The 72089-nt window shown below is 36.4% G+C and overlaps 2 protein-coding genes and 1 non-coding gene across 3 annotated transcripts; 1 reads left to right on the forward strand and 2 right to left on the reverse strand.

Moving 5' to 3' along the window:
- Window positions 1-5586: 5586 nt before the first annotated feature.
- LOC127082413 (uncharacterized) lies at window positions 5587-6363 on the reverse strand. The gene has a single exon (XM_051022651.1). The coding sequence runs from the start codon at window positions 6361-6363 to the stop codon at window positions 5587-5589; it is 777 nt and encodes a 258-aa protein (XP_050878608.1).
- Window positions 6364-30078: 23715 nt separating this feature from the next.
- LOC127087049 (protein MAIN-LIKE 2-like) lies at window positions 30079-31254 on the forward strand. Its single transcript, XM_051027894.1, has 2 exons — window positions 30079-30260; window positions 30362-31254. The coding sequence occupies exons 1-2, from the start codon at window positions 30201-30203 to the stop codon at window positions 31073-31075; spliced, it is 774 nt and encodes a 257-aa protein (XP_050883851.1). The 5' UTR covers window positions 30079-30200; the 3' UTR covers window positions 31076-31254.
- A 5656-nt stretch (window positions 31255-36910) lies between these two features.
- Window positions 36911-37017, reverse strand: LOC127090191 (small nucleolar RNA R71). Its single transcript, XR_007791719.1, has one exon. It is a non-coding gene; the product is annotated as a small nucleolar RNA R71 (small nucleolar RNA).
- Window positions 37018-72089: the final 35072 nt, after the last annotated feature.

The following is a 72089-nucleotide window of genomic DNA, read 5'->3' on the forward strand; positions in this document are numbered from 1 at the left end:
TGAGGGCCCAGGAACATCACCATCAACTGCAGGAGATTGCCTGAGATAGTCAGACAAATCAGCGTAGTCTTGTGTATGCATCGAAGGGGTACCGCCATAGCTGAGTTCATGACCCATGCCAGAGTAGTTGGGTTGTGTTTGAGTTGTTGGAGGGTGACCGGGACGATTGAAGGGAGACATTGGTGTGAATGATGCATCGAGGAAAAGTTGAAATGATTGTTGTGGTGTTTGGTAGATATATGGTTGTTGAAGGTTTTGGTTTTGAGATGTTTGAGCTTCTTGGCTATGGTAGGAGGAGGGACGATTGGTGTTAAATGATCGTTGTGTGTTTTGGCTAAGGCGGTTATGGTATGGTGATGTGTTGGGTGCATAGCGATATTGGGTCTCTTAAGATGATCTAGTTGTTGGTGGTGGTACGAGATATGCTCTTGGTGTTGTGGATGGATGTATGACATGTTAGGGTTGCATGTTTGTGTATTTTTGGAACGAAAAGTTTGACAGATAGGGGGTTGTGAGTAGCCGGTCTGGCAATGTTGTTGGGGGTTAGATGTTGAGCCTTCTGGTGTGTAAGTTGCCTGGCGTGGGTTGTATAGGTACATATCCTTGGCGATGAACTCAAATCCAACCGATATGTACCAAGCCATATAATTACGACTTGGTTTTTCTTCAGTTGGCATCACATCGTCAGTTAAGACATGGTCATGGCGGTGCTTCCATTTGCGACACTCAGATCTAGCGAAGCTTTGCCATGGGTTAAAGTTGCATTGGTCGTTAAATTTGCGTAGATGCCATTCTCCTAGGTTTGCTGGGGGATCTGGGATGTGTTGAAGCATACCGAACTGCAATTTAACACGATCACTATTGTGCATCTCCACAGTGGTGAATCTTATGATCGGTGTGCATGCAGTCCAAACGATTGCGTCTTGTTCGTTGATTTCATGGTCATGATCCAAATTTAGGTATGGACGCCAAATGAACTGAAATGTGAACATATGTTAGATTATAAATTTGGTAGAAGAAATTAACAAATTATTACGAAATAATTAGGTTAATGGCCATACATCTGTCGGTCGAAGGTGATCCAAGAGATTGCGATACTAGGTAATGCAGTGTCTAGGACATCTGTTATAACTCAAACCACGTGCCGACCATCTGCACCATAAAGGTAAAAATATTATCTAGAGATAATAATCGGTAAAGTAAGTAAATATAGTCCATTTTAAGAACTTACTTTTGTGCATACGGGAATGTGAAAGGGTTGTTGTTGACGGGCGCTAGGGACGGTAGTCTGGACCAACCCCATGCTTGGAGCAAAGCAACACATCTAGAAAAGGTAGATGTGTCTTTGTGTGAATTTTTACACAAAGAGCTATAAAGATAAGGCAGACAAGCGGATCCCCAACTGTAACTTCCTATTCTATCTACATGTCTTAGTAAAGGTAAATACATAACATGCATACTAGAACCACTACCTTCGAGAAATAAAAATGAGCCAATTAAAAGCATAATGTAACACCTAGTTTTTATTATTCGAGCCTTTTCGGTGGAATTCTCATATAACTCTAAGCTGTTATAATATACCTTAAGGCATGAAAGGAGTATACCTTGACCTCTCGAGTTATCATCTAACAAATCAGCATCCAAGAGGTCCATGCAAATCGAATTCTCATAGTTGATTTTACCATTTACCGCCTTACCTTCGATAGACAGTCCCAATAGCATGTAGACGTCTTCTAACATCATGGTACATTCACCAGTTGGAAACCAGAATGTGTGTGTCGTGGGACGCCATCTTTCACATAACGCAAGAATGAATTTATTTTCCATCGACCAAGACATTATTTTGCTTATATGTCCAAAGCCGGTGAGTTCGACATACGGTTGAATCATCGAGTCCATGTGTACATATTCGTGGACCCGAGTTCGAAACCTTGAAAATCCTATAAAAGAAACAACAAAATACGTTACTTTATAAAAGATAAACAACAAATTAAGTATAATTATTAAAACGTATTCTAGACAAATAACAGAAGAATTAAACGCTTACATAAGTTGCTATGTTTGCAACTGTGCCTCTGTGCGATTCACCCATTATGAGGAGAGACATCTTATCGGAGTAAATGTTGAAAAAATGTTTGTTGCAGATGAAAGAGGTTGTTGCAAATGAAAGAGTTGATGTTGTTGAGGAAGAAGTGAGTGTTGATGTGGAAAAAATGTGAGAGTTTCTTGGCTATTTATAAGGTGTGACATGCAAAAGTATGGATGCATGGAAAATGGTGATTGCATCTGCAAGCCAAATGGTTTGGCGCCCATGTGCAATTGTCACATTCTAGCGCCAATCAAAGTGGCGCCTCCCCTAGGATCATACGTGCTACATCTTTACCTAGCCTGGCGCATGCATGGCTCTTTATGCTTGGTTATGAGGTCTGCATGCAAGACATGGTGGCGCCAATTGGACTGGCGCCCATGTACAAGCATTACAAGCTAGCACCAATTGGACTAACGCTAGGGCTTGCATGATTGACACATGGCTTCCCTCTGGCTTGCATGTTTGACACATCACTTCTGTCTTGCTTGCATGTTTGACACATCACTTATGACTTGCTTGCATGTTTGACACATCACTTCCGTCTTGCTTACATGTTCGACACATCACTTCTGACTTGCTTACATGTTTGACACATCACGTCCGTCTAGCTTTGCATGTTTGACATATCACTTACCTATTTAAGTGTCTTACTATCTACATCCAACAATCAACACAAATTCATCTGCACCAAAACATTAATTTCCGTCTACACAAGAAATATTACAATGTCATATTCACCAAAATATACTATCAATGTTCACTGCAATGGTGAGACATATGAGTCTGAGTTATACGAGTTTTGTTTTCGAAACACCGATACTATCTGACTTACGATCAAGAGAAATTCAAATTTCTTGCATTTGAAAACACGAATTGAATCCTGCATAGGATCTGGTTTTGTGTCAAAGATCACGTATCAAAATCCAATTTTTTTTAGAACAGTCAATGCAAATTTTTCCCACTAAAGGTACGAGATGATGAAGATGTTGAATATATGTTTGTTAGTCACGAACATTCTGGTTGCAACTCTATTGAGTTGTATATTACTCTTCAACCAAGTATCCCATCTCAACAATCTCAAATAACTAATCAAGTTGAATCTGATGAATTTGATTCAGAAAACTCAGATGACACCGACCCAGAAGAAGAAGCAGAAGTCAATGTCATTGATGAAGAAGAAGAAGAGACCGAGACACAGGTCGATCATATGTTGAACAACAACATTGGAGATGATGATCAACCATCGCCATTACCTCAAAGTCATGTATACAATCCGCCTCAACATATGACAAACATGGATCTGCATGACGATGAAACATCCAACAGTGTTTTTTATAACCCATATCCACGATCAGAGGATGAGTTAAAAGTGGGAGACATGTTTCGCACTAAAGAAGAATGTGTGCAAGCTATCAAAAAATTTCACATGAATAGCTCTGTTGATTTCATTGTGAAACGCACTGATTCGAGAAGGTATGTCATCGAATGTTGTAACATCCTTTGTAAGTTTTGATGGGCTGCATCTCACAAAAAGAGAAGCGACTCTTGGGAGATAGCTTCTATAGACCCACCTCACAGTTGCATTGCAACTAACGTTGAACAAGATCACCGTAAATTAAGCGTTGCATTGATATGTCAAAACATTTTTCCGCTTGTTAACAAAGACCCATCAGTGAAAGTGAGTATAATAATATCTCATATCGTTACAAGATATAATTATACTCCATCTTACAAGAAAGCGTGGATTGCAAGGACAAAGGCTGTTGAACAGGTATTCGGCAACTGGGAGGATTCATACAAAGAATTTCCACAGTTTTAAGGGCATTTGACGTAGGCTGTCGATGGGGCCACATGACAACAAACCTTGCGGAATGTATGAACGGCGTATTCAAAGGCATTGGAAATCTACTAATAACCGCTTTGGTCAGAACAACCTATTATAGTTTGGCTTCTACCTTCGCAACCAGAGGTGAAAGATGGAGTGCATTGTTAATGTCATGTCAAATATTCAGTGAATGTTGTATGAAAGTGATGAAAGAGGAAAGTATCAAAGCTAGCACACACGCGGTTACAATCTTTGACCGTCATAGGCAAAATTTCAGCGTACAGGAAACAATGGACCACAATGAGGGGAGGCCAAATTTATCCTATGCTGTCAAACTAAACAGAAGTTGGTGCGACTGTGGAAAGTTCCAGGCCTTTCGTATTCCTTTCTCCCATGTAATTGCGGCATGCACTCATACTCGCCAGGATGCTTACAACCATCTATCTGATGTTTACAAGGCCATTACCGTCATGAATGTGTATAACAAAAGCTTCTCAGTGCTACCAATGGAGGAATATTGGCCTCCATATGAAGGTGACATAGTTTGGCACAACAATAAGATGCGAAGAAAGAAAAAAGGACGGCCAAAAAACACGCGTATTAGAACAGAAATGGATACGACTGATAAAATGATAAGACTATGTAGTACTCCCTCCGGTCTCATATGTAAGCAAAAAAAAAAAATTTGGAGTCTCAAATATAAGCAAAAATTAATTACAATGGTTACAATTAAATATACCATTCCAATTTTACCCTCAAATTTAGTTTTTCAATATTCATGTTTATTCCTATAATAACTCCACTTTTTACACTTCCAAAAGAGCATTTATTCTGAAACGTTGCATTTGTTATCATTGGCTTTTGAAAAGTCATATCCTATTATAAATGGTGCAGTATCATCTTGTACAAAACTCCATGAGTCTTGTTCTTCCTTTTTTTTTATACTCTAAAAATGGCAAACCCACATCATTTAGCTAATGAGTTTCCATCTTTTGATTTAGGTATCGAAGACAATAAAGTTCCTGAAACAATTCAAACTCCAACAAATGAAAGTGCAGAAAATATCACTCCAAAGAATGAAAGTGAAAATGCTCTAACTCCAACAAATGAAAACACCATTGTTGAATACTTAGATATGGATGAGTTTGATCTGAACAAATTACCAGCATTGAACTTTGGTGTCAAGAAAGAAGAGGTTAAAGATATGATAAAAATTTACTTAGATTATTTAAACTAGGTGTGTTCTTATTTGGATTTTTATGATGTTTAATGTTTCTTTGTTGTTTCTATTGCACTGTTAAAGAATTGTACTGCTATGTTTCTTTATGATTGTGATGTTTAATGTTTATTTTTCTAATCATCTTCTATTGGTTTTTTGGAGTAATGTCATTGTCTATTTTATTTTTCATTTGTTAAAAAATTCTAACGTGCAGTACCAGTGCCATCAGTAAGGAACTAACATGCATTCTTCATGAAACTAACTAGTAAGTCTAATGTAAACTAACTAGCATTCTTCATATTTTCTTCTTATTGTAATGTACAGTACCAATAATATGAAATAGGTAGTACAACACATAAACTAATAAGTCTAATGTAACTAACTAGCATTCTTCATATTTCCTTCTCCATGTAAATTCCATGATCTAGAACCAACCTCCTGTAAGTTCGTACCTTAATTATCACTGTTTAAATATTGAAAAGTATTTTCAACTAACTCTCGGTCACATTTTAGTTGCGTAGGTAGTATGCCTCGATTAAGCAACACTTCTTTCTTCATATGGGGAATTCGGTAATTATTAGATCCTTTAATTTTCATGATTTCAATCATACAAGATTGAAGTGTGAGAAAAATTTTGTCAGATTGTTTGCTAGAAAAATTATCATATGAGTTTTGCACAACTTCAATGAGTTCATCAACTGATTTTGAAACTTCCTTTTGTTGTAATGATTGAATGGCATTGAAAAAACCCAGATCTAAAACATTTAAATCAGGAGAATTCGGTGGTTGACAAGATAAACGGATGTCAAATCCTCCTTCAGAAGCTGCTTTACGAAATTCTTCATCGTCAATAGAAACATGACACGGAGCATTATCTTGTTGTATATAAATTGTTTCCATTGCATGTTCTCTCGGCCATTTTTCTTTAATTGCAGGTAACACTTTATTGATTAGAAAATTTCGACTAACTTCTTTAGTGATAGAAGTAATCGGTTTAGTTTCAAGTGTACCCGAAGCTCTATTGATACTTGACCTTTTTGCTGCAACTTTTTGAACAAGAGGAAAGACGCCAATTTTTCCCGAAAATATCTCCTTATCACCGTCATCAAATCTAGGCCTAGCGACTGCTACTAAAAACATGACTTTTCCAATAAAATTTTTCTTTTTGCATGTGCGATATGGCTCATCCTCATTTTCAAGAAGGTAGTAGTTAGCTGATTTTTTGGTCATGTAGAACCATTTTTCATCTATGTGGACGATATTATGCATAGACTTAAACTCCGGATCATGAGGAAGACTAGTTTCTTCAAGCATGGACAAGCAAAATCTAAGACGATCTTTCATATTGCTATCTTTCATTTGTGGCTTTAGAGCATTTGAATGCCGACGCAAAGTCCCATCCTTTACAAACTTAAACAATGCTGTTTTGCTAATGCCCAAGGCAAATGCGAGGCTCTGAAGAGTGCTACGTTTAGCTAACGAAATATCCCGCACTTTTTCAATATCTACCGCAACTCTTTTCCGACCACAATTTTTTGTTCTTTTATGAGACGCATCACCTGTTTGAGATACTTGCTTCCAAATTCGATAAATAACATCGATGGATACCGAGTATTTGGATGCCAACCATATAACAGTTCCGGATTTTAGTTTTCCACCACAACTATTCTTTATCAATAATTGAGCAATTATTTTCCGTTGATCATTGTTTAAAAATGATCTTTTTTTCCTAAAAGTTTCAGGTTCATGTTGAACCATTGTGGACACTGCATGAAAAAATTGAAAATAATTAAGAAACAAGTATATGCTGTTACGCTGCTACTGTCTCATGTTTGTTACTACATGTTCTTATTGGCAAACAAAATATGGCTCTGTAATGAATAGAAGACAAATGATGACACTCCATTTATATTAATTTATGCATGTCTCATGTTTGTTGCTAATGCATGACTCATGCATGTTTTATATTTATAAACAAAATATGACAATGTAGTAATGAATAGAAAACAAAAAGTAATGATATGATATGAAAAAAAGATGACACAGTAATGATATGAACAAACAAAAATATAATGATATGATAAAAAATCTTACTAGCTGCAATACTTTCAGTTTCTCCATCACTTTCATATTGATTAAATTCAGTCTCCTCTCCATCTTCTTCATTTGGAATAAATTCACTCTCTGCAATTTTATAAAACAGTATTAAAAGTGAAAAAAATTAATTAAGTTGTTCAAAAATTATCTAACATAAAAGTATTAGAGCATATTACCTTCTTCCATGACATGAACTTCATTTGAATATAAAGCATCAACATCAATGTCCTCATTAATATTAAAAAAACCATGTTCAAAATCATTTTCACAATTGAACATATTAGCTTCTTCCATGTATTCTTCATTTGATGAACTACCATGTAGGTCCTTAAAAGACAAGTTAAAATTACTTGAAGAAGGATCATTTAGATTAATGGATGGTGCTATGTTGCATTCCATCATTTCATGATCAATATATGGAGTGTTTAGATCAATATTAAGAGGCATTTTTATGAGAACCAAAAGATAATGATACAGGAAATGTAAAATTTTGGCTATGAAAATGAGAACCAAAAGCTTTAGTATTTATAGAACTCACTATGAAAATGTTAAATTTCTACAGGGCGGGACCATGGAAATTTAGGCGGGTGGAGAATACAGTAAATGGACTAAGAAGTGTTGTTTTTAGGCGGGACAAATTTCTACAGGAAATTTTAGTAAGAGTAAGTGGAATATATAACCACTAAATGACTAACCATTAAATGGTATTAATAAAAATTGACTAACCATTAAATGGTTATAATAAAAATATTAATTTATTTCTAAATTAATAAATAAGGGTAAATATGGAAAAAAATGTATATTTTCCATTACTTAAATGAATATATAGCCACTTTCTTAAAGGGTGAGTTTTTTTTTTTGCTTACATATGAGACCGGAGGGAGTATATGTCGTCAACCAGGACATAATAAGAACAACTGTTTGAATCAAGGAGCAACATCTGCATCATAAGATAATATCTCCTTTTAATTTTTGTAACCTTGGATTTTTATATATCATTATCTTTTTGTTACAACAAGGTTCACAACAAACATCACTACAACATAAGCAAACTTAAAACATAACATTTCTAACTGATTACAACAATCAAACTTATGTCATCTCGTCCAAACATCATTTCCATAACATCCTTATCAGTTTTGACTCGCACCCAACAAAATATACTATCGAGTCTCTCAATACTTCTAATTTTTCCCCTTACGGTATTTTTCCCTCTTCAGTTGATCGAAACTATAAATGTTCCAGAAGCATCAACATCGGAGGTTTGTCTCTCGAATAAACCATTTTTCCATAGCGGCGACGAACACCTAACATGTTTGCAATATGATGAAATGAGATGTGGAAAAATGATTCACACAACACATCTATTTATAACACAAAAAATTGCACATTACACTGAGGCGTCAGACCAATTGGCGCATCCTCTACAAAATAAACATGGGCGCCAATTGGATTGACAACACCATGTGCTGTAGCCACTCCAATTGACGCCTCCTCTCTAAGTTTAAGAGCTGACGCCAATTGGTCTAGCGCCTCCTCTAAAAAATGGGATAGATTGAGATATTTTTTGAAATTAGGGTTATTTTGGATTTTTTTATTTAAAATTAGGGATATTTGAATAAAAATTTCTCACTTAGCGCGGAATAATTTTTTTTAATTCATTATTACGGCATTTTAAGTAATTAATTCGAATAAAAGACTTCTGAGAAGAGATTCTTCAAATTTCATTCAAATATTTTTACTGAAAATTTTAAGATTAAAATATAAATATATAATGAAAAGTAGATGTGAAATGAGAATTTCAAAAGTTTTATATCAAAATTAAAATTTCAAAAAGTTGAGGGAATAATCTTTAAAATATTGAAATTAAGAATCAGTCTATAATTTTAAAATATTTAAGGACTATTCTTGAAAACTTATAACTACTAATTTGAAAATTTTAACAAATATAGAGACTGCATTCTTCGATCATCTTTAATAGTGCAACACAACACATCTTAAAAAGTTTAAGTGAATTTCACTTTGCCGTATGTCTTTAAATATCCCATTATTTTTTTTTTCAATTGTACAATTCCTAGAAATTTATAATAGACCCCATAATTTAACCTGCATATAAATATTTTATTTATATTTAAATTTGATTTTAAATTCAAATATTACTTTAAGTTTTTTAATTAATTGCAAGAAATTTATTTAACAAAAATAATTTAAATAATTATAATAGTAAAATATAACTTTTTGGAGTTTGCCGATTCAAACCCATGAGTGATATGCCATCTATTTGATATTTTCCCTAAATCATTTAAAGTATGCCTAGAAGACAATGATGGAGGTTGATTATCTCTCATCTAAATTTCTACAAGTATCTCCTAATGACCTTGAAATGATCTTGACAAATAGTATTCCATTTATATGAAAATTTATTATCTGAATATCTTGTCCTTTCAACAGATCTTAGAAGTTTTCGGGTTAGTTGTTTGAACCAAACTTGTCAAATCTACTAGTCTTTTGATTATGTTATTTCATGTATCATTATAAGTTTACCATAATAACCATGACAAAACTTACATTTTCATGTAACTGAATAATTATTCTATTTCAAGTACAAACAACAAATGAAATCTAACATACTTGGATAATCACGTGTCTCCCCATTTATAATAACAATATCGATATTGTTAGACCTTCTCAAATATTCCGCTCTAAATATATTGATCATGAAACTTTATAAATCTCTCTAAACATTTAATTGCAATTTCTTTTTTCCAACTCGAACACATATGTAAATGAGATCTATATACCCATAAACGAATAGCAATAGTGTATTTTAGAAATCGTGAGAATTTATCTTATCACTTGTATCAACCCTCGTTTGCAAATTCTGGATTTTTTACCTAATTAACCCACATTTTCGAAGAAATTCCCAAAATAATCCACTTTTCAAAAAAATTCCCAATATGCCCCACTTTTAGAGGGAGGCGCCAATTGGATTGGCGCTCCCTCTTAAAAATTGCAAGGAGGCGCCAATTGAATTGGCTAGGGCACCTGCCCTAGCCAATCCAATTGGCGCCTATGTGTAATTTTTAAGAGGGGGCGCCAATCCAATTGGCGCCTCCCTTAAAAAAGCCTCAAATGAAAAAACTTCCAACATGAAAGTTGTAGATCTTTTCAAGACAATGAATTTGGATATAAATTTTGCAATATTTGGATTTTGTTTGAGAAAGTTATGGGCAGTTGAAGTTGGACTTCTGAGTTTTTCAACTGTTATCAGACCGATAATGTTTTTTATTATTGCATGTGTTTCTTTTAGGAATATGAATTATTGTCCAACATAACATTTAAACTAGACATCTTAAATTTTCCAATGCACTTGGTCCCACCTCAAAATAATTAAAAATGAGTGAGTTAGGTCCCTGCGAACTTGACCCAAAATTAGGGTTTCTGTCAAAATGACCTATAATGTTTTGAAATTAATGATGAGCTTCCAAGTTTCGAATGGATTTTTGATGAACATGAAAGTTGTTCATATGGCGACTGTTGTTAAAACTTGAATGGAGGCGCCAATTGGATTGGCTAGGGCAGGTGCCCTAGCCTAGGGTAGGTGCCCTAGCCAATCCAATTGGCGCCTATGTGTATGTTTTAAAAGGAGGCGCCAACTCAATTGCCGAGTCCCTCATAAAATGCCTTTTTTGTCTTATAAATAGATGCGTAGTGTGACCTATTGTTCCACAATTCATATAATCATTTGGCTATCATGTTTGGTGTTCGTCGCCGATACGGTAAGGTGATTTATGCGAGAGACAAACCTCAATTGCTGATGCTGTTTTGGAACATCACCACGTTAGATCAACTGAAGAGGGAGCTGGTTCGATGGTTAGACGGGAAAATACCAGAAGGGGAAAAAATCAGAAGTATTGAGAGACTTGACAGTATCTTTGGTTGGGTGCGAATGAAGACTGATAAGGATGCTAGGGAAATGATGTTCGGTCGAGACGATATTAATTTGATTGTTGTAATCAGTTAGAATTATTTATGTTTTCAGATGTTTTGTACTGATGTTGGTTATGAAACTCGTTGTAACAAGAACTTAATGATATATAATGATTGATTGTTACACAAATACAATGTTACAAAAAGCATAAGATCTAGATACAATGTTACAAATAGCTTAAGATATAGATATCATGTTACAATAAGCTTAAGATCTAGATGATGCTCCTTGATTGGGACAGTTGTTTTTGTTGTGTCCTGGTTGACGACAGATACTACATAATCTTATCACTTTATCTGTGGAATCCATCTTTGTTCTTATACGTGTGCTGTTTGGCCTTCCTTTCTTCTTTCTACGCATCTCTTCATTGTGCCAAACAATGTCTCCTTCATATGGAGGCCAGTAATCCTCCATTGGTAGTACTGAAAAGCTTTGACTATATACATTCATGATGGTGTTGGCCTTGTACACATCAGATAAATGGGTGTAAGCGTCTTGACGAGTATAAGCGCATGCTGCAATGACATGGGAGCAAGGTATGCGGAAGGCCTGAAATTTTCCACAATCGCACCAACTTCTGTGTAGTTTAACCGCGTAGGCTAAATTTGGTCTCCCCTCGCTGTTGCCCATTGTTTCCTGGACGCTGAAATTTTGTCTATGACGGTCAAACACTGTTACAGCGTGTGTCGTAGCTTTGATGCTCTCCTCTTTCATGACCTTCATGCAACATTCACTGAATACTTGTCCGGACATTAACACTGCACTCCATCTTTCACCTCTGCTTGCGAACATAGAAGCCAACCTATAATAGGTTGATCTTACCAAGGCGGTTATGGGCAGGTTTCGAATTCCTTTGAAAACCCCGTTCATGCATTCCACAATGTTTGTTGTCATGTGGCCCCATCGACAACCACCGTCAAATGCTCTTGTCCACTGCTCTACTGGGATGTTATTTATCCATCTCCCCGCGTCTTCATTAGACAGTCGAATCTCATCACGATAATATTGAAAAGACGGTTGAGTTAAAGCATACCCAACATTCACCACCTTCTTGCGAAGATTCTTATCTTTTATAGCACGCATGAAGTTTTATGCAATGTGTCTGATACAGTAGACATGTGTAGAAGGAGGATCATGCCATCCGTTGTCATGGTTGTTGTAGGCACTTTCGATGGCAGCATGTCTATCAGAAATCAGACATAGATTGGCTTGTGGAGCGACATGCGTTCTGAGATGTCGAAGAAAGAAACCCCATCCAACAGCCGTTTCACCTTCAACAAGAGCAAAGGCAATGGGAAATACATTGTTGTTACCGTCTTGTGCAACTGCCATGAGCAACGTACCCTTGTATTTTCCGTATAACCAAGTGCCATCAATTTGCAGGAGAGGTTTGCAGAAAGCGAAACCTTTGATGCACGGGTCAAATGCCCAAAAGAGACGGTGAAATATTCTATTACCTGTAGCACAGGTTGTAACACCCTTCTAAAATACCCCAATATTTAATTAAAACAACATATAAAACTCAGAGTAATTATGCAGTTAAGGGTGTCACACACAAACACTGTACACCATTCACCAATATAACGGTCATGCTCTTTATTGATTCAAAACATAAGCATTTGCATAAAACGCAGCGGATAGAAATCTCATCAATCATGTAAAACATTGCATGTAAAATGGTTCATAACCAACAATAAAACATTTAAAACAAGTTAAAACATCCCATCCCGATGTTACATCTATCAGAGCACGACCCACTAAGGAGACTACACTAGACTCCAAGCATTAGCTTCTACTCAACTCATTGCTCGTTACCTGAAAAATAGTTGTAAGGGTGAGTTCCTCAATCGATATAATAAGCATTATAAATTATCATGTCATGTTAAGTAAATAACACATTTCATCACCCAAATCAGATTACACATTCAGCAACGGCAACATCAACTCAATCATACTCATACTCAATGTCAACACAACCACACGTATAATATTGGAATACATCCATTCATATTATACGCCATACATACGTTATGCAATGAGACTCCACACATGCGGTACCGACTATTCTTGAACATATAGTTCAAGCTCACCGATCAATCCAGATACGGCTACTAAGCTCACTAGTCCCACTCATTTGAGACCTAGTGACTCACTCACTAATTCCTCACTATGGGAATTAGCTACAGCCCCAAAGGCTATGCTATGCACACTAATCACCTAGCATGCAAACATCAACAACAACTCCACAATGATTCACTCACTAATTCCTCACTATGGGAATTAGCTACAACCCCAAGGGCTATGCTATGCACGCTAATCATCTAGCAATGCAACATCAACGACAATCCACAATGGACATATGCTCACACTCTAAGCCATACAATAGTCCATTCACAAATACATGCATAATATATACATTCACAGCATTATGCATACCATCAGACATCATCAACACATGTATCAAAACATCATATCATGTCAAATAATTAATCACAGTATTAGCACACTCTACTAATACCCTTACTGCTCAAGACAACGGGAAATAATCCCTATTACATCGTACACCAATATAGGCAACCATCAATTTGGCACACAACATTTTAAATAACAATTTTTCCACTTTGCAACAGTGTTAACCGGTTAACGCCCTGGGTTAACCGGTTAACGCAGGCAGAACACGCTTCCTGGCAATTCACAACAGTGTTAACCGGTTAACGCCCTGGGTTAACCGGTTAACGCAAACAGAACATCAGATTCTCAGAAACACAACAGTGTTAACCGGTTAACACCCTGGGTTAACCGGTTAACGCAGACAAAACAGCAAATTTACACAATTCAAAACAGTGTTAACCGGTTAACACCCTGGGTTAACCGGTTAACGCAAGACAGAAAGCTGTTCCTGCGCTAACACAAGGCAGAATGCAGAATTTCCGCATTTTCCGCCGTTGGAGGACTTCCGGACCTCCGATTCCAATTCCGTGAAAAGCTATACGTTCGGGAAATCACTACCCATCCGATTACCGATTAAATTTCAGATTTAACACAACTTATTCATCACAATTTTCAGCATTCCTAATCCCAATTAGGGTCAATTCAACGGTTTATCACTACCCATTACATGCTAACCCATAATACCCATTAAACGACGATAAACCCCCCTTACCTGAGTTAATCCGGCAACTTTGAGCTTTCAAGCTTTTCCGTTCTCAAACCCTTGCTCTCTAGCTCTTCCTCTTGCTCTGCCTCTTTCAGCCGCTTCTCTGAGTTTCACGTGAAAACCTTTTCTTTTTCAAAATGAGACTTTTCTCTTATTTCCAACTTATATATTTTCCAATAATTATTATTATCCCAATAATAATAATAATTCAATAATTCCAAAATAATAATAATAATAATCCAATTATCTAATTAAATTAATAAATATATTATTAACTTAATTTAAATAATTACCATATTATTATCGGGGTGTTACAACTCTCCCCCACTAAAAGAGTTTTCGTCCTCGAAAACATACCTCAAGCGAACAACTCTGGGTAAGACTCCTTCATCTTACTCTCCAGTTCCCAAGTCACATTGCCACCTGCTGGTCCTCCCCAAGCTACCTTCACCAAGGCAATCTCTTTACCCCGCAACTGCTTCAACTCTCGATCCTCGATCCTCATAGGTGATGTTTCAACAGTCAGGTTATCTCTCACCTGTACATCATCTATTTGGACTACATGCGACGGATCATGAATGTACCTCCTCAGCTGAGACACATGAAAAACCTCATGCAAATTCGCAAGCGACGGCGGTAAAGCGATACGATAGGCTACCTCTCCTATCCTCTCCAAAATCTGATAAGGACCAATAAATCGAGGTGTCAACTTTTTCGACTTCAAAGCTCGCCCAACACCAGTTATCGGAGTAACACGAAGAAACACATGATCTCCCTCTTGAACTCAAGTGACTTCCTCCTCTTATCATGATAACCCTTCTGACGACTCTGAGCAATTCTCATCTTCTCCTGAATCATCTTAATCTTTTCCGTAGTTTGTTGAACAATCTCCGGTCCAACCACAACACTCTCACCGGACTCATACCAACATAAAGGTGTCCGACATCTCCTACCATACAAAGCTTCAAACGGTGCCATACCAATGCTCGAATGAAAACTATTGTTGTAGGTAAACTCAATCAAAGGTAAATAACAATCCCAAGCACCTCCCTTCTCCAGAACACAAGCCCTCAAAAGATCCTCCAGTGACTGAATCGTCCTCTCAGTCTGACCATCAGTCTGCGGATGATATGCAGAACTTAATCTCAGCTTAGTTCCCAAAGCCCTCTGCAAACCTTCCCAGAACTTCGATGTAAATCTAGGATCTCTGTCCGAAACAATACTAGACGGAATACCATGCAAACTTACAATCTTCTCAATATACAACTCGGCTAATCTCTCTAACGGATAATCCATTCTGATCGGAATGAAATGAGCCGACTTTGTCAATCTGTCAACAATCACCCAAATAGCTTCAAAATTCTTACTTGTCCTCGGTAAACCAGAAACAAAATCCATACTGATACTATCCCACTTCCACTCTGGAATAGCCAACGGTTGCATTAGCCCAGACGGCTTCTGATGCTCAATCTTTGACTTCTGACAAGTCAAACAGGAATAAACAAAACTCGCAATTTCTTTCTTCATTCCCGGCCACCAAAATAACTTTTTCAAATCATGATACATCTTCGTAGCTCCAGGATGAATACTCAGGCCACTACGATGTCCTTCTTCTAGAATACTCTTCTTAAGTTCGGTAACATCCGGAATACACACCCGATTACCAAATTTCAAAATGCCATTCTCATCAACTCTGAATTCACCACCTTGACCTTGATTCACTAGAGTCAACTTATCAACCAAAAGCACATCGGATTTCTGACCCTTTCTGATCTCATCCAGAATACCACTCGTTAACTTCAACATTCCCAATTTAACACTATTGTGAGTACTCTCACACACCAAACTCAAGTCTCTAAACTGCTCAATTAAATCCAATTCCTTAACCATTAACATAGACATATGCAATGATTTCCGACTCAATGCATCAGCCACTACGTTTGCTTTACCCGGATGGTAATTCAAACCAAAGTCATAATCCTTCAGAAATTCTAACCATCTCCTCTGTCTCATATTCAGCTCTTTCTGATCAAACAAATACTTTAAACTTTTATGGTCACTGAAAACCTCAAATCTTGACCCATACAAGTAATGCCTCCATAATTTCAGAACAAATACCACAGCTGCCAACTCTAAATCATGTGTCGGATAGTTCCTCTCATGAACCCTCAGTTGTCTCGAAGCATAAGCTATAACCTGCTTACTCTGCATCAACACACCACCCAAACCCAACAATGAAGCATCACAGTAAACCTCAAATGATTCCGACGAACTCGGTAATATCAGAATAGGAGCAGTAGTCAACCTTCTCTTTAACTCTTGGAAACCTTCTTCACATTTTGAGTCCCAAACAAATGCTTGCCCCTTTCTAGTCAACATCGTCAACGGTAACGCCAACTTAGAAAATCCCTCAATGAACTTCCTATAATAACCAGCCAAGCCAAGAAAACTTCAAATCTCAGCAACAGACTTCGGAGCTTCCCACTTAGACACCGCTTCTATCTTAGAAGGATCAACAACAACACCACCTCTTGAAATCACATGACCAAGAAAACTAACCTCTTCTAAACAAAATTCACACTTTGACAGTTTAGCAAATAACTTCTTTTCTCGTAGAACTTCTAAAACCACTCTCAAATGCTCAGCATGCTCTTCTTCAGATTTCGAATACACCAAAATGTCATCAATAAACACCACCACAAACTTGTCTAGGTACGGATGGAAAATCCTATTCATATACTCCATAAATACTCCAGGCGCATTAGTCACACCAAAAGGCATTACAGAATACTCATAATGTCCATACCTCGTTCTGAAAGCGGTCTTCTGAATATCCTCAGTTTTCACACGTATCTGATGATACCCAGATCTCAAATCTATCTTGCTGAACACACTCACACCAACCAACTGGTCCATCAGATCATCAATCCTCGGTAAAAGATACCGATTCTTGATCGTCACTTTGTTCAGTTGCCTGTAGTCCACACACAACCTCATAGTACCTTCTTTCTTCTTAACCAATAACACTGGTGCACCCCACGGTGACACACTCGGACGAATAAACTTCTTATCCAACAGATCTTCCAACTGACTCTTCAATTCAGTTAACTCAACAGCAGACATACGGTACGGAGCCATCGATATCGGTCTAGTACCAGGTACCAAATCAATCGAGAACTCAACTTCACGCTCTGGCGGCAATTCATTCACTTCTCCCGGAAACACATCAGGGAAATCACACACCACAGCCAGATCACAAATCACCAGTTTATCTTTAGCCTCCAAAGTCGCTAACAGCATAAACAACTCTGCCCCATTTGCTACTTCCTCATTCACCTGCCTCGCTGATAGAAACAAATCCTTTCCTTCCTCAACCTCAGGAAATATCACAGTCTTATCAAAACAGTTGATATAAACTCGGTTACACACCAACCAGTTCATACCCAGAATAACATCAATCTGCACTAACGGAAGACACACAAGGTCTATCCCAAAGTCTCTACCAATACCAAAAATACTCAAAGGACAACTCAAACAAACTGAAGTAGTAGTCACTGAACCCTTCGCAGGAGTATCAATCACCATACTACCCAACATCTCAGATATCTCTAACTTGAGTTTCACAGCACAATCCAAAGATATAAAGGAATGAGTAGCACCGGTGTCAATAATAGCTACAAGAGGAAAACCATTTATATAACACGTACCTCTGATCAAACGATCATCTGCAGAAGTCTCAGAACCCGATAAGGCAAAGACCTTGCCTCCTGACTGATTCTCCTTCTTCGGCTTAGGACACTGTGGACTGATATGACCCACCTCTCCACAGTTGAAACAAGTTACAGTCTTCAACCGGCACTCTGCAGCCAAATGACCACCTTTGCCACACTTGAAACACTTCATCTCAGCACTGGTACACTCATGGACACGATGTCCAGCCCGACCACATCTATAACACTTAGCAGGGGCACTAGAGTCTCCCCCACTAGGTCTCTTCATCCCACTCTGTCTCTGAAAACCTTTGCCAGCTGCATACGGTTTTCCACGATCATTCTGATTCTTGCCTTTTCTATCAACCCTTTGCTGATAGCTCTCTGCTCTGGCTTTGGAATCCTGTTCAAAAATCCTGCAACAATCAACCAAGTCAGAAAACACTCTGATCCGTTGGTATCCAATAGCCTGCTTGATCTCGGGACGTAACCCGTTCTCAAACTTCACACATTTCGAAAATTCTCCAGCAGCCTCATTATAGGGAGTGTAATATTTCGACAGCTCTGTGAACTTAGCAGCATACTCCGTAACAGACTTGTTACCCTGCTTCAACTCTAAGAACTCTATCTCTTTCTTTCCTCTGACATCTTCTGGAAAGTACTTCCTCAGGAATCTCTCTCTGAACACAGCCCAAGTGATTTCAGCATTCCCAGCAGTTTCCAACTCAGTGCGGGTAGCAACCCACCAATCATCAGCTTCTTCTGACAGCATATGCGTACCGAACCTGACCTTCTGGTTATCGGAACACTCAGTCACTCGGAAGATTCTCTCGATCTCCTTCAACCACTTCTGAGCGCCATCTGGATCGTATGCTCCTTTGAACATTGGAGGATTGTTCTTCTGGAACTCACTCAGTTGACGAGCAGCTCCCATTCCCACCACATTCGGATTCCCTCCAAGTACTCCAGCTAGCATACCCAGAGCCTCAGCAATCGCAGCATCGTCTCTACCTCTTCCAGCCATCTCTATTCTGAAAACCCAACGAGCTAAACAATAAGTACTGATAGGGTTACACAACACCTATCCCGTACAGGGGAAACAGAATAATTACGACTCGACTCGACCGACTATGCTCTGATACCACTAATGTAACACCCTTCTAAAATACCCCAATATTTAATTAAAACAACATATAAAACTCAGAGTAATTATGCAGTTAAGGGTGTCACACACAAACACTGTACACCATTCACCAATATAACGGTCATGCTCTTTATTGATTCAAAACATAAGCATTTGCATAAAACGCAGCGGATAGAAATCTCATCAATCATGTAAAACATTGCATGTAAAATGGTTCATAACCAACAATAAAACATTTAAAACAAGTTAAAACATCCCATCCCGATGTTACATCTATCAGAGCACGACCCACTAAGGAGACTACACTAGACTCCAAGCATTAGCTTCTACTCAACTCATTGCTCGTTACCTGAAAAATAGTTGTAAGGGTGAGTTCCTCAATCGATATAATAAGCATTATAAATTATCATGTCATGTTAAGTAAATAACACATTTCATCACCCAAATCAGATTACACATTCAGCAACGGCAACATCAACTCAATCATACTCATACTCAATGTCAACACAACCACACGTATAATATTGGAATACATCCATTCATATTATACGCCATACATACGTTATGCAATGAGACTCCACACATGCGGTACCGACTATTCTTGAACATATAGTTCAAGCTCACCGATCAATCCAGATACGGCTACTAAGCTCACTAGTCCCACTCATTTGAGACCTAGTGACTCACTCACTAATTACTCACTATGGGAATTAGCTACAGCCCCAAAGGCTATGCTATGCACACTAATCACCTAGCATGCAAACATCAACAACAACTCCACAATGATTCACTCACTAATTCCTCACTATGGGAATTAGCTACAACCCCAAGGGCTATGCTATGCACGCTAATCATCTAGCAATGCAACATCAACGACAATCCACAATGGACATATGCTCACACTCTAAGCCATACAATAGTCCATTCACAAATACATGCATAATATATACATTCACAGCATTATGCATACCATCAGACATCATCAACACATGTATCAAAACATCATATCATGTCAAATAATTAATCACAGTATTAGCACACTCTACTAATACCCTTACTGCTCAAGACAACGGGAAATAATCCATATTACATCGTACACCAATATAGGCAACCATCAATTTGGCACACAACATTTTAAATAACAATTTTTCCACTTTGCAACAGTGTTAACCGGTTAACGCCCTGGGTTAACCGGTTAACGCAGGCAGAACACGCTTCCTGGCAATTCACAACAGTGTTAACCGGTTAACGCCCTGGGTTAACCGGTTAACGCAAACAGAACAGCAGATTCTCAGAAACACAACAGTGTTAACCGGTTAACACCCTGGGTTAACCGGTTAACGCAGACAAAACAGCAAATTTACACAATTCAAAACAGTGTTAACCGGTTAACACCCTGGGTTAACCGGTTAACGCAAGACAGAAAGCTGTTCCTGCGCTAACACAAGGCAGAATGCAGAATTTCCGCATTTTCCGCCGTTGGAGGACTTCCGGACCTCCGATTCCAATTCCGTGAAAAGCTATACGTTCGGGAAATCACTACCCATCCGATTACCGATTAAATTTCAGATTTAACACAACTTATTCATCACAATTTTCAGCATTCCTAATCCCAATTAGGGTCAATTCAACGGTTTATCACTACCCATTACATGCTAACCCATAATACCCATTAAACGACGATAAACCCCCTTACCTGAGTTAATCCGGCAACTTTGAGCTTTCAAGCTTTTCCGTTCTCCAACCCTTGCTCTCTAGCTCTTCCTCTTGCTCTGCCTCTTTCAACCGCTTCTCTGAGTTTCACGTGAAAACTTTTCTTTTCAAAATGAGACTTTTCTCTTATTTCCAACTTATATATTTTCCAATATTATTATTATCCCAATAATAATAATAATTCAATAATTCCAAAATAATAATAATAATAATCCAATTATCTAATTAAATTAATAAATATATTATTAACTTAATTTAAATAATTACCATATTATTATCGGGGTGTTACAACTCTCCCCCACTAAAAGAGTTTTCGTCCTCGAAAACATACCTCAAGCGAACAACTCTGGGTAAGACTCCTTCATCTTACTCTCCAGTTCCCAAGTCACATTGCCACCTGCTGGTCCTCCCCAAGCTACCTTCACCAAGGCAATCTCTTTACCCCGCAACTGCTTCAACTCTCGATCCTCGATCCTCATAGGTGATGTTTCAACAGTCAGGTTATCTCTCACCTGTACATCATCTATTTGGACTACATGCGACGGATCATGAATGTACCTCCTCAGCTGAGACACATGAAAAACCTCATGCAAATTCGCAAGCGACGGCGGTAAAGCGATACGATAGGCTACCTCTCCTATCCTCTCCAAAATCTGATAAGGACCAATAAATCGAGGTGTCAACTTTTTCGACTTCAAAGCTCGCCCAACACCAGTTATCGGAGTAACACGAAGAAACACATGATCTCCCTCTTGAACTCAAGTGACTTCCTCCTCTTATCATGATAACCCTTCTGACGACTCTGAGCAATTCTCATCTTCTCCTGAATCATCTTAATCTTTTCCGTAGTTTGTTGAACAATCTCCGGTCCAACCACAACACTCTCACCGGACTCATACCAACATAAAGGTGTCCGACATCTCCTACCATACAAAGCTTCAAACGGTGCCATACCAATGCTCGAATGAAAACTATTGTTGTAGGTAAACTCAATCAAAGGTAAATAACAATCCCAAGCACCTCCCTTCTCCAGAACACAAGCCCTCAAAAGATCCTCCAGTGACTGAATCGTCCTCTCAGTCTGACCATCAGTCTGCGGATGATATGCAGAACTTAATCTCAGCTTAGTTCCCAAAGCCCTCTGCAAACCTTCCCAGAACTTCGATGTAAATCTAGGATCTCTGTCCGAAACAATACTAGACGGAATACCATGCAAACTTACAATCTTCTCAATATACAACTCGGCTAATCTCTCTAACGGATAATCCATTCTGATCGGAATGAAATGAGCCGACTTTGTCAATCTGTCAACAATCACCCAAATAGCTTCAAAATTCTTACTTGTCCTCGGTAAACCAGAAACAAAATCCATACTGATACTATCCCACTTCCACTCTGGAATAGCCAACGGTTGCATTAGCCCAGACGGCTTCTGATGCTCAATCTTTGACTTCTGACAAGTCAAACAGGAATAAACAAAACTCGCAATTTCTTTCTTCATTCCCGGCCACCAAAATAACTTTTTCAAATCATGATACATCTTCGTAGCTCCAGGATGAATACTCAGGCCACTACGATGTCCTTCTTCTAGAATACTCTTCTTAAGTTCGGTAACATCCGGAATACACACCCGATTACCAAATTTCAAAATGCCATTCTCATCAACTCTGAATTCACCACCTTGACCTTGATTCACTAGAGTCAACTTATCAACCAAAAGCACATCGGATTTCTGACCCTTCTGATCTCATCCAGAATACCACTCGTTAACTTCAACATTCCCAATTTAACACTATTGTGAGTACTCTCACACACCAAACTCAAGTCTCTAAACTGCTCAATTAAATCCAATTCCTTAACCATTAACATAGACATATGCAATGATTTCCGACTCAATGCATCAGCCACTACGTTTGCTTTACCCGGATGGTAATTCAAACCAAAGTCATAATCCTTCAGAAATTCTAACCATCTCCTCTGTCTCATATTCAGCTCTTTCTGATCAAACAAATACTTTAAACTTTTATGGTCACTGAAAACCTCAAATCTTGACCCATACAAGTAATGCCTCCATAATTTCAGAACAAATACCACAGCTGCCAACTCTAAATCATGTGTCGGATAGTTCCTCTCATGAACCCTCAGTTGTCTCGAAGCATAAGCTATAACCTGCTTACTCTGCATCAACACACCACCCAAACCCAACAATGAAGCATCACAGTAAACCTCAAATGATTCCGACGAACTCGGTAATATCAGAATAGGAGCAGTAGTCAACCTTCTCTTTAACTCTTGGAAACCTTCTTCACATTTTGAGTCCCAAACAAATGCTTGCCCCTTTCTAGTCAACATCGTCAACGGTAACGCCAACTTAGAAAATCCCTCAATGAACTTCCTATAATAACCAGCCAAGCCAAGAAAACTTCAAATCTCAGCAACAGACTTCGGAGCTTCCCACTTAGACACCGCTTCTATCTTAGAAGGATCAACAACAACACCACCTCTTGAAATCACATGACCAAGAAAACTAACCTCTTCTAAACAAAATTCACACTTTGACAGTTTAGCAAATAACTTCTTTTCTCGTAGAACTTCTAAAACCACTCTCAAATGCTCAGCATGCTCTTCTTCAGATTTCGAATACACCAAAATGTCATCAATAAACACCACCACAAACTTGTCTAGGTACGGATGGAAAATCCTATTCATATACTCCATAAATACTCCAGGCGCATTAGTCACACCAAAAGGCATTACAGAATACTCATAATGTCCATACCTCGTTCTGAAAGCGGTCTTCTGAATATCCTCAGTTTTCACACGTATCTGATGATACCCAGATCTCAAATCTATCTTGCTGAACACACTCGCACCAACCAACTGGTCCATCAGATCATCAATCCTCGGTAAAGGATACCGATTCTTGATCGTCACTTTGTTCAGTTGCCTGTAGTCCACACACAACCTCATAATACCTTCTTTCTTCTTAACCAATAACACTGGTGCACCCCACGGTGACACACTCGGACGAATAAACTTCTTATCCAACAGATCTTCCAACTGACTCTTCAATTCAGTTAACTCAACAGCAGACATACGGTACGGAGCCATCGATATCGGTCTAGTACCAGGTACCAAATCAATCGAGAACTCAACTTCACGCTCTGGCGGCAATTCATTCACTTCTCCCGGAAACACATCAGGGAAATCACACACCACAGCCAGATCACAAATCACCAGTTTATCTTTAGCCTCCAAAGTCGCTAACAGCATAAACAACTCTGCCCCATTTGCTACTTCCTCATTCACCTGCCTCGCTGATAGAAACAAATCCTTTCCTTCCTCAACCTCAGGAAATATCACAGTCTTATCAAAACAGTTGATATAAACTCGGTTACACACCAACCAGTTCATACCCAGAATAACATCAATCTGCACTAACGGAAGACACACAAGGTCTATCCCAAAGTCTCTACCAATACCAAAAATACTCAAAGGACAACTCAAACAAACTGAAGTAGTAGTCACTGAACCCTTCGCAGGAGTATCAATCACCATACTACCCAACATCTCAGATATCTCTAACTTGAGTTTCACAGCACAATCCAAAGATATAAAGGAATGAGTAGCACCGGTGTCAATAATAGCTACAAGAGGAAAACCATTTATATAACACGTACCTCTGATCAAACGATCATCTGCAGAAGTCTCAGAACCCGATAAGGCAAAGACCTTGCCTCCTGACTGATTCTCCTTCTTCGGCTTAGGACACTGTGGACTGATATGACCCACCTCTCCACAGTTGAAACAAGTTACAGTCTTCAACCGGCACTCTGCAGCCAAATGACCACCTTTGCCACACTTGAAACACTTCATCTCAGCACTGGTACACTCATGGACACGATGTCCAGCCCGACCACATCTATAACACTTAGCAGGGGCACTAGAGTCTCCCCCACTAGGTCTCTTCATCCCACTCTGTCTCTGAAAACCTTTGCCAGCTGCATACGGTTTTCCACGATCATTCTGATTCTTGCCTTTTCTATCAACCCTTTGCTGATAGCTCTCTGCTCTGGCTTTGGAATCCTGTTCAAAAATCCTGCAACAATCAACCAAGTCAGAAAACACTCTGATCCGTTGGTATCCAATAGCCTGCTTGATCTCGGGACGTAACCCGTTCTCAAACTTCACACATTTCGAAAATTCTCCAGCAGCCTCATTATAGGGAGTGTAATATTTCGACAGCTCTGTGAACTTAGCAGCATACTCCGTAACAGACTTGTTACCCTGCTTCAACTCTAAGAACTCTATCTCTTTCTTTCCTCTGACATCTTCTGGAAAGTACTTCCTCATGAATCTCTCTCTGAACACAACCCAAGTGATTTCAGCATTCCCAGCAGTTTCCAACTCAGTGCGGGTAGCAACCCACCAATCATCAGCTTCTTCTGACAGCATATGCGTACCGAACCTGACCTTCTGGTTATCGGAACACTCAGTCACTCGGAAGATTCTCTCGATCTCCTTCAACCACTTCTGAGCGCCATCTGGATCGTATGCTCCTTTGAACATTGGAGGATTGTTCTTCTGGAACTCACTCAGTTGACGAGCAGCTCCCATTCCCACCACATTCGGATTCCCTCCAAGTACTCCAGCTAGCATACCCAGAGCCTCAGCAATCGCAGCATCGTCTCTACCTCTTCCAGCCATCTCTATTCTGAAAACCCAACGAGCTAAACAATAAGTACTGATAGGGTTACACAACACCTATCCCGTACAGGGGAAACAGAATAATTACGACTCGACTCGACCGACTATGCTCTGATACCACTAATGTAACACCCTTCTAAAATACCCCAATATTTAATTAAAACAACATATAAAACTTAGAGTAATTATGCAGTTAAGGGTGTCACACACAAACACTGTACACCATTCACCAATATAACGGTCATGCTCTTTATTGATTCAAAACATAAGCATTTGCATAAAACGCAGCGGATAGAAATCTCATCAATCATGTAAAACATTGCATGTAAAATGGTTCATAACCAACAATAAAACATTTAAAACAAGTTAAAACATCCCATCCCGATGTTACATCTATCAGAGCACGACCCACTAAGGAGACTACACTAGACTCCAAGCATTAGCTTCTACTCAACTCATTGCTCGTTACCTGAAAAATAGTTGTAAGGGTGAGTTCCTCAATCGATATAATAAGCATTATAAATTATCATGTCATGTTAAGTAAATAACACATTTCATCACCCAAATCAGATTACACATTCAGCAACGGCAACATCAACTCAATCATACTCATACTCAATGTCAACACAACCACACGTATAATATTGGAATACATCCATTCATATTATACGCCATACATACGTTATGCAATGAGACTCCACACATGCGGTACCGACTATTCTTGAACATATAGTTCAAGCTCACCGATCAATCCAGATACGGCTACTAAGCTCACTAGTCCCACTCATTTGAGACCTAGTGACTCACTCACTAATTACTCACTATGGGAATTAGCTACAGCCCCAAAGGCTATGCTATGCACACTAATCACCTAGCATGCAAACATCAACAACAACTCCACAATGATTCACTCACTAATTCCTCACTATGGGAATTAGCTACAACCCCAAGGGCTATGCTATGCACGCTAATCATCTAGCAATGCAACATCAACGACAATCCACAATGGACATATGCTCACACTCTAAGCCATACAATAGTCCATTCACAAATACATGCATAATATATACATTCACAGCATTATGCATACCATCAGACATCATCAACACATGTATCAAAACATCATATCATGTCAAATAATTAATCACAGTATTAGCACACTCTACTAATACCCTTACTGCTCAAGACAACGGGAAATAATCCCTATTACATCGTACACCAATATAGGCAACCATCAATTTGGCACACAACATTTTAAATAACAATTTTTCCACTTTGCAACAGTGTTAACCGGTTAACGCCCTGGGTTAACCGGTTAACGCAGGCAGAACACGCTTCCTGGCAATTCACAACAGTGTTAACCGGTTAACGCCCTGGGTTAACCGGTTAACGCAAACAGAACAGCAGATTCTCAGAAACACAACAGTGTTAACCGGTTAACACCCTGGGTTAACCGGTTAACGCAGACAAAACAGCAAATTTACACAATTCAAAACAGTGTTAACCGGTTAACACCCTGGGTTAACCGGTTAACGCAAGACAGAAAGCTGTTCCTGCGCTAACACAAGGCAGAATGCAGAATTTCCGCATTTTCCGCCGTTGGAGGACTTCCGGACCTCCGATTCCAATTCCGTGAAAAGCTATACGTTCGGGAAATCACTACCCATCCGATTACCGATTAAATTTCAGATTTAACACAACTTATTCATCACAATTTTCAGCATTCCTAATCCCAATTAGGGTCAATTCAACGGTTTATCACTACCCATTACATGCTAACCCATAATACCCATTAAACGACGATAAACCCCCCTTACCTGAGTTAATCCGGCAACTTTGAGCTTTCAAGCTTTTCCGTTCTCAAACCCTTGCTCTCTAGCTCTTCCTCTTGCTCTGCCTCTTTCAGCCGCTTCTCTGAGTTTCACGTGAAAACCTTTTCTTTTTCAAAATGAGACTTTTCTCTTATTTCCAACTTATATATTTTCCAATAATTATTATTATCCCAATAATAATAATAATTCAATAATTCCAAAATAATAATAATAATAATCCAATTATCTAATTAAATTAATAAATATATTATTAACTTAATTTAAATAATTACCATATTATTATCGGGGTGTTACACAGGTTCCGTCTGGCATCATTGCTGGCACTGTCTCCAGAATTGCCACAGTTCCTGGGACATAAGTTTTTAGTGCCCATAAAAACCGTGGTAATTCCTTGAATGAGTCCTCCCAGTTGCCGAAAACCTGCTCAACAGCCTTTGTCCTCGCAATCCATGCTTTCTTGTAAGATGGAGTATAATTATATGTTGTTCGGATATGGGATATAATTATACTCACCTTCACTGATGGGTCTTTATTTACCAATGGCAGAATGTCTCGACATATCAAAGCTGTGCTTAGTTTACGGTGATCTTGTTGAACGGTTGTTGCGACGCAACTGTGTGGTGGGTCTATTGAAGCGATCTCCCAAGAGTCATTTTTCTTCTTGTAAGATGCAGCCAAACGAAACTTACAAAGCATGTTACGACATTCGATAACATACCTTCTAGAATCAGTGCGTTTCACCGTAAAGTCAGCAAAGTTGTTCATGTGGTATTTTTTGATTGCCAAGACACATTCCTCTTTGGTACGAAACATGTCTCCAACCTTTAATTCGCCTACTGGTCTCGGATACGGATTATAGAAGACACTGTCGGACATTTCATCGTCTTGAAGATCCATATTTGTCATATGTTGAGGAGGAATATAGGCATGAGTAGGAGGTATTGGTGGTGGTTGAGCCTCATCTTCATCGTCGTTATTCAGGATGTGATCAACCTGTATCTCAGTCTCCTCTTCTTCTTCATCAATAACATCGACCTCTACTTCTGCTTCTGGGTTGAGTTCATCTGACCATTGTGCATCATCTGCAGCATCTCCACCAGCTGGATCCTGATCTGTTAGTTAAGACTGTTGAGACGGTATACATGGTTGTAGAGTAATGTACAACTCGATACAATCCATGCCTGAATGTTCATGACTAAGAAACATGCTTTCAACATCTTCATCGTCTCGTATCTTTAGGGGGAAAAACTTGCATTGACCATTCTCAAAAAATATAGGATTCTGATATGTCATCTTTGACACAATACCTGATGCTATAAAGGATTGTATTCTTTTTTTGAAATGCAAAAAGGTTGCATTTCTCTTCATTGTGACTCTAATGGTATCAGTGTTTCTAAAACAAAAACCATGAAGCTCAGATTCAAAAGTTTCACCGTTGCAGTGAACGTTGATACTGTATAATGATGAAGATGACATTTTGGAGATGAAAACTATTTTGCAAGTGCAGATGAATGTGAGTGAAGATGAAAAATATTTTGCAGATGATAAGTATTAATGTGAGTGAAGATGAATGTGAGTGAAGATGAAAAGTATTTTGGAGATGAAAAGTATTTTGCAAGTGCAGATGAATGTGATAGTAAGACACTTAAATAGATGGTATCAGTGTCTCACATTGAAGCTAGTCTGAGATACCGTGTCAAGCATGCAAGTAATTTCTGAGATGAGGTGTCTGTCATGCAATACAGTGTGAGTTGATGTGTCAAGCATGCTAGCTAGTCAAGAGTTGATGTGTCTGTCATGCAAGACAGTGTGAGTTGATGTGTCAAGCATGCTAGCTAGTCAAGAGTTGATGTGTCTGTCATGCAAGACAGAAGTGAGTATTCAGCATGCAGGATACTAGAGAGCCACGTGTCTGAGATGACGTGTAAATCCTGCAAGACAGTGTGAGTTGATGTGTCAACCAGGCAAGCTATCAAGAAGCTAGTCATCAGCATGCAGGAGACAAGACAGACACATGTCAGACACCTAAGATGGTCAGAGATGATGTGTCAACCAGGCAAGCTATCAAGAAGCTAGTCATCAGCATGCAAGAGACAAGACAGACACGTGTCGGACACCTAAGATGGTCAGAGATGATGTGTCAATCATGCAAGCCATCAAGAAGCTAGTCATCAGCATGCAGGAGACAAGACAGACATGTGTCGGACACCTAAGATGGTCAGAGATGATGTGTCAATCATGTAAGCCATCCATAAGTGATTTGTTCAGCATGCAAGAGACAACAATGCCACTTGTCAGACATGCAGAAGGTGGCGCCAATTGGTTTGGCGCCTACCTTTAAGGCTTGTACATGGTCGCCAATTTGAATGGCGCCCCCATGTAGTCAGTCCTCGAAACCAAGCATTCAGAACTAGCCTTGCATGCATGTACCCTATGGTGTCGCCAATTTGAATGACGCCTCCACTTTAATATTGCACATGGTCGCCAAATGAGGTGGAGACACCATGCAAACACAATTTTTCATGCACTCCTCCATTTGCCTATAAATTGATCCACTCCTTCAACAATTCTTCCACACCAACATTCTCACTACTTCATCTACATTTCTCACTACTTCATCTACATTACTTCTTTTACAATTTCATCTTCAACAAAATCTTCCATTTTCATCTTCAACAAAATCTACCATTTTCATCTACACCAACTCCCCAACAATATGTCTTTACTCACAATGGGCGAAGCACACAGAGGAACAGTTGCAAACATCGCGACATACGTAAGTTTTTTCTTATACTTCTTTTTTATGTTTCATCTCCACCAACCCCATTTTATTTTTAAATACCGACTTAGTCAAGTGTTACATTATTTCTATTATAGGAGGTCTCAAGGTTTCGAACTCGAGTCCACGAATTTGTCCCAATGGACCCGATGATTCAACCTTATGTTGAACTCGCCGGTTTTGGTCACCTTAGCAAAATTATGTCTTGGTCTATAGATAACAAGTTCATTCTAGCCTTATGCGAAAGATGGAGGCCAGAGACACACACATTTTGGTTTCCAACCGGTGAGTGTACCGTGACGTTAGAAGACGTCTACATGCTTTTAGGACTACGAATTGAAGGCAAAGCTGTTAATGGTAAGACCAACTATGCAAATTCAATTTGCATGGAGCTTTTAAACACTGATTTATTAGATGATAATGCTAGGGGACAAGGTATACTACTTTCACGCCTAAAGTCATATTATAATAGTTTTTATTTAGATGAGCATTCTACCGAAGATGCTCGAATCATCAAAACTAGGTGTTACATTATGTTGTTACTAGGATCCTTTTTATTTCCCGAAGGTAGTCGTTCTAGCATGCATATTATGTACTTACCTTTACTTAGACATATAGATAGAATAGGTAGTTATAGTTGGGGATCCGCATGTCTAGCCTATCTCTATAGTTCTTTGTGCAAAAACTCCTACAAAGATACTTCTACATTTTCTGGATGTGCTGTTTTGCTACAAGCATGGGGATGGTCAAGACTACCGTCTCTAGCACCGGTCAATAGCAACCCCTTCACTTTTCCATATGCAAAAAAGTAAGTTGTTTAAATTGCTATATCTTTACTTCCTTCCTTACAGTTTATTACCCATAACTAATTTATTTTAACTTTTTGGTGTAGATGGTCGGCACGCGGTATGAATTACAGCAGATGTCCGAGACACTGTATTACTCAATATCGCAACCTGTTGGATCACCTTCGACCGGCAGACGTAAGCAAAATAATTTCATTATTTCTTCATATTATGTTGACTTTTTCTACATTCATTTAAATCCTATCGTCTTTAACATTTCAGTTCATTTGACGTTCATACCTTAATATGGATCATGAGCATCAGATCAACCCTGAAGACGCAGCCGTATGGACAACATGCACACCGATAATACGGTTCACAACAGTGGAGCTGCACAACACCGACCGTGTGAAGCTGCAGTTTGGTATGGTCCAGAATATCCCAGATCCCCCAGCTAGCCTAGGAGAATGGCATATGCGTAAAGTGAACGACCAATGGAACTACAACCCTTGGCAAACCTTCGCAAGATCAGAGTGTCGCAAGTGGAAGCACCGTCATGACCATGTCTTAACTGACGCAGTCATGCCAAATGAGGTAAAACCAAGTCGTACTTATATGGCTTGGTATAGATCAGTTGGATTTCAATTCATCGCCGATGATATGTACCTCTACGACCCACGCCAGACAAGTTACACACAAGAAGGATCAACATCTAACCCCCAACAACATTCTCAGCCCGGTTACTCACAACCACCTATCCGACAAACTTTCCGTTCCACAAACACACAAACATACAACCAAAACATGCCATTCACCCAACCCCAAAACCAAGAACATCCCCCATGCCACCACCAACAAATGGACCATCAACCTTCGACCGAACATCGCTTCGCACCCACACCATCACCCTACCAAAGTCGCCTTACCCAAAACACTAACCGCCCCATCACCTACCGTAGCCAAGAACCCCAAACATCACAATACCAAAACATCCCACAACCATATCTCTTCCAAACACCCCAACAACCTTTCCAACCTTTCCTAGACCCATCATTGTCACCCATGTCCCCCTTCAACCGTCCCGGTCGCCTATCCATGAGTCAACCACACCCCAACTTCTCTGGCATGGGTCATGAGCTCAGCTACGCCGGTACACCATCATTGAATACTGAAGACTATGCTGAGTTGGCTGAATACCTCAACGGATCTTCTCCTGTAGGAGGTAATGACGCTCCTGGACCATCAGATGAACAAACACCGGTGCAGAATCGTCAACGTGGGTTAGGGCCAAGGGTTAGGGTAGCTAGGGGATGTGGGACCGGAGGTCGGTTAGGTGATCCCGGTCATCACCATTAGGATTCTTTGTGTAAAATCCAAATTTTATTAATATCAATTCGTATTATGTCAAATTTATCTTTGTGTAAACTCCAAACATTAGGTTTCTTTCATAATTCTAAAATAAACACATATCATAATACAAAAATTTATAGGTCAGAAACCCTAATTCAAGGACTTGTTATTGTTATGTTGAAGGGCTTGAATTTGGTCCCTTTTGGCAAAATTCACATACACATATTTTAACAGAAACCCTAATTTTGGGTCAACTTCGCAAGGACCTACCTCACTCATTTTTAATTATTTTAAGGTGGGACCAAGTGCATTGGAAAATTTAAGGTGTCTACTTCACTTGTTATGTTGGACAAAAATTCATAACTCTAACACAAACACATGCAATAATACAAAACATTATAGGTTAGATAACACATAAAATGTCAAAGAGTCCAAGTTCAGGTGCCCATACCTTTCTCATAAAAATTGCAAATGATGCAAAACTTTAGTCCAAATTCATTATCTTGAAAAGATCTACAACTTTTATATTGAAGGTTTTGTCATTTGAGGCTTTTATCATTCAAACGAAAGGGCTTGAAGTTGGTCCCTTTTGGCAAAATTCACATACACTTGTTTTGACAGAAACCCTAATTTTGGGTCAAGTTCGCAAAGACCTAACTCACTCATTTTTAATTATTTTGAGGTGGGACCAAGTGCATTGGAAAATTTAAGATGTCTAGTTCAAATGTTATGTTGGACAAAAATTCATATTCCTAAAAGAAACACATGCAATAATACAAAACATTATCCGTCAGATAACAGTTAAAAAACTCAGAAGTCCAATTTCAACTGCCCATAACTCTCTCATAAAAAATCCAAATGATGCAAAATTTATATCCAAATTCATTGTCTTGAAAATATCTACAACTTTCATGTTGGAAGTTTTTTCATTTGAGGCTTTTTAAGGGAGGAGCCAATTGGATTGGCGCCCCCTCTTAAAAATTACACATAGGCGCCAATTGGATTGGCTAGGGCAGGTGCCCTAGCCAATCCAATTGGCGCCTCCTTGCAATTTTTAAGAGGGGGCACCAATCCAATTGGCGCCTCCCTCTAAAAGTGAGGTATATTGGGAATTTTTTTGAAAACTGGGTTATTTTGGGAATTTCTTCGAAAATGTGGGTTATCTCGGTAAATTTGCCGCAAATTCTCCTTGTGGTTTAAAAAAATTATTATATTTTAAATAAACACGCGTCTATTGATGATTTTTCTTAACAAGTCCACTAATACAGTCAAAGTAATAAAATAAAGATAGTCTCTACAAAAATTGTAGATTAACAAGATTGTAATTATGCGATTAAAAGTAAATATAGAGGGGTTTTCAAGTTGGTTTGCGAAAAGTAATTCCACAAATAGAATTTGATAAAAGATACGTAATGCAAAAGCGATTAGATCTTATATGAATCCCTTAATTTTTCTCTGCTCATGATTATGCGTTTTTTGAATTGAATGGACTTATAATTTTACGACGAATAAACAATACCAGTGTACCAAATGATTTTGTGTACAACTCACTAATTCAAACAACAACTCTCTAGTTCCTTAGATGAATTCGAAGTAAAATTATGTGATCTGCATGTGTTAATTCTCTAGCCACAACTTAGAGCTACCTATTTCTAGTTAATTACTAAGTTGAACAATTGCTCTATTTCCGATCGATAGACTTACAATCAGTAATACCTATTAATCTAATTTCACTCTGCGCGCTCGTCAACACACATAGAACATTAAGAACAAAAGCAATTGAATATAAATTATATAATGAAAACATCCAAATAACATTAAATAATCATATGATCCAACAAAGTAAAATCAAGTTCTTCTTCTAAGACCTAATCAAGAGAAATCTAGCTACTCATAGTTAAATAATGAAATACCATGAGTTGATACGAAGAGTACATGAAATCAATGAAATATGTCTTCAATGCCTCCAAGGCTCTCTAAATTTGTGCTCGAAAATACATTGGTGTCACTTTCTCTCATCGAAATCAGAACCCTTAAAAAAGTAACATATTTTTCTATTTAAAGATGCCAAAAAAGCGTCATAAATTTGTACCATCGCGACCACAACACATAGTATCACAATCGCGATACTTTTTGATAACATGAAATAATATCACATTCTAGGACTCGATTTAATTAAATTATAGTATTATTTACTTCAATTTACTTCATTTTATTCGATATTACTCGGTATTTCCTTTCTATTTATCTCAGGTAGCTTATTTGAAGCACAAGTGAAAAAGGAAGAAAAGGAGGTGCAAAAAGAAATGAAAAGAAGCAAATTCCACCAAGCCAAAGCCCAGCCCAAAAGCAAGGCGCTGCGCCCGTGACGAGCGTCACACAAGCTGTGACGAGCGTCACGCCCTACCTACTTGTGTTACGAGCGTAACACATGGTGTGACGGACGTCACACCATTCCCCTATATTTTTGGCTTCAGAAGCGCAACAAAGACGTTGAGGCCTATTGTTACGCTTGACCATTTGCAACGTGAAGACTCTTTACACGGAAGACCTTTGGAAACAGTTACAACAAGTGACCAATATAAATAGTAGCTTTTGGCAAACCCTGCGGGAGACTCCGCTTCGTTCAATTTTCTTCTTCCAGCCGTGCAAGCATACCATTACTTTTCCTTTACTGTTTTTGCTTTTAATTGCAATTCTTATTTTTACTTTCTTTTCCAGTTAATCTTTCAGCACTTAATTAATTTTTCGCACAATAGTTTCTACACCGGAAACTATTGTGTATCTTTTACTAGATCTAACCTTACGTTACACCCTAGATTTTTATTCCTTCACTTTTATTTTCCTGTGCGATTGAAGAATTCAAGAACAAATTCAACCGGTCTGTGGTGGAGTGTTCAAGATTGCTATAAATTATTTAGGTTCTTTAATTATTGCTTGAATTTATATATGCTCTGCTTTACTGTTTATTTATATTATTTGTCTGAGATGGAATTATTTATGCATGCTGATTATTTAGATCTGTTAAGCATGTCTGGCTAATTTATTTAGGTATCGGTATGTAGAGTAAGCGGAATGAAGGAATCAAAACTAAGTTGGTTTAATTACATTTAAAAATAAAACCACTCTTTTTACGGTCTCAATTTACAGGTTTAATAACAAGGTTTTGTACGAAAGTAAAAGACATAACGAAGTTAAAATCAATAGAACGAGAGTTTGAGTTTTTAACTGGACAGTGTAAATTGGACATTAATTCTAGATCAGGGCGAAATCAATTTTTAGAGTTAATTAAATGCTAATCTTTTTCAAAAAGTATTTTTAAAGGTTGAATGTGAGGACGAGAGTTAAGCATTTGAATTTAATTATATAATCTAAGTCAACAGAGCGAGAGTTTGAGACAAGGATGTTTAAACGTTTAGTGTTTTCTTAAAAAGAGTTTCTACGGATTCTATTGTTTTCAAAAAGTGATTTTGGACTTAACTAATAAGTGACAGCTACGTTAATATAAAATCATAGTTTATTCAACAGAGCGAGAGTTTGAGATAAGACTTTTAATCAATAGTGTCTACTGAAAGGATTTGTTTTAAAACCAAGAAACCAACGAAGAATTGATTCCCTAGTTACGACGAACTACATACCGATATCCGCTTAATTAATATTTAATTTAGATCTTATTTTAGTTTTTACTATTCCCCCGAACAATCAAAGTTTCATCCGCCTTAGCTTTACGAAGTAACCTTAGATAACGATATATCAATTCATAAGTCCCTGTGGGATCGATATCTTTTAAAACTACGCGATAGAACTGTGCACTTGCAGTTTGTACCCCAAATTCGACTCATAAAGTCGCGATCAAGTTTTTGGCGCCGTTGCCGGGGACTTTTATTTAGTCGATATCGTAACTCTTCTGTTACGCTGTAGAGACTAAGGCTTATTTTTTCTTTTCTTTTCTTTCTTTCGTTGATTTATATGCCACATACTCGCTCACAAGGCGAGCCGTTCTACTTACGAATCAACGATATCGAACTATATCTCCGAGTCTTACGACGAATTCGGGAATACCGTGCTGCGAACAATCTCCCTCTTGTCGAACTTCCTGATCTCAAAAATCTTCTTCCTTCGCCGATACCCGAGATGGCAGAACCAGCTTGTGCTCTTCGAGATTACGCCGCTCCATCGCAAGATGAGCCGCATTCGAGCATTGCTCCACCCGTAATCGAAGCAAACAACTTCGAACTTAAGCCTTCACTGTTGCAGGCAGTACAACAGAACCAATTCTCTGGAAATCCTACCGAGGATCCAAACTTTCATTTATCCGTATTTGTCCAATACGTTGATACTGTTAAAGCTAACGGTGTCACTTCAGAGGCAATTCGACTTCGTCTTTTTCCTTTCTCGTTAAGAGATAACGCTAGAAGATGGCTCCAGTCTCTTCCTTCCAACTCAGTCACCACATGGAACGAGTTAAAGAAAGTCTTTCTTACCCGATATTTTCCGCCGAGCAAAACAGCTATGTTAAGAGCCCAGATAAATGGATTTAAACAGAAAGATAACGAGTCTCTTTTTGAAGCATGGGAAAGATACAAAGACATGATGAGACTTTGTCCACACCATGGTTTAGAGGACTGGTTAGTAATTCATACCTTCTATAATGGTCTCTTGTACAACACGAGGTTAACAATAGACGCCGCCGCAGGTGGTGCACTAATGAACAAACCTTATGCTGATGCTTACCAACTTATCGAAAGCATGGCTCAAAACCACTATTAGTGGGGAAGCGAACGAACAATGGTAGAAAAACCTCAAACTAGAACTGGCATGTACGAGATAAGTAACCTTGATCATGTTAACGTAAAAGTGGATGCTCTGGTCCAGAAAATTGAAAGTTTAAATGTATCACCTCCAGCCACCGCGGTTGCCCTAACTCAGAATTGCGAAGTCTGTGGAATCCAAGGTCACACTCCTGCAGATTGTTAACTCCTAACAGGAATCCAAGCGGAGCAAGTAAACTATGCTCAAGGAAGCCCCTACTCGCATACCTATACCTCAAATTGGAAGAATCATCCAAATTTTTCATATAAGAGTAATAATGCTTTATACGCACCTGGACAATCTCCGAATCAAGCCCCAGCTATACCTCCGGGATATCAAAAGCCGATCCCATCTACACCTAACAATAACGCCCCTAGGAAATCCAACTTGGAAATCATGATGGAAAACTTTATAGCTTCTCAACAGCAAACCAATAAAGATTTCTTAAACCAGAATGTACACACTGGCGAACAAATTAAACAACTAGCAAGTAAAGTAGATGCCCTGGCTACCCATAACAAAATGCTGGAAACGCAAATATCACAAGTAGCTCAACAACAAGCGCCTACTGCTGCCCCAACTGGTACATTTCCTGGACAGCCCCAACCTAACCCGAGAAGCCACGCTCATGCAATCATACTAAGAAGTGGAACGGAAGTGGAAGGACCATCTGACCCAAGGATAGAAAACCAAAACTCTAAAAAGTCAACTGAGGAAGAAAATAAAACTAAGGAAAAGGAAGAGAGTAATAAGGAAACCGTAGAAAAGAAGGAACCTTATGTACCTCCACCACCTTATAAACCACCTATCCCTTACCCTCAAAGGCTTATTAAAACCAAAGATGCGGGCCAATTTAAAAAATTTGTTGACCTACTGAAACAATTAAACGTCACAATTCCGTTTACAGAAGCTATTACGCAGATGCCCTCATATGCCAAGTTCTTAAAAGAAATTCTTTCTAATAAAAGGAAACTTGAAGATAGCGAAACCGTTACACTCACTGCTGAATGTAGCGCTATAATCTAGAATATGCCTCCTAAACTCAAAGACCCGGGTAGTTTCTCTATACCCTGTCACATAGGAAAATTTGTCATCGACAAAGCCTTATGCGATTTAGGAGCCGGTATTAGTGTTATGCCTTTATCCATATGCAAGAAACTGGAAATGGGAGAATTAAGACCAACTAAAATGTCTGTGCAACTAGCAGATCGTTCCGTTAGATATCCTGTAGGAATTCTTGAAAACGTTCCCGTGCGCATAGGTCAATTCTACATTCCAACTGATTTTATAATTATGGACATTAGAGAAGATGAAGTTACACCCATTATACTGGGAAGACCGTTCTTAGCAACTGCCGGTGCGATCATAGACGTAAAACGAGGACGACTCACTTTCGAAGTAGGAGAAGAGAAAATTGAGTTCATTCTTTCCCAATTTTTGAAAGCACCTGCAATAGAAGATACATGTTACTTCATGGATATCATCGATGAATGCATAAAAGAAACAGAGTTAGAAAAAGACAAATCATCTGACTATCTTGCAGAAGACAAACTTAACCAATGTTTAGCAATAACACCGGACCCTACGCAATGCCTTAAGAAACCAACCCTAGACCTGAAAACACTTCCCAAAAATCTGAGATATGAATTCCTAGACTTAGAACTTGAACGACCAGTGATAGTTAATGCAGACCTAGGAAAACTCGAAACAGAAAAACTCCTGCATATCTTAAGAAAATATCCAACCGCACTAGGATACAACATCACCGATCTTAAAGGGATAAGTCCTTCTATTTGTATGCACCGCATCATGCTAGAAGAAGACTGTAAAACTTCTAGGGAACACCAGAGGAGACTAAACCCGATCCTGAGTGAGGTAGTGAAGAAGGAAATAACCAAGTTAATAGAGGCAGGTATCATATATCCTATATCTGATAGCAAATGGGTTAGTCCTGTATACGTAGTACCGAAGAAAGGAGGTATAACAGTTATTGAAAATGAAAAAGGAGAAACTATAACCAAACGAATCGAATCGGGATGGAGAATGTGCATTGACTATAGGAAACTAAACAAAGCAACCCGAAAAGATCATTTCCCTTTACCATTCATTGACCAGATGTTAGAACGATTAGCAAAACATTCTCATTTCGGCTATCTAGACGGTTACTCAGGCTTCTTTCAAATACCAATTCATCCTGATGACCAAGAAAAGACAACGTTCGCGTGTCCTTTTGGTACCTTCGCTTATAGACGAATGCCGTTTGGCTTGTGTAATGCTCCTGCAACCTTCCAAAGGTGCATGATGGCAATATTCGCCGATTTTCTCGAAAACATCATGGAAGTATTTATGGATGACTTTTCCGTTTGCGGACAAAGCTTTGAAGAATGTCTTGAAAACCTAGAAAGAGTTCTAGAGCGATGTGTAAAAGTAAACCTAGTACTTAATTGGGAAAAATGCCACTTTATGGTACAAGAAGGAATTGTTTTAGGACACATTATATCAAATAGAGGAATTGAAGTAGACAAAGCCAAAATAGAGGTAATCGAAAACCTTCAACCTCCGAAAACTGTGAGAGAAATACGAAGCTTCTTAGGACATGCCGGTTTTTACCGACGATTCATTAAAGACTTCTCTAAAATAACTAAACCTTTAACCGGGCTATTGATGAAGGATGCTGAATTCATATTCGACAATAAATGTTTAGAAGCATTTCAAACGCTTAAACAAGCATTGATCTCCGCACCCATAATGCAGACACCAGATTGGAATGAACCATTCGAAATAATGTGTGATACTAGTGATTACGCTGTAGGTGTTGTTTTAGGACAACGAAAGGATAAAAAGCTTCACGTTATATATTACGCAAGTAGAACTCTAGATGAAGCACAAATGAATTACGCCACGACCGAGAAAGAACTTCTAGCAGTAGTATTTGCGCTAGATAAATTTCGTTCTTACTTGGTCGGAGCCAAAATAATCATTTACACTGACCACGCTGCTATCAAATACCTCTTAACAAAAAAAGATGCTAAACCTAGACTCCTAAGGTGGATCCTGTTGCTACAAGAGTTCAATTTGGAAATCAAAGACAAGAAAGGAACTGAAAACGTAGTAGCAGATCACCTCTCTAGACTTGAGAACCTTGAACCGGAAAGAACACCAATTAACGATGATTTCTCGTACGATAAACTTATAGCTACTTTGGGAGAAAATAACGTTGATAAACAGGTAGAAACCACCTTAGCCATATCTGTTACACCATGGTACGCTGATCTCGTCAATGATTTAGCTGCCGGAATAGTTCCACCTACTTTATCCTACCAGCAGAAGAAACGATTCTTCTATGACATAAAACACTATTACTGGGATGACCCCTTACTCTTTAAAAGAGGCCCCGATGATATTTTCCGTCGGTGTATACCCGAAGAAGAGGTAGAAAATATCATCCAACACTGTCACTCCGCTCCTTATGGTGGACATGCAAGTACATCCAAAACCTGCTCTAAAATCCTACAAGCCGGTTTTATTGGCCAAATATATGGAAGGATGTGCATGCGGCTATTAAGAAATGTGATAGATGTCAACGCACAGGAAACATATCTAGACGTGACGAGATGTCACAAAAGGGCGTTTTGGAAGTGGAGATTTTCGACGTGTGGGGGATAGACTTCATGGGACCTTTTCCATCCTCTTTCGGTAACAAATACATACTCGTGGCAGTTGACTACGTATCAAAATGGATTGAAGTTATAGCTTCTCCAACAAACGACACACGAGTAGTAACTAGACTCTTTAAGAATATAATATTTCCAAGATTTGGTGTCCCAAGAATAGTAGTCAGTGATGGTGGATCGCATTTCATATCCAAGGTACTCGAAAAACTACTGTTTAAGTATGGCGTAAGGCATAGAGTAGCGACACCTTACCACCTTCAAACCAGTGGGCAAGTGGAAGTGTCTAACAGAGAAATCAAACAGATATTAGAAAAAACAGTCGCCACCTCAAGGAAAGACTGGTCATTGAAATTACCAGAAGCTTTATGGGCTTATCGAACTGCTTACAAAACTCCCATAGGGACAACCCCATTTAAGCTCATTTATGGAAAATCCTGCCACCTCCCGGTAGAATTAGAACATAAAGCCTATTGGGCTATTAAAAATCTAAATTTAAACTATAAGGCCGCCGGCGAAAAGAGAATCCTTGATATAAGCGAATTAGAGGAACTCAGAAGAGACGCTTACGAAAATGCCAGAATCTACAAAGAAAGAACAAAACAATGGCATGACAAGCGCATATCAAGGAAAATCTTCAAACAAGGCGATACAATCCTTTTATTTAACTCTAGGCTAAAGTTATTCCCGGGAAAACTACGATCTAGATGGTCAGGTCCTTTTCATATCACCAATGTCTTTCCCAGTGGAGCGGTAGAAATTAAAGGCAAATCTATGGAACCATTTACCGTAAACGGGCAACGTCTAAAACATTATCACTATGCAGAAAACAATGAAGATTCGCAAGTCTTGCACTTAGACGAAATGCCTCCAGAATTTATAGATTATAATTGATAGTTTTTATGTCGAGCTTGCGACATTAAACAAAGCGCTTAGTGGGAGACAACCCACAAATATTTATATTTTCATTTCTTCCTTAATTATTCTTTTAAATTTTATTTAGTATTCTTTCTTAATTTATTTTAATTTATTAAAAAAAACTTTTCTCTTCTTCTTTCGGCATTTGGCCAAATCCTGACTAAAACTCTTGTTTTCTTTTTCTCTAGCTAACACTAACCTGATGGGACAAATTGATCGTATGGGTATCAAATTCAGAGGGAAAGCTCAGAAACAAAGGTTTGAGGAACTAGCCACGAGAGAGATGCTGCCTAGTTTGTATGCTGATGACTGGGCGATGACTGCCCTTGGACTAAGAGAAAGTGTCCTGTATTTGTTGAGTCAGATTGGGTGGGAAACCTCTCCTATTCGTAGACATTTCGTCACCTACCGGAGACTAACACTAGAATTCCTTAGCTCCCTGATCTATCTACCCAGCCATGGGAAAGGAATAAGCAGAGGTTTCATCCAGTTCAGAATGTTTAACATGGAGTATCAATTTAATATTCAAGACTTTACCAACCTTTTAGGTTTCCCTACCTCCCTTGATACATTCATAGTGATCCAAGAAGAACTTTTTGAATATAGAGAACTTGAACACTTTTGGGGAAGCTTGACTGGAAATGACGATCCCGAGGAACATGAGTTTCTCTCTGGGAACATACATAACCCGACCTTCCGTTATTTCCATAAGATCCAGACCCACACCTTATTTGGGAAGAAGTCAAACAGTACCTCAGTTTCACGTGATGAGCTCTTCATCATATTTTGTGCTTCCCAGAACCGTCCAGTAAACGGTGCCACTTTTATGTTGGCAAATTTTGACCACCTTATCCAAGATGAACGAGCACCAATTCGAATAGGCGGTTTGATAACCATGATTGGTAATGCTATCGGATTACGTCAACCTATGCTTGACTTAAGCCCTTTTTGTGGCATTACGATTATGAGTATACCCTTCCTCTTCAACACTATGTTTATAGCAAACCTAGGATCTGAAGAGTTTGAGCTTATAATTAATAACCAAGTTCTTTGCCTATTCACCTTGCCCAGTCCTAGGACTAGTGTTCATAACCGCAATAACTGGCTCTACAATCTGAACGCAACACCCTCTCCAGCTAGATCTACTGAATCCATCCAGGACTATGAGATTTGTGATGACCAGATCCCTTATGCTGAATCTGACCCTCAGACACCATCTGGTTATTATGATATTGACCCTCCTCCTCAGCCTGTCCCGACCGAAGAGTCGGCAATACCTGATCCTAGACATCATATGCCCGGAGCTGATTATAACACCACCATTCAAGCTTTGATGTCAGAACAGGACGCCCTCAGAGAAGAGTTAGCTAACATGGGACAAGAATTTCTGGGATACATGAACAGTATGACAACTCAATTCCACGAGTTGCTGAACCATGTTAACTCCTTTGCTCATCCGGCCAGAGATCGTGCAGATGGATAGAAGTTGTTTTTCTTAGTTATTTAGTTTTAGTTAGATTATTCATTAATGTTATTTCAAATTATGTTCGTATTTGTTTCTCTTTCGCATTTTTTTGTTTTCTCCTCCAATGTTACATTATGATTATTTTATGAAGCTATTGATTTATTTTACTTTACTATGAATTATGCAATATCTAGCAATAATGCTCTCTACTGTATGCTACCTACATAACTTATTAAAGATATATATATATATATATATATTATGGAAAGTAGAATAGCATGCAAGGCAATTTAAAGTATCACAATAGCCAAATAAAATAGACTGAAGCAAAACAAAATAATAAAAAAAATAAATTACTATAATTATTATAAAGAACGCAAGCAGTAATGTGCCAGAAAGACTGTGTGACGAGCGTCACACAATCTATCACGGACGTCACACCAAGTGCCTGTGACGCCCGTAACGCCCCTGTCATGAGCGTGACACCGTCTGACCATGTTAACGTTACTAACCGTTGGGAGATGACCGTTACACCACTTCACCTTTTTACCTTCCCCATTTATTCACATTTACCCACATTTATTTACTTTTCAACCACTCCCTTTCCAACTTCCAAATTTTTTCCTACAAATACCCACCATACCTTTCTTCATACACCACAAACCATTCTCTAAAATCAATTTCATTTCCCTTCTCCCCTAATTACCTCTTTCAAACCACTTATCGATATGGCGGGCAACCAAGCTTTCGGAAATATCATCTTCCGATCCGAAGATGATAATTATCAAAGGGAGCAGTTCGAGCGTTTCCAACAACGAGGTGTCACCTCTACCAGGTATCCTGATCTAACTTGTTTACAAGAATTAGGATTACTTCAAGGTATAGAATGGATGCTCCGTCTTGCTGATTTAACCTTTCTATGCACGCATAATCAACCTACCTACCCCTCCCTAACCTTAGAATTTTTAAGTTCATATGTGTACAACACTCCCACCGGTGAAGACGAGTACTTAACCGGTACCGCAACCTTCCGTATGTTCAACACCGAATACTCCTTATCCCAAAACCAATTGAGTACCATGCTACAGTTCCCTGTAGAAGGTCAAGTCCACCCGAGAATCCCTCCGAATTCCCAGTGGAACATACACGCCTTCGACCTCTTTAGGAAAATATCCGGTGTAGATGCCAACAACTGGGAAGAGCTCCTTGTTTCCCATATACATAACCCAACTATCCGGTACTTTATCCGCATCCTGCAAAACACAGTTTTTGGAAGACCGAACAACAGCAAAGTCAACGCAAAGGAATTATTCTTCCTCGAATGCGTCTTCGAACCGGATACTAAGGTAAACGCCGCCTCCTTCCTATTTCATCATATCCGCACATTATGTGCTAGAGGCCGTCAACCTTTCGTAATTGGTGGATTAATCACCACCATAGCACTTGGCTTAAACCTAGGGGACCGACTCCAAACTTTAGAATCTTTACCTCCCCTATTTATGGATATAAGCTACTGTCGGTCCAGCCGCCTAATTAAGAACAGAGTAGGCGGAAAATATTACCTTATGGTGAATAACCAGGAAGTCCCAAGCGTTGTTCTACCCAACATTGCCCTAACGGATGTCACCAACCCCAACCGCCACCTCTATGATCTGAATGCTGCCGAAGCTACCGAGCCTTCACATGCAAACCCGTCTACAGACGAGTTCGAAGAAATGGAGCTAGGTGATCATGCTCCTGCACAACAATCAGTCCCGCTCAACCCTTCCGATAATGCAGCTGGCCCATCCTCACGACGTCGTCGACGAAGAAGACCTGCAACCAACGACGACATCATGGATGCTATTAATGGTATGCAAGCGCAGAATCTCGAAATGATGCAAATGATGCGCCAAATGCAACAACAACAGGAAGCGAGGAATGCTATAACCGATCAGCGGTTCACTGAGTTGCTCAGCAGGTTTGACGACTTAGAAGTACGTCAACGATCACCAGGTCCAAGAACAAGAGGCGGAAGGCAACATTGATCTAATTTCCTTTTCTTTTTGTATTTCTTTTGATTTCCTTGAAACATTGGGGACGATGTTTCATTTAAGTATGGGGGGGAAACCGTGTTCTTTCTATCCTCCCTTCTTCAAGTATGTACCTTTCTTTTCATTGTTATTTCCCTTGAATTAAAAAAAAAGAGAAAAAACAAAATTTCTTATAATATATTTTAAGTTAAGTCTCTAGTGTGAAAAATTTCTATTATCTATTCCCTCAAAAAATTTCATGAGCCATAACAAAAATTCAACACGCTCAGTAAGTATAAAGGTTGCTTATTTTATCGAACTTGAACAAATTAAGACAAAAACTATTACCGCCCCAACACTCTAAACAAACCTCAACTTGTTAGATCAGAAAGGCAACTGTTATACAAGTCCCTGGATTTTTAACTTTATAGTAACCCCGAGTAGTTTATACAAGAAGTCAGCACCATCTTAATAGCAAACTACGTGGAGGGCCGATGAATATAAGTGAATGATTCCCAAAATAAAAAAAAAATAAAAAATAAAATATATATATATATATATATATATATATATATATATATATATATATATATATATATATATATATATATATATATATATATCAGGAAATGCACTAATTAAGTTAGGTGATCCTTACCAGATCATTTAGTCTAAAGGTTGCAGATCATACAAAAACATAATACGAAAGACCCATTATGAGTTGGTTCAGTAGGTATCTGGTACTGAACTTGGTAGGGAGGACTACGGTCCGATCCCCCGCAATTCGCAATGGACTAAATAACGAAGTTATCCGACTCATGTACTAGAGCTTCAAGCTAAAAAGGGGATCAGAATCACTAACCGGTCACTCCACTATATGCGCGAAACGATAAAGGGCTTAATGTGATTTCGCTAGAATGAAAACGGGTGAAATAAGAGTAAAAGAACCAGGCTAGCTATAATAGCATGACTCGAACTGGTTTGCATGAGGTAAGATTATCAGATGTGGTAACGGTAGTTCTTGATGTCGAGATTAAATTCAAGTTGCTTCTAAACAAAATCTACTTTCAACCTAGTACGAATTGATGTGTGTTTTGAAATTTCATCTGGCTAAATTTTTAAAACGAGTTCTATACTGTATTTTGCTTGAGGACAAGCAAAGGTCTAAGTATGAGGGAGTTTGATAACATGAAATAATATCACATTCTAGGACTCGATTTAATTAAATTATAGTATTATTTACTTCAATTTACTTCATTTTATTCGATATTACTCGGTATTTCCTTTCTATTTATCTCAGGTAGCTTATTTGAAGCACAAGTGAAAAAGGAAGAAAAGGAGGTGCAAAAAGAAATGAAAAGAAGCAAATTCCACCAAGCCAAAGCCCAGCCCAAAAGCAAGGCGCTGCGCCCGTGACGAGCGTCACACAAGCCGTGACGAGCGTCACGCCCTACCTACTTGTGTTACGAGCGTAACACATGGTGTGACGGACGTCACACCATTCCCCTATATTTTTGGCTTCAGAAGCGCAACAAAGACGTTGAGGCCTATTGTTACGCTTGACCATTTGCAACGTGAAGACTCTTTACACGGAAGACCTTTGGAAACAGTTACAACAAGTGACCAATATAAATAGTAGCTTTTGGCAAACCCTGCGGGAGACTCCACTTCGTTTAATTTTCTTCTTCCAGCCGTGCAAGCATACCATTACTTTTCCTTTACTGTTTTTGCTTTTAATTGCAATTCTTATTTTTACTTTCCTTTCCAGTTAATCTTTCAGCACTTAATTAATTTTTCGCACAATAGTTTCTACACCGGAAACTATTGTGTATCTTTTACTAGATCTAACCTTACGTTAGACCCTAGATTTTTATTCCTTCACTTTTATTTTCCTGTCCGATTGAAGAATTCAAGAACAAATCCAACCGGTCTGTGGTGGAGTGATTCAGGTTCTTTAATTATTGCTTGAATTTATATATGCTCTGCTTTACTGTTTATTTATATTATTTGCCTGAGATGGAATTATTTATGCATGCTGATTATTTCGATTTGTTAAGCATGTCTGGCTAATTTATTTAGGTATCGGTATGTAGAGTAAGCGGAATGAAGGAATCAAAACTAAGTTGGTTTAATTACATTTAAAAATAAAATCACTCTTTTTACGGTCTCAATTTACAGGTTTAATAACAAGGTTTTGTATGAAAGTAAAAGACATAACGAAGTTAAAATCAATAGAACGAGAGTTTGAGTTTTTAACTGGACAGTGTAAATTGGACATTAATTCTAGATCAGGGCGAAAGCAATTTTTAGAGTTAATTAAATTCTAATCTTTTTCAAAAAGTATTTTTAAAGGTTGAATGTGAAGACGAGAGTTAAGCATTTGAATTTAATTATATAATCTAAGTCAACAGAGCGAGAGTTTGAGACAAGGATGTTTAAACGTTTAGTGTTTTCTTAAAAAGAGTTTCTACGGATTCTATTGTTTTCAAAAAGTGATTTTGGACTTAACTAATAAGTGACAGCTACGTTAATATAAAATCATAGTTTATTCAACAGAGCGAGAGTTTGAGATAAGACTTTTAATCAATAGTGTCTACTGAAAGGATTTGTTTTAAAACCAAGAAACCAACGAAGAATTGATTCCCTAGTTACGACGAACTACATACCGATATCCGCTTAATTAATATTTAATTTAGATCTTATTTTAGTTTTTACTATTCCTCCGAACAATCAAAGTTTCATCCGGCTTAGCTTTACGAAGTAACCTTAGATAACGGTATATCGATTCATAAGTCCCTGTGGGATCGATATCTTTTAAAACTACGCGATAGAACTGTGCACTTGCAGTTTGTACCCCAAATTCGATTCATAAAGTCGCGATCACTTTTCCATCACGCTCCTAATGAGGCCATCACAATCGCAAGAAAACCAGGGACTTATGTTTTTTTCCATCACGCTCATGATGAGGTCATCACAATCCCAAATTTACTATGTTGCCTGTCCTCAAGTAATTTGTCTGTAAATTGAAAAATTTCAACATAACAAAATACCTACCCTTACCAATGTATTGGATAAGTGACTTCAAGCACAAGAAGGGGGGGGGGGGGGATTGTGGTATTTAAAATTCGTGATTAATTTTAAACATTTCTCAATTAAGATCGCATTAGTAATTTTAAATGAGTAATTTGCAGCAGAGATAAAGTACTGAAAGTAAACTACAAAAAATAAAAGGATAGAGTTAGAAAGATTACACTAGAGATTTATATTGGTTTATCCTGAGAGTTATGACTATAAACTTTTGAGCTTTTGAAGGTTATGCCCACGAACCTTTCTACAATCTGATCTTGAAATTTTTACTGGCTTATCCCAATCAATGACAACTTTTACCCCAAGCTAAGGTAATGAACCGTTTATAGATTTATGACTTATCTCAGTAACCAAAACAAAGCTTTTTTCGGAAAATCTTTAGAAACCAAATGTAGAGAATTTATGAGAGGTTTATCTCAAGAACCAATTTCAAGCTCTTAAGAGTATCACCCCCTTAAGAATATAAACGACCAACATGGTAACTTAAAAAACTTTCTTTCTCACAAGCAAAACTTCACTTACAAGCACTAAGATAATAGGAAGTGAAAGAAAATATTTTTTAGAGAGAGAGAGGGAGAAAGATAAATTCCAAAGATATATGAAAACGTTGGAAAGTGATGTGATTTGAAGTGGAGGCGTGCCTCCTTTATATAGTAGTTGGAAAATCTAGAAATGATAATGATCCATGGGCCAAATTAAATATCTAACAAATTAGCAAAATCTATAATCGATTAGATAATTCACTTTTAATCAATTACCAAGCCCAAATAGAAATTTTTGGATATATAGTCATTGCAACTCATTAATGTGTTGTCCATGTCAATTGATTAATCGATTACCACTCTTTTAATTGATTAGCTTGATGCTCTAATAAATTAGATGGCTAAAAATGTTTTCCCAATCGATTAGCATAAAAGACCAACCTATTGGTTTGTAAAAAAATGGTTAAAAAGGTTTGGACAACTTTGTAATCAATTGTTTAGGCTTAGAAAATGATTTGTAAGTTTAAACGCATTTGATAAAATATTCTAGGTATGTGTGTGAGTTGCCTTAATACTCTTAAGCTACTTCCTTACTTTTATAATACTGAGGTCACTCAGACAAACATACATGACCTGACGAGCTTTCACGCCTTTATCCAAGACATCAAGACTTTTTTTAGATAGTTTATAATTTGAACATGCACTTGATCTTGAGTCCTTTTGTTGATGAGTCATAATATACTTCTATTTGGTTATCATCAACAAGGTTGAAAAATTATTGTCATATTGCATTATCAAAACTTCAGATGTGGAACTTCATAACCTGCAAGCACATAGATCCATATTTTCCCCTTTTTGATGATGACAATGTATATCTCGAGGGAGATGGTAAGAGAAACAAATACAAATATTTTTGGAGTAATCAAACTCCCCCTTAATTAACTAAAAAGTAGACTTTACTCCCCTTAAGAGTATACTTCCCCCTTTTTCATAATTAAAAGGTAATAAAATAATCAAAACACATATATCCCATACGTAAAAGGATCATGTTACCTTATAGTTATGGACATGAACAGTCCATAGTAAGGAGTAAGAAATATTACCTAAGATTTTATTTCTCCCCATATAAGGTAACATCCAACTTTGAAATCAACCAATAGGTAAGCTTTGGATAACTTCTTCCACTTGATTCTTTCTCGAATAGAATTCAGAAGTCTTTGAAGCTTTATAAGCTGGGAAGGAATTCGACTGTCTACTTCTATCTTTCTCATATTCTTTCCAATGGATAATCACTTCTTCTTAGGAATTCGGTATGTTGTATTTAGCCCCCATTTGCTCCAAAATAACTTGAAACTCAACCAGAGGTTAGTAGCAAATTTAATTGATTAAGTAATTAATAAATTACTTACTAAAGAATCAATCAGTGTTTTCTGATTTTTCAATCTCTATTAAGTGTACTACCTCAAAATCTTAAGGTAACTTAAGAAACTTCCCCTTTCGAGGAAAAAACAAGCCACCATCAATTTTTCTTCTCTACGAATCATTTGATACGACAGTTGATTCAACCAAATGACTAACAAATCCTTTACAAATTTATTATCTTAAACTTTTAATAAGTTCCGTGATCACAACCTTTGAGTGATACCATCAAATTCAACATCTTAATCACATCCGATGAGGGATATCATCAACATAAAGAGCATTTGGACAAATGGAAATAGGTAACCACTTCTTCTTATACAACTAATAAATTTTAGGAAGCTCTCCTATCTTTTGATATTAGAAACATCTAGACTAAGGGAATTTTGAGATGTATTTCTTTTACAAATATCTTCATTAACATTCTGAATGAGATCATATTTAATATTCCTCAATCTTTAGTTAGACATTGATTTTCTTAATTTGACATCTTTAACTTGAATATATTAATTTGGACTTTTGACATTTTTGTTTCCCTTGATTGTCATCTTCCAATGATGTTCTCTAAGGGATACCTATAAAAGTAATAACATATACTTCTATCTACTAGGGATTAGTTCATCAAAGATAATATGTATGAGTTACTCCATAGTCATGGTACTTTTGAAAAGAGGTTTTAAAAGGATTTCATATTAGGAGTGCCCATGCATATAAAGGAATTAAACATATTGTATTACCTTTGTTACACAACTTACATAATATTAAGTAATTTGTTCAATAATGCTATAAATAATCAGGACAACTAAAGGGGAAAATTAGGAATCTTGGCAAGAATTAAAGATCCAATGATTTAGTCTTGTTGTTATAAGGCAAATGAATTTCTTCCCTCATTGAAGAGGAACAATAGAACATATTTATTTCTTCACCTGAAGAGCAACTATCGGTATCATCATCTGCATCAAAATTTAACTTTTCTATCTTTGGCACCCATATCTTTTTGGGTCCTTTGATTTTAATGGAACACATATTATGAGTAGATATATTTCTTTTTTTTTACGTTCACAATGTTCTTTATAGAAGTATGAAGGAGGATGCCCTTCTTTGCTCTCATGATTCTTTTTGATAAAATAGAACATGACAATATGGTCGTCTTTATTACACTAATTACATTTTAGGGTTTTACATTTATATTTAGGTTGAGCATTGCAAATAGTGCTAAAACTTTTACTATAGTTCTTAGGTTCATATCAAATACTAGCCTTATTGTAAGACGTCATTTGATTTCTAAACAAAAGATTCAAGTTGTCTGTCCCTTTAGTGAATTTATCAAGTGTGTTTTGAAGATCGTCACTTTTATTTTTTAAAATATCACATTGATCACACTTGATAGATTTGTCTAAGGCTTTATGAGATGAGAAATAATTTTGAATTAGATCATATTGTCTCTCTCTAAGACTTTCTATTTCTACCAACACGTTTTTATTTTTCAATTCAAGGGAAGAGATAATGTCTTTGGAGGTAGAAATGATTTTTTCTAATTTACTTGTTTCTTTTGTTAGCTTCTTACAAATTCTAAATAAATCTTGATAGGAGAAGTGAGAGGTTACCTCATCGTCTTGATGATTTTCCGTGAGACAGAGGTTTGATTATTCTTTATCTGAAGATTCCATATCATCGTTATCTCGAAATATGTATGCTCGCTTTTTGGACTTCTTGAGCTTTCTTTGATTTTGGTTTCTTCTCAGATTTTGATGACAAATTAGTCTTATATGCCCTTTATCTTATGCTTTTTCTTCATATTTTTTCAAGTCCCTGGTATTTCTTCTTTTGCCTATTTTACTCACTTCATCATTTTAACTTCTCTTTTACTCAAAAATTTACTAATTCTATTAAATATACTCTTAAATATTACATAATAAAAGAGTGTCATCACACATCCATCAAAAACCTTCTTTATAATTGAAACATATGTATAGAAAAGTAGTCATTCAACAACTTTGATCTATCATTGCTCTTATTCATATATGAGTAATGGAATTATTGCATTGTCATTGTCTCTCATGTATTGACATCAATACTTCATCATCAAAATTATTACAAAAAATATAATTATTACTATATAAGTAATCACAATATATAAGGTACACAAATATATGTGTTAAAAAATTTCCAAATAGCAATTATAATGTGCTTTTAAATCTAATTCAATAGTGAAGTTTGAAAGAGAATAAGAAAAACTTTATCATGCGAGATTCTAATTGTTTATGTATGTTCTCACATACTATAAAAGAAAGAGTACCATACATTTTTATAAACAAATAAAATGGTATCTATAAAGGATCTCATTATAGTAAAACATTTCATTTCCATCATGGTAGTGAGGACAAAAACAGCAGAAAAATGGTCATGGAACAACTCAAGATGTTCTTTGGCATATCAATTGCAGGTATTATTCTTCAAATTTAATCAATGGATGTTTGTTTAATGGGTCCCCTTTGCCTTTCACATAAGCCTAAATAAACACATCTTTATGACAATGTGATGGCTTACACATAAGGTTGTTATACAAGTAATCATTATATTGCTTGTCATGTAGTGACAATAATTGTAAAAGAAAAATATGTAGTGGTATAATAATTAAGAAACTGTCATGTTTTTGTCTTCAATTGAGGATGTTTGAGCCTATAAGGATATGTTATATGTAGGGTGGTGCTCTCCATTCAAAGCCAAAGTACCCTCAACCATGTCCCCTGCAGCGGCATTTTTGTCAATTGTGGGTTAAAGCTTTGTAGTGGAAAAATAATTTAGTTGGAGAGTGAAATTATGTGAAAAGAAGGATGGGACAATAATTAGAGAAATGATTAATCAACACACAAAGATATTGATACCACACATTTCTATGTTTAGGATACACTTTGCCTATTTTAAATTATTTTTTATCTCGCATTAAATTTAGGGTCTTCTATTTATTTTGATTCTATTTTTTAATTTATTGAATAATTAATATATTTAATCTATTATATAATTCAAATACGTTGATTATTCAATTAATATAAAAAAATAAATTTTCTTTTATAAATAAAAGCAAATGAAGTATCAATTAAGTTATTTAAATTGTGTTTAATTGTTGGAGTATAATTTAGTATAGTTGGTTAAATTAGTTAAGTTATTTATTTTAGAAGTAACTAATTAATTAAGATAGTTAAATTGTTATGAGCTTGATCAGTGATTTTAAGTCCAAGTAATGGGGTATAAATAGTCATCTTTGGGATTGTAACACACTCTTTCTCTTTTTTGTCGACGTGTGTGTGATAACATTGTTCTATTAAGCGGTATCTAGATCCTCAAACTCTTGAGTGTTAAAAAGTGTTTAAGATTTGACTTCTATTTAACATGGAAATCTCATTGGAGAATCATGAAAATAATTTTAGTGAAAAGCTTCCAATTCTTATCAACAAGAATTATAATAGATTGAGAAAGTATATGAAGGTGATTTTTTGTGTTCTACATAAAAAAATAAAAGAAGAAAGATTTCTAGACAATGTTCTTCATCCATCGGTGTGTTGATAATGCGAATTTTCAAAAAATTGAGATTGATACTTTATCAAATGAGGCGTGAGATGTTTTTGATAAAATTCATGTTGATAATGACAAACTCAAGAAAGCTCGTTTATAAACATTTAGAAGACAATACAAGTTGTGATAGATGGAGGGAGATCAATGAGAATGTTGTTTAGTTTTTCAATAGGATGACACATATCACTAATCAAATGAAGATTTTTTTTATAAAATTGTTTCTAGTAAAACCATCGTGAGCAAAGTGATGCCGACTATCTCCTCCAAATTTTAGTACTCCCTCCGTCCCAAAATGATTTTCAAACTTGACACTTTCACACATATTAAAAAAATATAATTAATAAAAGAAAGAGAATAGTGATTTTACCAAACTATTCTTATCAACTATTGGTGTATTCGAATTAGCATTAACGCAAAGATAAAAAACAATAAATTCAAAGCATTAGTTAGAGAGTATAATTGAAAGATAAGGATTAAAATTGCATTGGTAAGCTAAAGTGACAAGTATTTTGCGACAGATAATTTTTCTAAATGCAACACTTATTTTGGAACATAAGGAGTATATTATAGTGGAAATTAAGGAATCAAAGGATTTCTCTATCATGAAGGTTGAGGAATTACAACGTCTTTTGAAAGCATGTGAAGAAAGTATGCTTGAAAGAACCAAAGAACGAGTGATTGACTAGGCTCTATAGGTGATTGGTAAATTAGCAAGTGTACTAATATGTCAATGTAGTAATAAAGAGAAATTCCAAGTATCAATCTCAATGACTGCTTGACGATATAGAGTTCAGGTTTTAATTTATTTAAACAAAAGATTTGAGGGTTTTGAATTGGTGTTTTGAAAAATAGAAATTAAATTGCAATAGAAAGTAAATAAAGTAGTTGAACAGTTTAAAGATATCATGAGTGAACATGTTAGAGAACGTGTATGATTGAATTCTTCAACAACAATAACTTAATCTTACAACAACTTAATTCAATAACATTGACTACCGATTTTTAAGGGTGTTTACTCCTAAGTCCTTAATGAGAAAACCTTTAATCATTCAAATTAATTCCTAAGTCCATAGTGAATTACAGATGAAATTAAGTATTATTTTAATCAAGAATATTCCAGTTTCCACAGGGTATCTCTATGCCTAGGTGATATCTACTATGAATTATTCACAACTAAGCATTAACAATGGCGGTCAAGCTTAAATATTAACCACAAATCAAACTCAATTTTTATGAAATAGAAAGCATTAAGCACAAGTTGTAAATAAATCAAATATCATAAAATCAAAGTCATTACAAGGTAGAAATTTAGAATTGTATCATAAATCCAAATCAGGGACTCCCCTAGCATCGGGGGGTTTAACTACTCATAATAATAAAGAAAAATATGGTAAAATTCGTAAATATTACAGATCTAGAGAGGAAATAAGTCTTTAATCACTTATAGCTCATGAAAATATGAGTTTTCCAGCCTTCTACATTTGTTTCTGCCGTCAAAATTCATCCCAAAATTAGTCTAAACCCTGAAAATACACTTTATGACTTTAAATACTCAAAATTGAGTTGTTTTTTTTTGCAATTTTGGGCGCCTATACGCGCATGGAGAATCTGAAACACGCATTTTAGGTGTTTCATACGCGTATAGGGCGTATGGGGGGCATGCCATACGCGTATGGGCAGAGAAACACATTTTTTTCATATGTGATCTGCGTATGAGAAAGTTGATAAGCGTATGGGCAGAAAATTCCGAATTAACCTTTGATGTCTTCATGAAAGTTCTAGCTCTTGATATTAGCTTGCATTTGCAACCGGTCCCATGTTATTCTGAGTTACGAAGCTCTAGATTTGATCAAAATACCACACGCCTAACATGATGTGAAACATGCTGAAAAATAGACTTTGTGAATCTTTCTGAAAATCCGTTGTGTTTCTTTTTCGAGCATTTCTTTGACTTCCTCCAACCTACAAAACAAGTTAACCTTCCCAAAAAGATCAAAAATACCATAAGTAATTAAAACATATAAAAATATGAAAATTAAAGAAGCAAACATATAAACCACTCAATCTTTATGGAAAATACAAATAGCACACATACTTTCATCTGTTAAAATGATAATAACTATAACATAACTTGTGACTGGTCAGCAGGCTAAAAAACTCAAGATAGGTGGTGGTTTAAAGTGGGAGGGGAATACCAAATCCAAGAAAGAGAATCTCAACAAGATAATTCCAAAAAACATGATCACCCTAAATCTTCTTCGATAACAATAACATTAATTAAGATAAGAAGGGGAAGAAACAAATTAACAATAAGAACATTCAATATTATAATTTCCAAATATTTGAACACTTTGTGAATAAGTGTAAATAAAATGTGTTCCAAGAAGCAAAGGCAATGAATACAATGAGGCACACATGGATCAGAGTGAGAATGGCTCGTAATCAAACCATATCCTCCTGATGGCAACAATTAATGATGAACCTGGAGGTATAAATGGTTGGTATTTAGACACAGTTTTCTGAACCCACATGACAAGTCATTGTGAATGTTTTGTCAATTTTGATGATTCAAGAAAGACAAAAATAATATTTATTGATAACACAACTATTCCATCAGAGGGACTTGGGGATGTTTTGATCAAAGTCAATCAAGGAAATCAGGTAGTAATCACCAGTGTGTTTTATACTCCAAACATGAAGAGTAACTTATTGAGCATTGTTAATTGCTTGATAATGGGTTAATCACATGATAACAATATAAGTTATTCATGAAATATTCCATGAATCATGAGTTAACCATGTTTTCTATGATTATGGTGTTGTTGTAATTGAACATGGTTGTTAAGGTTGTTAAGAACACGTGTTTATGAGGTTGAGGAATCCTTGAGTGTTGGTTGTTGTTGAAGAATCATGTTATGTGAAAATGGTAGGTAAAAATGGTAGATGGAAAGGAAAATAAAAAAGGAGTTATTTAAGGAAAGAAGTTACTGAGAATTAATGGAGATTGGAACTTGTTGTGTTCATACTCCTCATCCATGCTATGTGTTGATATCATGTTGTTGTTGAAATTGTGATACTTGAGTGTTTAATTTTGATGTGTTTTGTTGTTGAAGTTATGGAGGTTAATCACATGAATTCATAACAATATAAGTTATTCATGAAATATTCCATGAATCATGAGTTAACCATGTTTTCTATGATTATGGTGTTGTTGTAATTGAACATGGTTGTTGAGGTTGTTAAGAACATGTATTTATGAGGTTGAGGAATCCTTGAGTGTTGGTTGTTGTTGAAGAATCATGTTATGTGAAAATGGTAGGTAAAAATGGTAGATGGAAAGGAAAAATAAAAGAGGAGTTATTGAAGAAAATAAGTTACTGAGAGTTAATGGAGATTGGATTTTTTCCTGCATTCAATCGATTGATTCATTTGATCAATCTATTGACATGAATTAATTATTTGATGAATTAAAATATGTCACCAATGGGGTTCAAACCTGGGACCTCCTTGGAATTGTACAAGCCTTACCACTAGGCCAAAGATGTTGTTGTTGAATACTTATGCAATGGATAAATATTAATCTAAATCTTGATTAAGATAGATTAATGAATTAATTGAGTGATATAACTCCGTTTTGGACACGGACGGATGCGTTAGAAAGATAACGTAAAGGGCTATTATCATTGTTCCATGTTATAAAACATTATGTGATTTATAAATACTATGAATTATATTATGATGAAAGTTAAATATTGTTGTTATGTTGAAGGTGAAATAACATGATTAAAAACCTTACAAAGGTGAGTGAGGAAACCTAGGAGTATAACATGATTAATAACTTAGAAAGATAATCTAGGTTATGGAACATTTGTGATATATGTATGAGAATACGTTATTCATTCGTACGACGCTTATGTGGAGGTCGTGGATGAATTGTTGCCATGATTGAGAATGAGACGCATTGTATGGAACATGCCATGTTATTGTTGTGTATTCTGGTGAATGAAGTCACCTGTGATTTATGAATTTTGTTATGGTTCGTGGAACTGATGATTTGTGAAACCGATCATGTATTCAGAATATGTGTTTTTCTGTGGTGGTACACATCTCTATTGGTATGCTTAGATGAGTAAGCATTGGGATGTGGGACCAATGATTCGAGCCTCAATTGGGTTTGAGCCCCAACCATGGTGGACATGGGGGAAAGGTGGACACCTAAGTGGGTTAGAGTCCCATACGGTGAAAGATACTCAAAGTGGGTTAGAGTCCCATACGAGTGATGGTTCTTAAAAGTGGGTTAGAGTCCCATAGGGGAACCTGATATCCACCGCGAAAGTCGAATCATATGAGCATGCATGAACCGGGCCTGGCTTAGACGTAAGTCCGTTCGGGAATTGATGTTTCGTGATCTGAATAATGATCGAGGTTGAGTTATGAGAACTCAGATGCATGTTGCCATACAATTGCGAGATAGCTTCCCCATCGCCCGAGTCTTCGTTCCCTTGTTGACTTGAGTTGGTTATGAGTTGAATATTGCTTAGAAAACCCTGTAGAGCCGAGTGGACCCATAGGATAGGAGAACTCACTGAGATTATTATCTCATCCCATCATTGTTGTTATTTTTCAGGTAATTCTTTACAGGTTGAATCTATGAGAAGCTGTTATGGATGTTTCAAGGGATGTTGTTTATCATGATCTTCCGCTGTGGAGTTGTGTGCAATGAAGATATTGCACATAGTTCTTAGATTTTTTATTGTTTAGGCATTATTGTATACCATGTTCCATTGATGTTTTTAGCTTGGACATGTATATTTATTGATGCCATTAGGCACTTATGTTGGATCAGTACCAATTATTAACACTTGTATGATATTATTCTAGATATATATTATACGGGTTGTTACAATCGAGATTTTGGCCTATGGTATGGACACCTAAATTTTAAGTGTCTTTGTATCATAAAGTCGAGGTAAATAATACATGGCTTACCTAAGATCGAGTTTCCTGTAGAGGCGTGCATGAATTGCTTAATAGGAAAAAACTAAAGAAATATTTTGTGTATCAGATTCCAATGAGAGTTCAAGATAAAATTATGTGGTACATACTAATGTTTATGCTCCCTTTGATATAATGTCAATGGGAGGTAATAGATAATTTGGTTCCTTTATGGAAGAATTTAGTAGAATAATATAAGTGTATACAATAAAAACCAAGATTAAGTGCTCCAATTCTCAAGAAATGTAAGGTGATGGGAGAAAAATAAGGAAAATGCTACTCAAGATTCTCAAAAGTGAAGGAGGTGATGAGTACACTTCAAGAGAATTTGAATCCTTGTATGAAGAGATAGAAATTTAGAATGAGATCAGTGCACCATACACCCCTCAACATAATGATCTTGTTGAGAGAAGGAACATGACTATTGTGAACATGACCAAATGGATTCTGAAAGAAAATAACCTTCCACGTGATTTTTGGGGTAAAGCTATAACAACTTCCTGTTATGTGTTCAACATGAGTTTGACAAAGAGATTTTACACAGTTCCAAAGGAAATTTGGTTAGGTCCTACTCCATATGTCAAACACTTAAGGATATTAGGCTCTTTACATTTCAAACACATCATACACCAAAGAAGTAAGAAGCTTGAGGATAAGAGTAAAGTAATGATTCCTATAAGCTACCATTCCACAGGTTCGTATTAGTTACATAATTCTCCCACCAAAAGGATTGGTGCAAAAAGAGATATTACAATCAATAGAAAGAATTATAAAATTGTAAGAGTTAAAATGTTACCTCATATTTAAGTTTGCCATTTGTTTTCCATGATAACCATAGTGGGCCTCATATACTTGAGGTGTTGCATAAGTAGAGCAAGCAAGAAGATCTTAAATGAATATATTTCAACTAGGAGTCTCCAAGAATTTAATGTCATTCCTGATAACATGATCTCACTAAATCGAGATGTATTGTATCTAGACTTATTTGTTAATGTTGAGCCTATGAGCTATGCATAAGAAGCTAAGTCCAAAGTGTTGATTACTTATATTGAGGAAGAAATTAACGCAATAGTTAAGAATCAAACATGGAATTTCGTCTCTTTGCCATTATTGGCCAATTGTAGTCAAATAGGTCTACAAAGTGAAACAAATACCAAATAACTTCATTACCTAATATAAACCAAGGCTTGTTGTTAAGGGATTCTTACAAAAGTATGGCGTTGAATTCACAGAAAATTTACACAGTTGCAAGAATTTAGATAGTGGAATTAATGACAGTTGTAGCTAACTTCTTGCAATGGAATGTTGTTAAATTAGATACTAAATATATATTCTCAATTGATTCCTTAAAGATGATGTTTATGTTTAAAAAGCTCACAGATTAATTGTGAAATGTGAATAATATAAGGTCTTGAAGCTTAATAATACTTTTTATCGCATGAATTTGATTTGGTTGACTTAGGAGGCCTAATTTACTTCATTGACCTTGTATTTTCTACAACCATGATATAGTTGGTAATTTGCTAATGGAAGTACATTTTTTGATATCTTGAAGATATTTAATATACTGAAATGCAACTCAAAAGGTGCTTTTATGAAAGAAAATTCAAAATTAAGCAAAGATGGAGATGGAAAGGGTGTTAATAACACTCTATACAACCAAATGGTGGGATTAGATATACTTATAGTTCTAGACCTGATATATGTCATAGTATAGATGTAGTGAACATATTTCTGCAGAAACTTAAATTTTCATATATGCAAGTAATCAAGAGGATCATGAGATATCTTAAAAATACATTAAACCACGACATCTTATTTCAAAAATATGATGGCCATAGCTATAAGCTTATTGGTTTTTGTGGTTCAAATTTGCATGGATACAAAGTTTAAACAAGAAGTGTCTGCAATGTGATATGTGTTTAAACAGTATAGTTCCCTAATTTCATGGTACTTCAAGAAGTAAACAATGTCAACCATATCTTCTTGTGAAGCTTGTATATCTCATATTGTAATGCAACTTGTCAAAGAGTGTAGTTGCAATCTCTATTGATTGGAATAAAGATAGGAAAAGAGGAATAAGTTGAACTAATGGTAGACAAAAAATTAACAATTAACCTTACAAAGAATCCCATGGCTCATGGAAAGAGCAAACACTTTAAAATCAAGTTTTACTTTTGTAGAGATCAAGTAAATAATACAAAATTACTCTAAGATGATGTAGAATAAATGATAAGGTAGCAGATGTTCTAACCAGACCACTCAAGATTGAAAAAATAAAAGAGATAAAAAAACATGACCAATGTAATAAGCTAAGAGATAAACATTTTTGGCCAACATGATATGTTTTCTTGAGCCCTATTATTGATTGGAGTAGAACAAAAAATATATAATGAGTATTTGTTTGTATCGTTTCCACAAGGATTGGTGTGATATTCAAAAGTTGTTCAATAATTTCTATAATTCTAAGTAAAGTACTCAAAAAGTTTTTTACAACTAAATTAAGGCAATAATGAATGAAAATATAATTTAACATATGGAATTGAGATTTATGGGGTTAGATTTCATTATCCTTTGCTCATTCATCCACTCGATTAGTTATGTATATTCTTAGTCATTACTTAATACTATCACCTATTGCTTTATGTATGTTGTTTATGTCTAAACAATAACATGAAATCAATTTTATTGCTTAATAAATGGTTTCTCAGTCGGTTAATCAATATGATATCATTAAGTTTCGACATTATATGTGAATGTTAATCATAAATATGTGTCGATATTTTAGCATATAATAAATGAAAATATTTGATCTAGTTAAGAAAAGTATTTCTCAATATGAGTTCAAAATTGTTATAACAAGTTATAAGTAGCTAATTCTTAACAAGAATTACGAACGAATATAATCATCAATATTAACTAATAACTAAAATATACATAACACCACGATAAAGATAAATACATGTGTGTCTAGATAACTACATATATCCCCAACAAAACATAATTTAGCTACTCTTACTCATAGTAGCTTTACAATGATGATGGGGAAGAAAGATATGAAAAAGCATCCACGACAGCCTCTCGGTCAGACACTGCCTCCACCTTCGAATCTTCAATGTCTCTCTTGGTAAATTTCTCTCTCAATTATCTAATGTCGTTACATAACTTGAAAACTTTGGAATGATATATTTTGCAATGAAGGAATGTTAAATGAACTAACTGATGCCTCTATTTTTAGAGTTTTGTTCCGGTTTCCTCGCCCAAAAGGTATTTGGCTCGCATAACGATCTTTGCTTTTATTCATCAGTAAGTCTTGTCCAAGTTGTCCAAGTGGTCTTGACCTCCTTATCTCGCCCAACAAGTCTCTCTGCTCGCTATAGGAGAAAACCCTTTCTTCACCCTTAAGTTACTTAATGAAGAGGTCTTATGTACCACCTTGTTTTTCTTGGAGAGTTCTTCTCACCCAAAAAGGTATTTGGATTTACCAATGAGTTGCATTGATTCATCATGAAGTAACTTGGCTTGGAAGAAATATCTAACTGCATGTGATCGCCTAACGAGCTTATATCTTTTCCTGGCAAGATTGAGTCAGCAAAGGTACTCTATTATTGGTTGGGCTAGCCTCTGTTTTTCCCAACGAGTTCTTTACTACTCAGCTTATGCATTTTGTGATTTATTTATATGATTTCACTTGTACTCATGAATATCATAGTTAAAATGTTCATACATGTGTTTTTTCTCATTTTTATGATAGATTTTGGGGGGGGGGGGGGGGGGAGGTTCATGTGATTTCTTGTGTTTAAAGTTAAAAGAGATAAAAAAACATGAACAATGTAATAAGCTAAGTGAAAACCATTGTCGCCCAATAGGGTATATTTGCTTGAGCCCTATGGGGTATATTTTCTTGAGACCCACGAGGTATCATTTTTGTCCTACATGTTATCTTTGGTTTAGACCTATAAGGTATTATGCCTTGAGCCCTACAAGGTATCATTGGCCATACAGGGTATTGTTGCACCCTTTGGGGTATTTTTGCATCCTACATGGTAGAGTTGCGCCTTACGGGTTATCGTTGCACCCTACGAGGTATCATTGTATCCTTAATGGGATATGTCATGTTAAGCCCTGTAGCGGTAAATTCATGATCATCAAGCTATGGATAAGCTAGACATCAAATCACAAGAGTCACCACTGCGCTTTTATTATTTCCAAGGGAAAAGGGAAAAAGTACGAACAAAACCCAAGAATAAGAAGTTTTCAAATTAAAACTAATAAAATGCCAGAGATTACAGGTAAGGGGGTTGGTTACACAGAGGGAAGGTGTTAGCACCTAAAGTGTCCTAGGTACTCCTAGGGAGCCCTTTTTTGTGTGCATATGTATTTTTTGTACAAATTGATGTTTACAAACAAATAGAATGGGGGGATGAGAAAAGAATTCATTAATTATATTTTTGTGTTTGACAAGACCTTCGGACTTGTGTCTACGTACCAACATAAAAATGAGGGATCAAATCCTCGTAGTTCGTGGTATAAATTTCAAAGTGGGTGCATTACTTTTTAACAAAAATTAGGTTTGAAAGGCACAAAGGCCTAAAAAATGGTTTGGATGAGTTAGTTCTTTTTGGATTTTGAAAATTTTAAGTCAAGTATGGTTAAGTCTATTTACAAGTTTGATTAAGAAAATGAGTTTGAAAATGCAATGGCATAAAGCCAAAGTTTCTAGTTTGCAAAAGTGGTCAAAGTTTAAAAATCAACAAACACAATCAAAGAAGATTTTTGAAAGGAGGGAGAGATTTTGAAATTAAAGAAACGGGTAGGAGATGAAGAGACTAATCCTAAGCATAAATTTAAAAGTTGAGAGTTGAAAAGATCTGACCAATGGGATGCAATCCAATAGACAAGAATGTCATATAGAAACCCAAATTGCCTTGGACATTAGAATCAAGTAACAAACAATGCATAAAATATCAACTTGAAGAGCAAGGCATCAAATAAAGATAGCCATATCCAAGCTTAGCAACTCCATGATCTTCTTCAAATTTGCCCATGTAGCAGATGAATTCCACAATGCCACAAGTCACAGGTTCAAAATAACAGCTTCACAATGATCATGTTACAGATGAACTCAAATGGATCTTCAATGATGTATCAGATGAAGTTTCAAATTACAAACACTTGGTTACATGAAAGTTGGCATTGGCCAAGTCCTTTGCATAGGGAGTGTTGCCTAAATTCTAAGTCCAATTGTCTCATATCAAACCAACAGTCCACACAAAATGTTTTTTAGGGTTTTTTGTTCTTATTATGTACATTAATGGTCAAAGACCACACACGCAAACACAATATACACAAGAAAAATATATCACAAATTATGGTCCAAGTGGACAAAGTGAAAATGACATTAACATAAACAATTAGAATGGTATGACTAATGGCAAATGAATAAGGCTTAAAATTAAATTGCATTGAAAGTAAAAGACTTGAAATTAAATGTTAGTTGTTAATAAGTTAGAAGTTAGTATTGCTTTTGCTTTTTGTTTAAGTCATTCTTTGGAGAACACTCAACCCACTTATCACAAGCATGGATTCTTGAACCAAGACATCTTCCAAATGAAGGAAAAAAGGCCAAGTTTCCACACAATACCATGAAAGAGGGGAGACTTACAATCTCACTAACTAGAATGCTATGCCTTTTGTGTCAAAATTTAGCACTATGTTAAGCAATCGTAATTGGACTTATGTAGAAGTCACAACTATTTGAGGTCGGGCAATAGAATTTTGGTGTTAATGCATGTTAGAGACATAGTATAATGGACTATGATCATGAAACATACCACACACAAAAAGAATATGCAAAAATGGTGGCCTAATCTCATCCATACTCATGTTGATTTTGCAATCAACTAGCCTTATGATATAGAGATATCATAAGACCATGACATGAATGCATAAAGAAGGGGAATGAGATGAAGAGGGAAGGGAAGTGGATCAAACTCAAATTGGACAAAGGAGGACTTTTACCAAATTAAGATCATTCATTCATTTTGGAAGATGGAATATACATTCCATCAATCCCCTAAATCCAATGATCTTAACCTAGCAAAGTCAAATCAACCTTGACCAATGCCCAACAATACAAGTCAAACTTACAACAATCAATCAAAATGGCTCAACACAATTATTTGACATTTATTCAATTAAAAATACTAAAAAATAATGCATTAAATTAAATATGGTTGGTCAATTTCCTAAAACCTCATCAAAACACCAAAGAAATGGCCATGGGATTTATCATAGGTCAAACAAGGTCAAAGGACCTTGGAGAAATTTTTTCAGAATTTTTGGAAACTTAAAAGTATTTTTTAACAATTAAAAATAATCACAAAATTAATTAAATTATGAAAAATATTAATAATGATCCAAAAAATAATTTTAATTCAAAATATGAAAGAGGATTTTATTTAAATTTTTTTGGTGAAACTCTCATATTTTTTGGATCAATATTAAAATTAATATGAATTAATGAAAATCAAAGGAATAAAATGAAAATCAAAAAATACAAAAAAACGTAGACCACTTGATCTCCCTCATTAATTGAGGTGGCAGATCAAGTGGACACAAACGCGCGTTCCATGATGGAACTTAGTCAGCATGCCACATAAGTTGTAATCAAAACCAACGCATGTGATTAAAACAATTTGAAAAGGATCAGTGGTTTTGAACCGTGCGACCTCGCTGCCGGAGCAAAAGGCTGGTCACCTTCTCAGGCGAACCTCGCCGGACTGGTTCAATCATCACCATGACTAAAATAAAAAAGGAGGACATGATCTGAAAGAGAAAATGGTGTAGAACACGAATCTGACCTCAATTTTAACTAACTCCAAATATATAGAAAGATATGAGGAGTTGAATTTTGAGGTGTGTCAACTGAGTTGCTTCGATTTGACCTAAAGGCAACTCAATCTTCTTGCCTACATTGGTAGGACTTCAGACAACCAAAGATCCAAGAGAATTGATGAGAATTGAGTGAGAATCGAAGAGAAGAAAAAATCTGGAAAATACCTTTAATATTATGCAGAACTTGATCTCTCTTGCTTCAATTCACGTTTGGTCTTGCTCCAATAGCTTGCAGAAGTGGATTAGGATCAGTACAAAGCTTTGGATCCTGGAGTTTTTGAATCTCCAAATAGTGAGATTCAAACTCAATTTTCAAGTGAAAATTATCAGGTTTTCCTTTGAATTGTGAGGGTTTGAAGAGTGGAGGCAAAGCTGGTGCGCAAGGATCCTCTCAAATGAGCTCAAAGGGTCTCTATTTATAGCAAATTGAAGTGTTATTTACACACTTGAAATTTCTTCCAAAATTGGCAATGTCATGTTCATGCTTGCATGGGCGTGTACAGGCCCATGAAGCAATGCACTAAGATCCAAATTCAACTGTACTGAAGTTTGAATGAAGCTTGATTGGCAAGGCAAAGTGAAATGGTCATTTGGAGTTTTGATTTTGCCAATTGATGCAGGCTTGTTAACACCATGTGCATCCCTAGCAAACCTTATCCAAAATGAATGAATTAGGACTCTTTGGAAAGCTTAGATCAACAGGAACATCCCTTATGTTGAACACTTTTGCATTTGGAACTTGGATCATGGAGAATTTTGAGGTGGAAGTTTGAAAAATTCAACATATTGAAAAAAATTCTAAGTGTCAAGTCATATACTTCAATATTTCACCTTGCTTAATTTTTTATGTGAGATCCAAATGAGAAAAGTGTCTTCATAAAAGTTGTATATCATTCAAATAAATTCAAAATGGTCACCAATTTGACATCATTTGGATTTAGAATGAGAGAGTTATGCATTTTTTAGGAAAATCACTTGTTCAATGGTATTGGTCCAAAATGACCTATAATGTATCCTCATATCACATGCTCATAAAAGTTGGTTTAGCTTTCACTCCAAACATAAACATTTAATTAGATATCTTGAATTTTATTGTGCAACTTGGAAATCTTTTATCTCATAAAAATTGAGCAAGTTATGGCCTTGGGAAGTTGACTTTCAAATTAGGGTTTAGACAAAATGACCTATAATATTTCAACTTAGAAAATGACTTTCCAAGCAAAATTAGCTCTATACCTAAACATGAAAGTTGTTTGGAATGTCATTTAAAGTAACATTTCTTTTTGAATAATTTTCATATGATGAAAATTGTAGGAGATAGGGTCTAGGGGGACCCAGTTTTGATCAGATGAATTCATCTGGCCAACCACCATCAACCAACTTGCTAACTTGCAATTCTCTTGACTTTTTAGGCTCATGGTAGATCATATATGCATAAGATGATGAATTTTGAAGTGTCCCTTGAGGAATTTGATCAATTGATGAGGAAGCTTGTTGAAGAAGTTACTTAAGATACCCAGTCACACTAGGGTTTCCAAAGCAAACCAACTCCAAATTCTTGAAGAAATCTCAATCAAAATAACACGCAAAGATCATTGGGACTTATATATGATGCTTAGAGACATTGTGTATCATTCCTCGGTTATACTCTTAGCCATGAGGGTCTTAAACCCTATATATGAACTTGATAGATCAATGGTGATCATGCCCTACCTACAAAAGGGTTAGGCAAATGCAAAGACATATTTTTGGTATTTTGGTTAGAAAAATGACAATATACAAGTATGATACAATCACATGATGCTTGGTGATCTCTCCCAAAACAAACCCAATGAAAGAGGGGGTAAGGAGGATGCCAAGGTATGATCCCAATGCATTTTTGATGAAATTGCATGAGGGATCTTAGGGTCAAAATTGGGGTCTTACAAGCCCTACATTGGAAAAAATTTGATCTGATGAAATAAGTAATCAGGCCGCCAAATGAAAAATAAAAAAAAATGAACAAAGTCTCCTAAACCAATCAAATGAACATGAAATACCTTAGTTTAAAAGTCAATGGATGAGCTACAACATCATAATAAAAAAATTTAAATTTTCAAATGATCAGAAATAGAAAAATTGCTCGATTATTAATATGACAACAAAAAATTGATGGTGACGTTGAATGAACTTTCTAAGTTATGCTTTACACAAGAAAAAATGCCAACAATCACAAATTTAGATAGCCCATACCTCGATCCACTCACTTTAGGTAACTTGAAATGATCCAAGAAGCTTAAAAATGTGTGGGAAATGTGAGACATTTATCAATTTATGATGGAAAACCCGTCATGTCGACCACTTCGATTAATCTCGAGTCATATCATCTGAACTACGAGGTTGGCTTGGCCTTAGATCGGAAAAATGACTCAGGATATCAAATAGTCTACCTAGAATAAAACAATTCAAATTAATTACATAAGCAATCTCTAAAAACATTAGTCTTGCAAACTCACCTTAAATCACTTCGGCCTTTCAAGACTCATGCTTGAGGGATTGTGAACCACTATGTTATGTCTATAAAACCCGATATGTATATAAGGACCTAAATCTGACACATCTTATTCTTAAGTGATTTCCCCCTATACACATCATGATTAATGATTTGTACTGTTAGGATTTCTTACTTACCCACTTCGTGCTTGAGGGACTATGTAATGGTATGTCTATAACGATCCAAATTGACTTGACATTTTTTGACATAAATATTTAAGGTTAAATCTCTCTAAGCTCCTAAATAGTGCTAGAAATAGCATGGGTGAGCTCAAGTACAACATGGAGGACTCATCGCATACCCATTTAGGTCTTATTTATAGCGTTGATGTGTTGAAACTTGTTTTGGAAAAGTTTGTAGGATTCCCCAATCATTTCTAAACTCCCTAGATTTAAGGAGTAGCTCACCCCATTTTCCCCACTAATAAGTCAAACCTAGTAAATGTATGAGACATTGGTATCGATCCCTCTTGAGGGAGCTAAAGCTATAAATATAAGATCTCATAGTTGAGAAAATAAGAATATTCACATATTAGCAAACAAAAGTCCATCATTCAGTATATCATCGAGAGGAGGGTCTATACTATTGCACTTACGAAAATATGATACTATTACTTGACCATAGTTGTTAGGACTAAAGAGAAAATTTCATTACAGGTTGCCCTAATTTTCTCGCATTTCTAGAACCCGAGCATTGGCCACTACTAGAAAATATACCTTCGGTGACATAATATTACAACGGTCATTTTTCCACCTTAGTCATATCATTTTTTTATACGCATGTTTTTATTTTAGTTTATTAAGAAACTTTCATCACGGTTCCTAAAAATAATTGTGGTCATAGAATTTGGATGAGAAGCTTTGAATCCCAACATTAACATTTTTCCATTTTTTAAATAAAAATAAGTGTGTGTCCCTTCACATTTATTGTTATTTAAAAATTAAAAGTATAACAACTACGGTTCTTTAATTCAATAATGGTTATGTGTTCAATATTTCACTACAGTTGAAGCTTACAACCGTTGTGAAATTATTTCCCATAAACTTACAACCTCGTGCCCCTTCACATTTATTATTATTATTTAAAATTTGAAAGTATAACAACTATGGTTGTTTCATTCAACCGTGGTTCTATGTTCCATGTTTTATTTCCCATAAAATTAAAACACCAAATGAATGTAAGGAAACTTATAACATCGAACCATTCATCATGGCTACTCAAGCAAAACAAGTTATTTATGTGACAGACCCTGCAAACTTATTGAGAAGATGATCAATTATTCTCAAAGCAAAACACATTCCTCATAATGATGATGAAAGTGTATATATTCTTTTTGCTCCTTCTTATGAAACACAAGTGCCTACTTAATATGAAGAAGTTGATAAAGATGATGTACATGTTATTCGTAATGATCATCAAGAAAGCATATGGGAAAATTAACAAGTAAGTATTTTATATTTTTCATTCATAATTTATTCTATGTTATAATTTCTAATGATGTTATTTTCTAACAACTATTATTATTTAAAATTATAGGTATTTTAAGTCAAGACACCAAGAGACAAAATTAAAACATAACATGTACTTAATTTCGTTCATATCACACAAGGGTGCCCTAGCGAACTAGATGACAACGATAACAAAATCTTCACCATCTTCATTCATTTATGGAAACGAATATCATTTATGGGAACAAAATCATCATCCTCTTCGAATTACAGTACATTACCGTTCTCGCTATTTGACGTTTTTGAATGTTTATGTTCTTTGCTATGGTTATTTACCATTCTCTCTCTCTCTGACGCTTATGAATGTTTATGTTCTTCACTAGGGTTACTGGTTTCTTTTTCTTAACAGATAAATGATACTAGGATGTTGTGTGTATAAACATTATCATGTGTATTGTTCATGTTGCCATGTTCACGTTTTATTCAGATTTTGTAAATATGCTTTAGGTTTTGATGTTGGATATGCATATGCATATAATCATATTAGGATGTTGTGTGTGTAGCATTAGTGTGTTATTTACACTATTCTTTTGATATAAATTTCAGAGTTTGTTATGGATTGTAGTTGGATGAAAGCTGATAGATTAGGTCCGGTGTTTGAGAAAGGAGTTCTTGAATTCCTTAAATTCATCGAAAAAAATGTTCCAGACAATAATGGTATCTTTTATTATCCTTGTGTTGTTTATGGGAATATCAAAACACGGCCAAAGAAAGAAATATTACATCACTTATGTTGTTATGGAATATGTCAAAATTATACAACATGGGCATGGCATGGAGAAGTGGATAATAATCGAAATATGACGTCACAAATGGATGAAGATGATGAAGATATGGATGATCGACTACAAGATATGATTCGTGATATTGGAGAATCGTCTTATATGAAAGCCCATATTTGTGATGCTTTATGTTGCAAAAAAGATGTGCCTTTATATAAAGGGTGCACCAGTTTTACACGATTGTCTGTGTTATTAAAATTATTTAATCTAAAGGCTAAAGGTGGGTCATCGGATAAAAATTTCATAGAATTGCTTGATTTATTGAAACAAATGCTACCAAAAGATAACAATTTGCCAGATCATTGTTGTGAGGCCAATAAGATACTGTGTCTAATGGGTTTGGAGTATGTCAGAATACATGCATGCCCTAATGATTGCATATTATACAAGAAAGAGTATGAAATTTTAGATCAATGTCTAAAATATGGTGACTTGGGCTACAAGTTGAAGAACAACAATGGTGATGACAATGACATTGTTAGTAAGAAGCATCCTCATGCTCAGGTGTTATGCTTCTTATCAATAATTTCAAGGTTAAAGAGACTCTTTGCTAATGCAAATGACATAAGGATTATTAGATGGCATGCAGATGAAATAAAATGTGATAGAAACATTTGTCATGTATCTGATTCTTTGCGATGGAAGAAAATTGATTCCTTGTTTTTGAATTTTTGCCTTGAGCCATGAAACCTTAGACTTGCGCTTTCCATATATGGAATGAACCCCTTTGGTAATCTGAGTACTAATCATTCTTTGTGGACTTCTTCTCACGATTTACAAGCTATCTCATTGGTTGTGCATAAAATGCAAGTATATGATGTTAAATATGATGATTTCTGGAATAAGACAACCTGGAAACGACATAGATGTTTACCTAAGTCCATTAATTGAGGATTTAAAACTTTTGTAGGATAAAGGTGTTGACGTCGATGATGCATATTCTGGTGAAAAGTTTAAGATGCGTGCAATGTTATTTTCCACAATCAACGACTTTCTTGCATATGGTAATTTGGTTGGATATAGTGTTAAAGGACATAAAGCGTGTCTTATATGTGAATCTATAGTTAATTTGATTAAAATCTCATGATTTTTATGTCTTGATGCAATAACTTCTACCAGTGGCTATTAGTGGCAAGAGTAACTATAACCAGATTGTACTTATTATTCAATGCTATATGTAATAAAGTTCTTAATTTCAAAAAATTAGATGAAATAGAAGATGAGACTGTAATAATATTGTGTGAATTGAATATGTATTTTCCTCCATCATTTTTTGACATTATGGTTCACTTACTTGTTTATCTAGTCAGAGAAATTATATTTTATGGTCCAGTTTATTTAAGGTGGATGTATCTTATAGAGTGATACATGAAGATATTTAAAGGATATATAAAGAATCATCATCGACCGAAAGCTTCGATCGTTGAAAGGTATATCACAGAAGAAACTATTGAGTTTTGTTCAAACTATTTGTCAGAAACAAAGTCTATATGAATTCTAAAGTCTCGTCATGCTGGCAGATTTGAAGGTAGAG

The sequence above is a fragment of the Lathyrus oleraceus genome, chromosome 5 (genome assembly GCF_024323335.1).
Source record: "Lathyrus oleraceus cultivar Zhongwan6 chromosome 5, CAAS_Psat_ZW6_1.0, whole genome shotgun sequence".
Classification (NCBI taxonomy): domain Eukaryota; kingdom Viridiplantae; phylum Streptophyta; class Magnoliopsida; order Fabales; family Fabaceae; genus Lathyrus; species Lathyrus oleraceus.

Excerpts from the sequence above, each read along its gene's own strand:
- LOC127082413 (XM_051022651.1), bottom strand. The coding sequence starts at position 6,363 with ATGACCAAAAAATCAGCTAACTACTACCTTCTTGAAAATGAGGATGAG.
- LOC127087049 (XM_051027894.1), top strand. The coding sequence starts at position 30,201 with ATGTCTTTACTCACAATGGGCGAAGCACACAGAGGAACAGTTGCAAAC. Across the intron at positions 30,261-30,361 it reads TTGCAAACATCGCGACATAC|GAGGTCTCAAGGTTTCGAAC; the intron begins GTAAGTTTTTTC and ends TTTCTATTATAG.